This window comes from Elaeis guineensis, chromosome 6, assembly GCF_000442705.2.
Source record: "Elaeis guineensis isolate ETL-2024a chromosome 6, EG11, whole genome shotgun sequence".
Classification (NCBI taxonomy): Eukaryota; Viridiplantae; Streptophyta; class Magnoliopsida; order Arecales; family Arecaceae; genus Elaeis; species Elaeis guineensis.
This window is the reverse complement of record NC_025998.2, coordinates 1,185,893-1,256,641: the sequence shown is the minus strand read 5'-3', so window position 1 is coordinate 1,256,641 and position 70,749 is coordinate 1,185,893. Positions and strand designations below refer to the sequence as shown.

The following is a 70,749-nucleotide window of genomic DNA, read 5'->3' as shown; positions in this document are numbered from 1 at the left end:
ATCAATGTTCTAAAAATCTTAATGCTCAAAAAAAGGTATTATCAGCATTGATCTTTTTGCAAATATAACTAGCATCATTAATTACAAGAAAGAGTTGATGAGTGATACTTTTGAAGGTGACTGTGATTGATATTGCTTCACAGAAAAGGATTTATGAACCATGAAAATTTATTGGTGATACCAAAATGTAGGAATTGTTGGTAGTTATTGCAAGCCACACTTATTATGGTCATTAATAAAGGAATCTAAGCTCAACCAAGATAATGATATTGCTAGCCATACTGGACAAAGTGGAAAAGCTTCTTGACCAAACATTGTTTTGACAAAATTCAGTTCTGAAGGAGATGCATGTATTCTGTTATCCCTATGACCTGATGTGCAAGTGATCCTATTGTTTATAATGTTTCTTACGAGTCGATTTCAAATCGCATATGCTTGATTCACATATATTCCAAATTATCAATTCCAATTTATATATAAAGCTCAATTCAAAGAATGACATCATACATCATAAGACTTCATTTTAGCCAACCTGAACTGCTGAAGATTAATTTAGCTCGGTGGAAATGAGACTTTATTTGGAACTTTAGGTTCAAATCATATTGTCAGAATTAACAGCCTTGAGAAACTGTGCACATACTTTTTCTGGTGCAGTTCCTTTCCATAGACATATATTATGCTACAGCATTTTTACATCAAGTAAATGATGGAGTGGAGGAAGTACATACCAATGCAGACTTGTCAGATAAAACAGAATCAGCAACATCTTTTGCTGTCCATGTATTCTTGTTGTTTGAAGTTAAAAAGCGCGAATTGGGAGGACCAATCTGCACCAAACACATAAAGGTGTAAAGCTCAAACTGGAAAAAGTTGAATAGGCATTTGAATTCATTCAAGAGAGATCCTCCATTTATTATGGTCATTTGAACTTGGTGGACTATGACCAAATCAGCTTAGTCACACAACACAAGAAGATCTATCATTGCTAAAATATCTTGGAAAAAGCAAATAATAATAATAACTGGGTTTAGTTGTTGGCACCCTTTCAGGTGCTTGTATTCCTGTCGGTGCAACAGGACCAAACCAGTATTGTAGGATCCCAATCCATAAAAACTGAATTTCTCAATTTTTGCCTAGTGCCCCTGTAGTTATTTTAAAATTACCGAGACTGAGATGACAAGGTTATTGATCATGTCAACGCGCTCAGACACAATGCGTTGTCGTGCATCAGCTGTATAAAATGCAGCCATTTAATCAGTGACTGCTTCATTTTGTGCTTTAAATCATTGAAGAACTAGAGAAGCAAATAGTAAAAACCCATACAGTAATTGCTTCAAAATTTCTAAAATTGCACATAAGATGCTTTCATAACTCTTCTAAAATCAATATAAGTTACTTACGTGACAGTGGTGCGGCAGATGAGTATCTTTCCGGCTTTCTGGATTCCACCCTTTGGACAGATGAAGGAAGTCAGATTTCACAAAGTTCAAACAGGAAATTTTCCAAATTTTTTTACTTTAAAATACATTTCTGGGAATGGAAATCTTGCAAACTTTATGAGGTTTGGTTTAATGGTATGGAAAAACATAACTGCAAAATATTATTGGAAAAGATAAAAGAAGAATATTAAAATAACAGGAAGGCAGCATATCCTCAAGTAGGTGTGCCCAAATCATATGAATAACATTTCATTTGCTCAAAAGAATCTAAAGATGTCTATTAACAAATAACCTAATGTTAATTAAAATGGCATTAGAGCAAAAGGATAAAATTAATGGCAACCAAAATATCACCAGAAGGAAAGGATACAAAAAGCTAACATCACTCGTAGGATAACACTTGCTAACTATGGTTATAAGTAAGAATAAATTACAAAATTTTAGAAGAAAAGAGAAAGAGTAGTCAAGGAAGAATAATGTGCCAAGAACAAAGTTAGACAGGTGCTGACAAAGAGAGCATCCCGGTCCCTCTCTCCAGGAAACACCAAGGTGGAACGGCAGAGAAAAATAAATTATTTAAAAGCTAAAACAATAAAAAACAAAGAAAATCCATGGAACGAGGAATAGTTTATGGTGAGATAAAGGAAAGAAAGAATATGAGGAGACCAGTCATCTGTTCTATTTAAGATTACAAATACTTTAAACAGATTAACAAACTCTCATAATGCATACATCAAATGCAGCATGCTTAGTCGCAGACAAATCGCAGAATTTTGTTTGAATGCAAAAAACAAAAAGTGATGTGAATGAGATGTGAATTATTTGAAGTATCTTCTGTTTCCAGAAAACTTCAAAGCATTCAATAGATGTCTCGAAAAGGATATAAGAGGAAGAACAAAGTACAACTAAAGCACTCTAATATCACTATTTTCATGACAATTTTGATGCTCAAAAGACCCAAAGGGCATTTGAACCAATAAGGGCAACAATTCAAATTTTTAAATTGGAGCACCCAAAAGTTGAACAGATTAATCTAATAGCTACATGGGATACAGGCCACGAGTTTATCTCACAAACAGCAAAATAAGTAAAGCCTGAGCCACTTTATAACAGTCAGAAAATGGGGTGATGCCGCAGAATAAAGGTAAGAGAAGAAATTAGGAAGAGCAATTAGAGAAGATAGGCAGAAAATTATGTAAATTATTTCAATTCTCAATCAATCAAACGTGCCAATGATGTCTTACAAGCTTGTATTTATAGACTTACGACCCCACAGTTGGAAAGTAATAAAATTAAGCAACACATCTTAACAAAATAAAGAAATATCCAAAATAAATATAGAATCCTATAAATAAGGAAAACCAAATCAAATCAAATCAACAAATTAAAAAAATCCAAATCAAATCGGATTTCAATCAAATCAGCAATTTAAGAAAATCTTAATCAAATATGGATTTGCGCTCGCGCCTAGTGTAAATGCATAAGGACGGCTTAGCATTTCCATCATGGGGGTGTGAGTTGATGGAGATGAAAACATCTTAGTGGGTTCATGAGTTTTTTTTTTTTTTTGGGTACACACAAGAGGCAAGCAAATAGAACAGAAAGCATCGCGTGAAAGCAACCTAATTTGGAAACATGCATAAGCCGCAAAACGTAAGAAACACAAAGGTATTTACACTCAACTTTTAGTATTCAGATGAAAGAGTATTATGGCTAGTATTTGGTATAAATCCTAAGTCAGAATAGATGAAGTTGGATGGAGATGAATTATTGGATGATTAGGAAATAAGATCGATGGATTTGACCTGTGGTGATAGAAAAAGAAGACATAGAGGTTGATTTGGCACAAAAACAAAAGGACCAAAGGTCAAAAATTTACGAGATGCAACAATTTGAGGATTCTTCTCTTTCATGAACCTGCTAGTTTTGTGAATTGAACTTTTCATGAATGCAATTGAAAACATGGATCCATTTGTTGCTAATATTTGACATAGAGTTATTCTAAACACCTTAGACATTGCATTCTTGAGATAATTATTGAGTGTAGTATGGAAATATAACATTTTGCAAACTACTACAGAAACACCAGATTCATTGCAAGATTTACCATTTAAAAGCAAACTTCTTGGCAGGCAATTCCACCGGGTACTGAAAAGAGTATGCATTTATGTCATCAACTAGTAAAGCCATCTTTGCATCTTCACCCAACTCAACCACAGCTTGCAAATCTACAAAAATATAAAAGATACAATAAACAATAAACAACTTCATGTCACACAAGTGAAACAAAGTTAAAACTTATAAAAAACACGTGAAAGAATTTGTAGAGTATGCATTTCCTTCTTAACAGATGAACCACTCATTAGTTTACTAATAACCATGAATTGCAGCCCTTGTTAATATGCACTTGGAGACCAGATGTCTACTTCAAACTGTAATTTGGGTTCAGGTTCTGCAGAAGCTAGTTCACACTAACTAAAATCATCTTACAAAGACCAATCATAACTTGAGACATTTCCATAAAAAGATAAAGTCCTATCAAAGGGCAAAAACATCCAACACAATGTCTACAAGAGAAATTACAATGACAAACATGTTCTTGATCTAATAGCCATAATATCTTAAAGTGACTGTGATTTCTATTTCTTTTTTATGTAAAATTTTGTAGGTTCATTACATTAGGAAATTATTAGTCTTTTATGTCAGAGTAGGTTCAAAACATGCCTTAAGCCAACAGTATCCTGACTTTGCCTTCTTATATTTTGGAAAATGATAGTACCAATAGAATCCCCTATCCCAACTTTTGGTTTCCTTTGATAATTTTCCAACATAACAAGTTAGCTAAAGCTCCAATGCACGAAAGTAACTGTCGAAGGCATGCCAGATACCCATTGTTTATCCTCAAAGATCTTAATTTCACGTGTTAATTGAGCTCACATAATATTAAAATCATTGCTGAATTTCTTTCAAAAACCTTGCAGCCTATGATCCAATTCTAAATAAAACCTAACTCAAAGACCTCACAAAAAGAAACAGATTTAAATTTTCAAGAAAATCTCAAATCTGGGATACAGCAATCCTAGATCCAAGAACAAATTTTTCATATTTTTGAACCATCATATACATGTCTTACATTCAACAAACGAAGAAGACCAATATCCCCTTCATTACATAAAGAATTCATAATAGATGAAACATATATAAATATAGAAAAAGGCAAGAAACAGGGAAAAAAAAAAAATCTAAGAGTGGTGTAAGCTCAGTATTACCAGAAGTTGGAAGAATAAGAGCCAACGAAGTTGAGAGGCCATACAGCACCAAATCCCTTCTCTGAAAGCTTTTTCTTGGAATAGGTAGCAAAGAAGCGGAAACAACTAGACGTGTTCTCCTCAAAGATCCACGTGTTCTCCTGTTCAAAGAACTCTGGATACAACCCCTGCCGATATAAAGATCAAGAAACTTGGAACAAGTGAGATCGGGGGAGGCAGGGAATGGGGGGGGGGGGGGGGTGGGGGGGGAGGGGGGAGAGAGAGAGAGAGAGAGAGAGAGAGAGAGAGTTAGTTTTCTGGAGAAACTTACCTGTTGGTAGGGGTATTGGAGGGGAGAGGAGATAAGGAACGGAAGAGGGAGGGAGGGGGGGAGAGACGTGCCACTGCCATTCCCCTTTCTCCGTCTTTCTCGGGGCTGTGGCCTTTTGGGAGCTCTTTTGGGATTGCGATATCCACTGGACTTCCGGGACATGACCGTTGGAGTAGACCCGATCAGTCGATCACCGTATACGGGATAGGTTACCGTGTGAGTCTAATACATGATAAAGCATTGTACTTTCCATCTCTGAGTAATTCCACAAGTGGACGGCGGATCTGACGGTCCGCATATAATTGTGTGATAGAGGCGTTTGTATATCAAATTCATTGAAAACTTATTTTTAATCCCCGTGAGCGCAGCAGCATAAACCGCGACCAATCCGCGCCGGGTCAATCGGGTCGGATCGCTTGCACCCGAAAAAAAAAAAAAACGGGTCGGATCGCGATGAGAAATTCTGCTTTTTTTTCAAATGAACACCCATGTAGTTAAAAGAGGATGAAGCTAGTTGGCAATACGGAAAAGAGGGGGTATCTCTATCAGAAAATTAACGGCTATTATGTCGGTAATTCCGGGCGGTTGATGCGTTTAATAGGTCACAAGAATGGCAGATTTGTAGCCGTATAAAAATTTCTATGCGCGCGCTTACCGTCCGTCGAGTCGCGTACCGGAGGGAGTGGGCTATCGATTGGTTTAAATCAACCTCTTCTTCCTTTCTTCGCTCCAAAACCTTCGTTTTTCTTGTCCGTCCAAGCCCGGAGAATTTACAAATTATGGTTTGATCATAAGAAAAATTTCTAAAGGGATTCATTTTTAAAAAATTATTTTTAGAGTTTGACGAGTAATTTTTATTAGAAAGATCGTAACTTTAGGTGTATATAGAATTTTTACGATTTGAGGTTTCGGTCCTATCGAATTTTCTTTTTGTTGATACCTTTGTTTTCTTTTGGTGAAAATTGAGGAGTCTTCGGCGAAGCGGTGAGGATTGATTCCGTGGATTGGTTTGCTTCTTCTTTGAATTTTTCCACGAAGCTCGACAGCAGGCAATGAGATTGGATATCTTCCGACATTGACCGATTTATTTTGGAAGAAGTGGAGCTCATAGGAGAGAACCGAGAGTGATTACGGTTAGGGTTAGGATTTGGTTCAATTTTTCTCTCTGTGGGGTTTGTTTGAGGTTTGGGGATCGGGATGGGAGTGGATTACTACAACATCTTGAAGGTGAACCGGCACGCGACCGATGAGGATATCAAGAAAGCGTACCGGAAATTGGCGATGACGTGGCACCCCGACAAGAATCCGACCAACAAGAAGGAAGCTGAGGCCAAATTTAAACAGATTTCCGAAGCCTATGAGGCAAGTCATTTGATTCTTTCCTCCCCCCTTTTCAGTCTCAGTCTTTTTTCGTTTTCTCCATTTCTTAGCTTTTTTTAATCTGATTGTTTTTTGAGCAATACAAACTGGAATGTGTCATTTCTAATTGTGGTTCTTTATCCAAGTTCTCATTTTAATATCTCTTCTCTGATGTGTCTTCAAAGAATTTGCTATTTCTTCCAGAGATTGATGAGATATTCTGAGAAAAAAGGGGGAGATGGATGGATGAATCAACAATCTGAGATGTTTTAGTGGGTTTTTTCCTCCATTTATTTTCTCTTTGTTGGAACCCTGAAATTCATAAAAACAAAATGAGTTTTGATGTTTCCAAAGCATTTGTTTTTGGCTCCAAAAGCTTCTGGTTTGAATCTTGGTAGCATTGGGTTAGCAAATTTTTCCTAGAAATAATTCTCAGTTTGTTTATGAGAATATTTAAGATTGATTTTGGAAACTTTGGTTATTCGAGTAAAAAAGAAACTGAGAATTGAATCACCTTTCTCCTTGGAAGAAATTAAGTGTTTGTACTAATTCGGACGAGAAATTCCAGATGGTATTTTGGATGATCATGCGTTGTTCAACTCTTCATTGTTTTGGTTCAGGTCTTAAGTGATTCTGAGAAAAGGGCAATCTATGATCAGTATGGAGAAGAGGGCCTGAAGGGCATGCCCCCTCCTGGTTCTGCAGGTGGAGGCGCTAATGGTCCCGGTGATTTCCAGTTCAATCCTCGGAATGCAGAAGATATATTTGCTGAATTCTTTGGGAGTAGCCCATTCAGTTTTGCATCCATGGGGCATGCAAAGTCCATGAGGTTTCAGTCAGAAGGCCCTGGCCTCTTTGGAGGTTTCGGCGGGCCAGAGAGTGTCTTCCGGTCATACTCTGAGGGTGTCGGAGTTGGCGGGGGCGTTCAGGCTAGGAAAGCACCAGCTGTGGAGAGCAAGTTGACGTGCAGTCTTGAAGAGCTCTACAGTGGGTCGACAAGGAAGATGAAGATATCACGGAATGTTATTGATGTGAATGGGTAAAAATTCTTTCCTGTCCATCAACATCCATTTATCTCCTTATAATCTCATCATTCTTATCTGTTCAGTGTGTTTTGTGTAAATGCTTGCATTTTGCCTTGTATGTGCAATTTGACTGGCTGAATATATAAGGTGTCTAACAGGGTTTGATTGAATTATTCGTTCTGCACTTTCATTTCACACTCTGTTTTCAATTACATTTGTGTCTTCTATCAGACATGGGATTCTCACTCTGTCTGACTCTTTGCTGCACCTTACTTAGTACATGGTTAGTACATGCTAACATGAAACATGCACATTAAATTGCAAACTTACCACATGGAAGACTGGAGTTTGATTTTTTATTTTTCTTTCTATTTGCTGGCAACTCATAGAAGTGCCAGCCATGAATCAGTATTCTGAGACTCTTGCCTTTTTAAACTAATTTGACTGCTTATTTAATATAAAATTTTGTAGCTTGAAATTTCTATGCCATTATTATTTCTAAGCTTGAAAGTAGATAAAAACCTGCAATTTGTAAGATAGTCAGAAACTTGTTTCCCATTTCAAATAGCCTGGGGGGTTCCTCTTTGCTAAGGGTACCTGCATTAGGGCTGCCAGTCTCATGCAGCCAGGTGATTTGAATATGTGATAAATACTTTTATTAGTGTGGAAAAGGCAATATTTTTTAGTTAGAGTTCTTTGTGGTTGTTCTTATGGTTATGCAGGCTAACAAAAGCTACCTTCTTCATTTGTATCACTCGATCCCTTTGTTGAAAACTGAAAAGGTGCCTTATGAAATTTTCTGAGAATTTTGGAAAGTGGTGGCTTTGCTTCAGTACGATCATCAGTTATCGATATACATTTGTTGTGAACTTGCAATCATAATTTGCATGTTCTGTGACTTTGACTGCTCATTAGTGGAACAGAGTGGTAGTGTTTTATCATATTTTGTCATATCGGTGGAATTACTTTACAATCATGTTTTTATTTCATTGGAATGTGCTAGTGAGTTTGCTTATAGCATTTTAATCTACAATATTATCAAGCTCGCCTGTAAAATTAAAATTCTTTTAGATTGAGATTTTTCTTTCAGCATGTATTTTATAATTGTAGAGCATATGCAGAGCGATTGGTTAGGTGTAATTTGCAATTACCAATGGTTGATCATGTGCTGTAAATGCATCAGGCTTGGACCTTTATCTAGTGAATTACTTCCAGATGTTGTTGAAAAATTAACAAAGGTTGTCAATTTGGGTCTATTCAATCACTAACTCTTAAGCTTATTGGATTAATACAGCATCCTTCTGAAAGGATTTTAGTTTGTCTTGAAAAACTTGCAGGCGAATGGTGCCCGAATCGGAGATATTATCCATTGATGTGAAGCCTGGGTGGAAGAAGGGGACCAAGATCACATTTCCTGGAAAGGGGAATCAACAGTTCAACCAACTTCCTGCAGATCTTGTCTTTGTCATCGATGAGAAGCCCCATGAGATGTACAAGAGGGATGGCAATGACCTAGTGATTAACCAGAAGATTTCATTGTCAGAGGCACTTGCAGGAACCACCATAAACCTCACCACACTAGATGGTCGTGACCTGTCAATCCCGGTGACTGATGTGGTGAGCCCAGGCTATGAGGTTGTAATAGCAAAAGAGGGGATGCCGATTGCCAAGGAGCGAGGAAGGAAGGGGAACTTAAAAATCAAGTTTGATGTGAAGTTCCCATCAAGGCTGACAGCTGAGCAACGAGCAAGCATCCAACGCATTTTGGGAGATTAACCTGACAGCAGTTGGAAATAGATGTTTGTATCTCATCCCATCTATGACAATTTTTTCTGAATATTTTTGATGTTATTTTTTTTTTTTTATCCCCTTTTCAGTTCGATATGATCATTCATCTGTATTCTTTCCAATTGTAAAGTGATGGTGATTAACCATCTAATCTATTTACTGAAAAAATTGGTATTCTGTATGCTAATTTGCTGAATGAAGATAACTCTATGGTGAAATATTCTATACTTATACATGATATCCATGAGTATAATCCTGCCTCAAGTGGAGGATTGACTTGGATTGTAAAGCAGATGGTGCAAGCAACTTAACATTTTTGGCATCTCTTGTGTAGTTCATATAAAAAGACATCACAGAAAGTTATTGTTTTCACTTTCTAGGTCAAGACTCCAATCCAACCCATCCACTATCAAGTCCTAGATTTGGAGAACTTTTTTGAGTGAAATCTCACATCCAATCAAGAGAATAATTTTTGCAACAATTTTACTTTGGTTCAATTGTAGTTAGGATCTTATGTTTTTAACCAACTCGATCCATGATTCTAAGGTGAGGTTGAACCTAAATGATCCAGGTTAAACCTAACTGAGTCCGTGGGTTATGATCCAATCTCACATCCAACAAAAGTTGTATCTGGATTCTGTCCAGATTCTTGAAAGAGAAGTCTCAAACTAGATGACCCAGGAATAGCAAATTAGCTCACAATTGCACAAATCCTTGACCGGTCCTTCCTTTCCCTTTGCCTTGGTCTAACCTTCTTTCCCGCCTTTTCCTCAGCCCCACCCGAGCAAGTCGGTGACATTTTCGCGCACACAACAGAGTAGTTGTGACCAAGGGACCTGCACGGTTAACCTAAAGACATACAAATAATTTCTTCTCAAAGTAATTCTATGGTAATCTTTGGTTGCTAGTTTTTTGGTCAAGTGAAAACTGATATTTGATCAAATAAGTGATCAAATAAATTTTATTTTGGTTGCTAGTTAAGTGGTCGTTACTGAATGGTTATCCGCTTAAGTCCACGGAGGTTAACTTTAGGCAATATACACCAAATAGGTGCTTAGCGTTGCTCAACTTATTCCATCCCGCAGGTGAAATAAGTTCAACCCACATAATTCTCTCCTCTTTTTTTACTTTTTTACCTCTTTCCATAACTTATTCCACTAACTGTCAAACGTTAACCAAACATGGAGTGTTGCTAATTCAAGGATAAGTGATCAAGGAATGGTTATTTGAGGTTAAAATTTCCTACCACCTAATCAGGTATCCGGCATTCCAAATGCTACCTATACCATCTGCTACTTCGTATAATTCTTTTAATTTAAGGATGTTTAAGTAATTTAATGTTCGACTAAGGAGCTTCCAATTATTTTTCCTTCAATTATTTTATATGAATGAAGTCGGCAAAAATAGTGAATCATATGAGGCTTGTAGCCTGCGGACCTACATGTGTTTCGCTTTCTGCGGACGTCTTTCATAAATCCCACGCGAAATGAAGCCTGTAATGGGCGATATTCATGCAAATTTTTTCATTTAAAGTAGTCAAAGCATGCCAGCCATAACTGATATTGGATTCAAGGACTTGCGAGTAATTTAATATCCAATCGAGGAATTTTATATTAATTTTTCTGTGGACAATCTATTAAAATACTTCCTGAACATGTAAGTTAGGAACTTAAGAATAATTTAATGTTGATACGAGGACTGCAATATAGTTTTTCTCCACAACATACAATCTGAAGGTAGTATGATTTGCCAATGTTTATTAGCCCAATCGGCGATTTCAGATAATCTTCAATGGCATATTTACACTATTAGATTTGTAAGTTAGGGACTTCACATGATCCTCTAGTGACGAGTTTCCTTCTCGAATCTCTTCGAATCTGTTGGGGTAAGTCAATCGACTTCCGACTCAGTTCAACCGACTACCGACTCTGACTCAACAACAGTTGATCGATCAGACATACAACTCCGACTCTACACGGAAGAAAAAACGACCGCGAACACCCTCCGTGTCTCCTTCAAACTCGTCAGGTGGTTTTACCTTCGGAGTTTTCCAATGACGATTTGATGATTATGAACGTAAATTTCAGGAGATCAATCACCAACTTGCTCAGCTTCAAGTGGAAGGTTGGAAGTCCTCCAACGACTACAACTTCCACACCGTCCAGCTGCTTTTTCGGCACATCTTGGACCAACCAATTTTATCTCGATTCAAGATGCCTCAGGTGAAGCCATACGACGAATCCATCGATCCGATCAACCACCTTGAGAGCTACAAGGCTCTCATGACGATTCAGAGGACGATCGACGTCCTCTTATGCATCGACTTTCCGACAACTCTTTAGAAAGCTACTCGAGCCTGATACTTCGGATTTCAGTCAGGAAGCATATATTCTTTCGGACAGCTAGAATATTCTTTCGTGGCTCACTTCAACACCAGTCAAAGGCCGTCATGAACTTCTGATAGTCTCTTCTCGATCAAGCAAGGAGAGACTGAATCACTTCGAGATTTTGTAGCTCGTTTTAATGCGGCCACGCTTGAGGTCAAAGACCTCAATGAAAACATGGCTATCTAGATCATGAAAAGAGATCTTAGGGGATCTCGATTCACATATTCTTTGGATAAAACTCTCCCTCAAACTTATGTCGAACTTCTAAAGTGTGCATACAAATATATACGCGCAGATGAAGGAGCTTCTGACAGGCGCCAGACAGAAGGCAAAAGTCAAAAGAAGGAAGGAGCTCCGGTCGAATCAAGTCGGCCACCATCCAATAAGCGAGCTTCGCTCCGACGACGGAGTCCAAAGCTGAGTTACGGAAGGTATGACTCCTATACTCCTCTTTCCGCTCCTCATATATAGATCCTTATGGAGATCGAAGGAGCAGAATATCTATGACACCCCCCATCGATGAAGGCGTTGCTGAGGAATCGTGATCGAAATAAGTATTATCGGTTTCATCGTGATCACGGTCATAATATCGAACAATGCATTCAACTCAAGAATAAGATAGAAGCCCTGATTCGATGAGGCTACATCGAGAAATACCAGAGAGATCCACCGACTCAACCTCCTACTAATCGACGACCTCAATTGCAAACTAAAAAACTGTAAATAATCAACTGACTGCAGGGGTGATCAATATGATCTCCAAATGATTGGACAAGAGAGCAACTTTCGAAGATGAGTCGACAAAGCAATGATGATTCGATAATAATAACTTTTTTGGAAGAAAATGTTCGGAGAATTCAGACTCCCCATGATGATGTTGTTGTTGTTTTGACAACAATAGCAAACTATGATGTAAAAAAAATCCTTGTAGATAATGAAAGTTCAACCGATGTTTTGTTTTATTCGATTTTCTCCCAAATGCAACTGTCGATTGACCGACTCAGAAGAGTCTTGATGCCACTGGTCGGTTTCATAGGAGATGCTGTCATGGTGGAGGAAGAAATTTTTCTCCCCCTAACCAACTGGGATCGAACCACAACAGAGCACTATTTTCATAATATTCACGGTGGTTCGAGTATCTTCGGCTTATAATGCCATACTCGGATGATCTGAGCTTAACACTCTGAGAGCAGTGGTTTCGACATACTATTTGTTAGTTCGATTTTCGACAAGACATGGAGTCGGAGAGATGCGTGGAGATCAACAACTCGCCCGACGTTGCTTCCTTGTCTCCACCTAAAATAATAAACCTGATGACTCTTTGCCTGTTGACAAATTGGATCAAAGAGAAAGTCAAGAGAGGGGTGAACCGATTGAAGAACTGATTTTCACCCTGTTAAAAGAAGAAGATCCCAAGAAAATGATCCGAATTGAATCACAATTATCCGACTCAAAGCGGCAACAACTAATAAAATTGCTCAGAGCCAACACCAATATTTTTGCTTGATCGGCTACTGACATGCCCGGGTTTCTTCAGAAATAATAACTCACCGACTTAACATCAACCCAAATGCTAAGCCGGTGAGACAGAAGAAGCGACCTTTTACTCCTGAAAGACAGAAAGTCATTGATGAAAAAGTTGACAAACTCTTCGCAGCAGGCTTCATTAGAGAAGCTACGTATCCCGACTGGCTTGTCAATGTGGTAATGGTAAGAAAAGCAAATGAAAAGTAGAGAATCTGTATCGACTATACTGATCTGAATGTAGCTTGTCCGAAGGACAGCTTTTCATTATCAAAGATTGACCAATTGGTTAATGCGACTTCTAGCCACCAACTTCTGAGTTTCATGGATGTCTTCGCTGGATATAATCAAATCCGCATGGCACCAGAAGATGAAGAGCATACGATTTTTGTCACCGACAAATGCATATACTGTTACAAAATAATGCATTTCGGTCTGAAAAATACCGACGCTATCTATCAACGACTTGTCAACAAGATATTCAAGACACAGATCAGACGGAACATAAAAGTATATATGGACGACATGCTGGTGAAGAGCTCTCAAACTTCAAGTCATATTCAAGACCTGAAGGAAGCTTTCGACACACTCCGACGGTATCAGATGAAATTAAATCCGACTAAGTGTGCATTTGGGGTAACCTTCGAAAAAAATTTTAGATTTTTTATTTCACAACGAGAAATCGAGGCTAATCTCGAAAAAATCAAAGTCATTATCAATATGAAGCACCCGAGTTCAAAGAAAGAGATACAGCAACTCAACGGAAGGATTATCGTACTCAATCGATTTATTTCTAGGTCAGTCGAGAGATGCTTGTCATTCTTTAAAACTTTACAGCAGACGAAAGATTTCTCATGGTTGGATGAATGCCGACAATCTTTCGAAGACTTGAAACAATACTTGGCTTCTCCACCTTTGCTCATAAAATCAAGGGTCGGAGAAATATTGTATCTCTGCTTGGCAACTTCAGTAGAAGCAATTAGTTCAGTGCTCATCCAGGAGGATGAAAATCAAATCCATCGATCAATTTACTACACCAATAAAGTACTTCATAATGCCGAAGTCCGATACTCAAGGGCGGAGAAAATGATCTACACCCTAATTATATAGGCACAACGACTTCGTCCATACTTCCAAGCCCATCCGATTGTAGTTCTGACAGATCAGCCGCTGAAGATAATCTTACATCGATCTGACACTTCAAGTCGGATGACAAAGTGGACAGTGAAGCTTGACGAGTTCGACATTCAATATCACCTACGACCGTCCATGAAGGTACAAATCCTAGCTGATTTTATCGTCGAATGTACTATATTCGATAATAAACCAGAAGATACAGATGACAACATGATAAAAGAGGCTACCACTCCCAAACCTGACTTAAAGTCGATCTGGGTGCTGCACATTGATGGAGCATCTAATGCACAAGGTAGCGAAGCTGGCCTTATACTCATGAATTCCGAAGGAGTAGTCACCAAGTACATCCTTTGGTTCAACTTTAAAACCTCAAATAATCAAGCTGAATATAAAGCACTTTTGGCCACCTTGAAGATAGCCAAGGAGCTTGAGATTTACAGTTTGAAGGTCTTCACCGACTTACAACTGATCGCTGGACAGATCAAAGGTAAATTTGAAGCCCGCGACCCCATTATGATGAAGTACCTTCAGAAGGTGAAAGATTTTACTGTAAGCTTGAAATATTTTGAGATCTTTCACATTTTCAGAATCAAAAATGCTCGAATCGATGTACTTTCATGACTGGCTACTACCTCTTTCAACTCATTGGATCGGATATTTATTGAATGCCTCGAACAGTCGAGTATTGATAAAGTCGAGGAGGTATTACAGCTCACCATTGAACCAAACTGGATGGATCCGATCGTTCAATACCTGACCATTGGGACCCTTCCTACGGACTCCACAGAGGCTAAACAACTCCGATAGACGGCCTCTCAATATGTAATAATGAATGGTCATCTCTACAAAAGGTCTTTCTCTCTCCCCTTACTGAAGTGTTTAGGACCTACGGATGCCGACTATGCACCTAGAGAAGTGCGCGAAGGGATATGCGGAAACCACTTGGGGGGCAAGTTTCTAGCTTATAAAGTTCTGCGACAAGGATATTACTGGCCCATCATGAAAAAAGACGCAGCTGAACTCGTCCGAAGGTGTGAATCATGTCAAAAGTATGTAAATATACAACATCAACCAGCTAGTCAACTGACATCGATTGTAGCACCATTGCCCTTCGTACAATGGGAGATTGACATACTTGGCCCTTTTCCTTCGACATCTGGACAGAAAAAATTCATAGTGATTGCCATCGACTACTTTACCAAATTGGTAGAAGTCGAACCTCTGGCGCAAATCATTAAAAGCAAGATAGAAGACTTCATTCAAAAATTCATCATTTACAAATTCGGTTTGTCACACACCATCATCACCGACAATGATCGATAATTTGATAATCAAAATTTCAGAAAATTTTGTGCGAAGTTTCATATTACATACAAACTCACATCGATCGACCATCCACAGTCAAATAGCGAGGTGAAAGTAACCAACCGAACAATCCTCATGGGCTAAAAATCTGACTGAATGAAGTCAAAGGGCTCTGGATAAAAGAATTATATCCGATCTTATGAGGTATCGAACGACTCTCCGCATACCAACTGAGGAATCCCATTTCAACTTAACTTATGGGACAGAAGCAATGATATCGCTTGAGATCGGATTGCTGTCAGTAAGAGTGAAGCAATATAGTGAGCTGAGTAACTCTGAATATTGGAGAGCCGACTTAGATCTTCTTCTAGAACTTCGACAACAAGCTCAAGTTCGGATGGCTGCATATCGACAAAGGATAGCCCAGTATTACAATGCAAGAGTCAAGCCGAAGGTCTTTCGACGAGGAGATTTGGTCTTAAGAAAAGCAGAAGTTTCAAAACTTCTGAATCAAAAAAAATTATCTCCAAACTGGGAAGGATCTTACAAAATATCGAAAACTCTTAGACCAGACGTATATCGACTAAAAACTCTTAAAGGATCGACGATTCTCTGAACATGGAATGCCGACAATTGAAAGATGTATTATCAATAAAGATGTCGATATGTACATTATTTAAAATACAATTAAAATTTTAGAATCACAAGCCTTTGATAAGTTTTATAAACTACCAGCTGTATATCGACTTCTATTGCCAAAGCCGAGCTGTCTATTATACTTTGACATGAAGTTTATCTCAGCCTCCACTATAAAAATTGAAGAATCAACTGCTTTGATGACGACTGCATTTTGGTTCTCATACAAAAATTGACATACTGACTGCAATGTCAACTGACATCTGACATCGACTACGTAGGCTTTCACTGCAAAAGTCGTAGTGCTGATTATATCTCAATTTTCAATATCGACTTTTCACTATAAAAGCTGACCACAGTCGAAAGACTAATATTCCAACTAAGTCCTAACTAAGCGAAATGAAATGCCAAAATGATCAAAGTCGGATTGAAATTATACTGACTAGGCTACGGCCAGTCGAGAGATATTCGACTTACCACTGATTATCAGATAATTCAACGTACAAATCTGACTAAATATCGGGCACGGGATATTCGACTTACAATCGTTATCCTAATTTCTATCAAGTATGTCAAAATGACTACGCGACTAATGAATATTCTACAAGTCCTACCGAATGATCGGATCACCGATTAATGTTCAATGACTACTTTACATTGCAGACAATATTCCAGACGAACAAAGTTCGAACTTAGAAGAAAAATGCTTTCATTCATTGCCAAAATAAGAAGTTACAAAATTAGACCGAAGTCCGATTACAGATATCTGATTACAAAAAAGAAAGCAAAATACACCGACTAAGCTTCGTCATCGTTCTTTTGCTCGGGTGTAGCATGCTCAACTTGAACAATTTCGGGCTCAGTTGGTGCTTCTTCTTGAGTTAGAGCGGCTTCTTCTTTAGCAACTTCGTCTTCCGATCTTGGAGGGACAATGCTGCCCAAGTCGAGATTCGGATATAATTTTTCAACCGCATCTCGATCGTCTTCATACCCGACACAATACGAAGCGAAGTCATTTTCGATGATCTCTTTCCTATATTCTTCCAAACCTCAAAAATCTTCAACTGCCCGATCTAGTGCTTCTCTTGCCAACTCTGCTTCCGCCTTGGCTAAATCAGCATCGGCTCGAGCAGAGGATAATTCTTCTTCAGCCAGTGCCAATCTTTTCAAGCTGGCCCAATGACATCCATGTTCGGCTTTGAGCTCTTCGATGCATCCATCTCGCTCTCGTCGAAGCCGGTGGGTAGAATACTTCTTGCTCTTGACTTATGATTCAAGAGCCAAAATAGCCCCGTGAGCCGACGCAAGTTCGGCCCCCGAGGATGCCAAGTTGTCGGTGAGTCAGAAAACTTCCTCCTGAAGTTTGGCTTCCCGCTCCGCTGTCAACTTGAGTTGTTCAAGTGTAGCTGCTTTCTTAGCATCGACGGCTGCCACCTTATTCTTCCACGTGCTATGGATATCGGCGAACTTCGTATAGCCGACCTCCAAGTCAGACATGTCGTGGATCAACTGCAGACAGAGGATAGGTCGGGTTATAAAAAAAAAGAAAGAAAGTTTATCAAAGAGACTTATCCCGATGATGGTCGGGTAAAAGGATGAAAATATTTCAACCACTGACCATTTCCTCCGACTCTTTCGATCGGCCGAAAGGAGAGTCGCCTAGCACAGTCACTTGGCCAGTACAGAATTAGCCAGGACCAATTCATTGACAAGCACTTGGAGGTCGAAGTGCATCGTATGGCCATCCGATACTGCATCATCCACCGACGCCATCGAAGCTTTTCCCCTATCTGTTGTCGGCGGCCCCACGTTTGAAAGCGAGGGGAAGCTTGAGCTTGACTGTGCCATAATTGAAGGAGCAACTGACGCAGCCATAGATTGTTTGGGCTCTCTTGTCTCAGCTCAAACCTCAGGTGGCGGAACTATTGATGTTGTTGCGATAGTTTCCCTCACCGTCCTTTCCTCAAACGATGCAGCAGGGAGCACTGTTGGAGCTGACAGTGCCAAGACTGGTTTTGGAACCGATGCCGATGGGGCATCGGGTTCCACGGCCGACGTCGAATCACCGATTGGAGCCGATGCTTGATGCCTCTTCGGTGGTCGCGAAGGCCCAACCTCAGATACTATCCTCTTCTTGGTAGCGTGCAGATGAATGTCGGCATTCGACACACGCACCCTCTGCTGCATAGCTGCAATTACAACGGAGGTCAGTATAATTCAACAAGTAAAAAAAAATCAAAAATAACTGACTAACTATACTATACCTAGACGAAGAACCGAACTAAAGCCGGTGTCATAAACGGCCTGTTCGGTGACGCCGGCCTTAGTTCGATTGCAAGCTCTTTCTACTTCGGCACCAACATGTCCTTCAGCCAATGAAAATCCTCCTGGTCGTTGACCTCTATCCGGCTGTTATCATTGGGACCGGTTCGAAGATCGCCCCCAACGAGAAAGAAAACTCCAAGGAAGGAAAGAAGAAGCAAAGAAAAACTGATTCTTCCATCCATGAATGGACGATGGAAGACCGGTGATAAAGAAAAGACCTTTTTGGGGGTTGAAGAACCATCACTCTCGGACCTTCGAATAAGGTCGGAGGATGAAAAAAGTCCAAAAAAGAGAAGGGTGGGACATAGTCGGCAACATCCGACACAACAAAGTAAACTAATTATCAGTCGGACCGAGTTTAGTGCCAGCTAAGTCGGGCAAAATCCGTAATAATTCAAAATATTTTGGACCAACTCCGAAATTGAAAATCGAAGTTCCGTCTGAAGATCTTCGATGTAGAAGGCCATTTGGCCCGAAGGTGGGTTATTCATCCGACCATCGGCCCCAGGGGCGAAAAGTTGAAACTGCTCCAAGATACAAAACTGCTCCCGAAGCCGTTCAATATTCGGTCCCGAAAGTGAAGAGAACTCCACATCCGGATTCAACTAGAATTCATCAGTCAATTCTCTGACCGATTTTTTCGAGAAGGAGAGGTCCTAGCCATAAGAACAACTCTGAAGAAAATAAAGACTTTAGAAGAAAGAGGAAATGACTCGAAAGAAAGACGAAGTTAACCTAAAAGTTGGGAGCGATAACCTTAGACGTTAGGGCAACAATCCGATAGAGTCTCAGCAGCAAAAGCAGTAAAAAATAAAAATTTAGCTGAGAGTGACCTTATATATAAGATTCCTCAACGATCGAGATGAAGGCAGTCAAATCAAAAATCTATCAGATGATGACACGTGGCAATATCTGGGCCGATCATTGATCGGACGGTTCGACGCACCTCCTCCAAATTGAGCCACGTCATCTCTATCTGCATGAATAATTCTGATCCAATAACATTCGGATATATGGAACCAATCTACTTGTCAGAATCATATCGTCAGACACTGAATCAACTTTCCGAAATGATGTCTGATACTGACAACTAATACCGAATTGTCCAGTCAGTGTGACAGATGACTGTATCTACCAACATGACAAAATAGCCAATTACCCATATCTCGAAGAAAATGACATCAAAATCGAGATTCAATGTGATAAAAAAAAATAACTCCCTTCGTCCAATGTGACAAACTACGTGGTAATATACACGTCGACTCACTTTGGACTTGAGAATGGGGAACAACTGTTGGGATAAGTGATTGACCCCCGACTCAGTTCAACCGACTACCGACTCTGACTCAACAACAGTCAATCGATCGGATATACAACTCCGACTCTACATCGGCTGAATATGCGGTTCCGATTCTTCATCGACCAATTGAGCGAACCGCACCAACTTATTGCCGATTGACCGACTAATGATTCGACTTTTACCGATCGATAGCAGACGACTTAGACCATCGGCATAACAGAATTACTAGTCGACAGTCGCTCATGGATTCTACCGACCTATGGTTGGTTCTACCAACATATGATCGGCCAATCTGCTCAGCATACCATGACCGTCATGAATGGTTACCGACCGCATATCACGGCGCAATCAGTGAGAATTAACAATCCATTACGTGATTATGGTTCGATGATTTAGCACCATAAAATACGAGATCACGTCCGACGGTTACGAAAACTCATCTATAAAAAAGAGGCAAGAAAAACATGACTAGTAAACTTATGCTAGGCCAAAACTCTGCTACTGTTTATTTTCGACTCATGTTCATCAATTTTCTCTCTGACTTAAGTATTGGAGGATCTCCGTCGGATACAAATTCGGTCTGCGTGGATGCTATTTTGTAAATGTTCATTTCCGATGACAGACGATAAAAAATTGACCACAACAGAGTCTAAATCAGGTTGTCAGATACAGATCCAGAGCTTTAAAAGATCCGATCCAACGGTGTTCCACACGTTGCGGCCTCCGTGCTGCTGTCAAGACTTTATAAACTGGTTTACCGTGAAAAGTTTCAGAAACTAGTAAAGTGTTTCTCAACCACATTTTCTCCGGAGCATGACAATTAGTTTGGTTAGAGTGTTTTGAGTTCGGACTTAAAATTTTGAACAAGATTGGAGTTTTTGCAACCAAACTGTTGACCTTAAAGATTTCATAAATCATCTTTGTGATTTCAAATCAAATAGGCTATCTAGGTAGAGTCCTTAAAATGAATAAAGCAACAAGGAGCGATGGCATCATCCCTAGTACATGGAAAGCCGTCCCGACATAGAAATTAATCCATTCACCACGGTTAAGCTCCGGGAAGACTTGGGACAAATCAATTGAAACGTAATGCCAGCCAGATCCGTCCGTCTTGACCTAGAGCTTACCCACCAGTGTAATTGTATCCATGACAAGCCAAGACATCAATTTCGTAAATCCAGTGTCTTGGTTTTTTCTGATCAGTCTTGCCAGAAAGCTATTGCTACTGGGACAAGGCACCGACATCGGGAACAAGTTCGAAAATAATTAAATTTTACACCACAAAAGGCATAAGTCTGCTCAGAGTCAAATCGGCTTAGAACTCTTCTAATTTCAAGAAAATGCAATAAAAATTATTTCCTGCGCCAGATCAATATTTTTTAATAATACAAAAACTTCCAAATCCCAGCAGATTCATTGTTCATGCATGGGCGTTGATAAGTAAGATACAAAAATGATGGCAAGAGAGCAGCATCCAGAATTTTGCAATCACAACATCTGCTTGCACGTACATGCATGGTGTTAGCCATTTTTAAATTTGTTGTCTTAACTGATATCAGAGCTCCAAAAAAAAGGAAAAAAAAAAAAGAAATGTCGTTTAATAACAAGTCTTCTCCTGCTACCGTATCCATAATAAATTTCATATTCTTTAATGATGAAAGGCTAGCAAAGTGGCCAACCAAACTATGAGAAAGCTACAAGCCCATATCGTATGCCATCCAAAAAATCATTTGAACTCATGCAACAGCAAAGCAGAAAGAACATCAATGCAATATTGATATCTTACAAGAGATTTGACCTATAGCTCAGTGCTCAAGAGACCTTTTGTCGCCCAAGGTCAAAATTGAGCAACAACCCATCTGAATCCTGGACAACACTTCAAGGTGATTTATACACAGGTCATAAGGTGAGGAGAAAACTAGAATAACGGAGTGTTACGTTATTAAATGAAAACGGAAAAGTAGTAGGTCAATGGAGTCCCGCTTGAGCTACGAGTTCGGCATATTCCTCGGAGACAAATGACTTCACCTTGAGTGCTGGATTACTGGGAGACGCATACTTCACCCCAATGACCGTTGCCAAGCCTGCAACACAACAAAAGTTTAAATCTATAAATATTCTTCCCTATTAATCTGCAACATACTCAAAAGAATCAGTACTATTTGTGGAGGTTCATTAGAAATTAATTTTTCCCAAAAATGACTAAGGCTGTAAAAGACCGATATGCCTGTCCAATTAACAAGGCTGGGATCATAAAACAATAGAAGCATGTAGTACAAATAATATCACAATAACTCCAGCATATTCTAATCATATATAAAAGCATCTTTGTGATATGTTGGGAATAGATAATATTTATAAACTCATGGAAAGCATTCAGTGAGAATTCTAAAAAATACAAAAGCTACAATAAACACAAGATAACATTCATAAGAGAAAGAAAGACATCAGAAATAACAACATAGATGAACAAGATCTAATTAAAATTCACACTATTCTTATAAAGAAAATAAAACCATATATTTATCATTTTTGGATATTTAATAGAGATAAAACATGCATTTGAAAGACCACATATTGTAATACTCACTATCATGTATGCGCCCATATAAAAATCTTTCCCCACGCCAATACTGCAGAGGCCTTGACCTAATTCTGGTGCTACGCCTTACCCCAAATTTCCATGCCATCCCAGCATCTAACAACGCAGAAAAATCATATTGATTAAGTAATAGCTACAAAGATCCCATAAACAAAGTCACAGAAATAAACCATTATAATTTGAACTTCAATCGCATGATCCTTAACAATACCTGCAAGGCTTTGTCTTCTCGAAGTCAAATTTTTCTTGTTTTGTTTGTGTCTTGGTTCTTTTTGTTTATTTCCTTTGTTCTGAGGTGCTCCAGAGGCTTCCTGAAGACCCTGTCTCAGCAAGTCCAAAAAAATTTGGCACAATAATCAGGATGGCAAACATACTATCCACTTGATCCTTGCTTTAACTTTATATAGCAGAATGGAATTGTGAATTCATGTTCAAGGAAAGATCACAAAGAGGCAGGTCCCCAATATTTTTGGCTTCATAGGAGTTAAAATTTGCAAATACACATGCATGCACAATAAATATTCATCACAAAGACCGTATTATAGTATAGTAGAAATTCCCATTAAAGCATGCAGAAGCAAAATATAAACCAAGTAACCATTTGCAAGCAATCTGATCAACAAAACTACACCCATCTAGGTATTGAATTTCAGTTTTCAGAGTGCAACATACAATATAAGCAAATGACATGATGCTACAGGTGAATGCCTTTGCTATAGTATACAACTGGCTGGATAGAACAACATGAAAAAACATTTGTTTATATAAAATTTAGGGAAAATTACAGTTGCACCCCCTCAAGTTTGGGTGATTCTCATATAAACCCCTTATCTTTAAAATTTTCAAATGCATCATTCGAGTTTCCAAAGTGACCCAAAATGGATGGCCAATCCTCTTTGTTAACAAAGTGGTGGCACATGACCATCAATGATAGCATAAAGTTGTTGTAAGACAAAAATACTTCTGGTATCGGTTGTCACTACCAATATCGAAGTTGATGATGTGGATGCAATTGGTGCTAGTGACGCTTTCGAGAAGGATCAGCCGATGGAGATAGAGTAGTGGTGGTGGTGGTTATTGGCAGCAATGGCAGAAGGAGAGAGGGTATGGCAAGGTTTCGTGGGATCGAGGGAGAGGAATGTAGTTCATCACACGGGAGAAATACATGAAGGAGGCTATCCCGACCTTGAGAAATGAAAGATTCAGTATCAAGAAGCAAACCAAGATGAACACATAAGTTGAACATAACTGCCCACCTCGCACAAAATCCAAAACATGATGAGGTGCTTATCAGGATCGTACTCAAGAAGTTTGCTTTTGTAGATGGTTCAAACTAGAAACTAGTGCTTGATAGTCAAGATGAGCGGCGACCGTTAGGACACTATGCCTATGAGGGTCTCCATCATCTGGATGACCTTAGCAACAGTGGGGATGGTAGAGTAGCATCAGGTGATGCAGACGCATCTTACTGGGACTTGATGAGGCGGGTGGTGTAGTCAATTCGGACAATGAGGTTTCTAGTGATCTTGGAATCGATGGTGCAATTGTGGCTAGTCTTCTAGCACAGATGATGTACTTGATCCAAACAACAACCTCATAGGAGGGATTGGAGGGCTTGTTAAAGATGAGGATGTCATAGTGAAGGTATTCAACAAGGGGACGCTTAAGGAGAGGTTGGCTGATGGGAGCAAGGTGTATTGGTCAATGCAGTCGTTGAGCCCATCATAGTTCTTAAGGTGGATGGGCCACTTGGAGGTGTTGATGGAAGGGATGAAGGACTAGGGCTTGATGAGGTAGTCCTTCTAGAAGGGTCGGAGGCGGTAGTGATAAAGGAGGAGTGGGTTTCTTCTCCTCTTTTTTCTTCTTGTCAAAGGTTTTTCTTTGGGGGGGGGCGCATGGCAATGTCAAGATGGTGATTAGCATTCGAAGTGGAGAAGAGAGAAGTCAGAATGAATGATGCAAGAAGGGTTATCAAAGGGATTTTGGATGTGCAATGTCGAACACATGCAGTTAAATGAGACAAGCATGCATCAAATGTCAAAATAACAGTCATGATATGTAGTGCATGATGTGAAGCATTTTAATGCCATACTATTCTAGTCCTTGGTCTATATTTTGTTACATTGTAACTCCATTCCTCGGTATGCCCTCTTTAAGGTAAGGGGCCATAGGGCTCCAATCGGTGGAGGAGCTTTGGAGGGAGGCTGTTGGTGCGGAGGAGGTCTTGAATGGAGACTCAGGAGGCCATGGGAAAAAGGATGGGAAGAAAGCCTAGGAAGATATGGGCTTAGGATAGGACATTTTTGTTGAGGGAGAGGATATTTTTATCTTTTATGATGGCATGCTAATGGTGTTGGATGGTTCACGGTCTACAGTATCACATTAGGTTACTTCGATAACTTAGAGGACCTATTTGAAAAATTTTTAAGAGGGTGTGTGTGTGCGAATCACCCAAACTTGAAGGGTGAAACTGTAATTTTCTCTAAAATTAAACCATATGTCAGCTAAATATTATAAATGGTGGACAATGATGCATTGAGCAAGATTTAGTGAATTGTCTGCCCGTGCTACTTGGAGGAATCATAGTTTGGCCACTTCTTCCACATATAAGAGGCCATATTTGGAAAATCTATTGCCGGAATTAACCACCTAAAGGAAGTTGTTTGAACAAGGAGTTAGTCTTGGTGCGAAGTACTGACAACTCCAATCCAAGAATAATTATTGCTGGAAGTAACTTCATCTTTCAAAATAGAATTAGAAAGAAAACACCATTTGGGGGTGTCCTAACCTCAACAACAACTATAACGGTCTAAGCACCTATTTCTACACCGAACAGGATCTCTTAGACTTTTGTCCTAGGTTTAGGCTTTTCCTCTAAAGCAAAGGTCCAATATGCTTTAGATGCATATCTTGATTTTTCATCAATAACATGTATTAGATATATCTAGGGATATCTGATTTCAGACTGAAAGAGGTTGATTTGTCTCCTTTCTTTTAATCTTGTTTGTCTTTGGTGCTTCTTTTATTTTATTTTCATTCTAAAACTCAGCAAATAAAATTTTTGTATCAAAGCCAAAATAAAGAGCCCATCTCTCTCATCAACATCTCCATCAACCAAGTCAACCAATAAAATGGTCAAGCAATATTCTTTTTCCAATTATTACTTTACATATAGGTAAAGCTGCAACCAAGATTCAAAAACAAAGATGGTTCCCAAATAATCACATGCACAAACTTCATTGGAAAACATGAATACCACAATGTCACTGGAATGCTTGGGTGAACAGATAATAGAGCAAGAATAGGATTAGACCTCTAGCACAAAATAAAGTAAAACATAAGCAAAGAAAGAATGGCCAACCTCATTGTTTTCTTCTGGTAAGCCATGTGCGCTTTCTGATTGCACATCCATTGGAAGGACTGTTGTTGGAAGACTTGAGTTGTCTGTCCATAAAGGGTATAAATAGATTATACTTTCAACAAGGATCAGGAATTTCATCATCATTGACTATGCACTGGAGTGGGTGCAGGGAGTGGTCTTTGAGTTAGAAAAATTAAATAACTGGTGCATATTCTTGGCAATAATGACATATGGAAAATAACACCAACTTTGACAAGGAGACGGGTCTTATATGCTTTCTTCTATATCAACTCTACAAGCTAAATTAGGTTTGCTCCTCCACCCTAACTTGCTATTCACAAAACATTAAAATAATTTGTGATTCAACAGCAACTGGATGCATTAAGGTGCAGAGATAGGTCATGCCTCCTGCAGCCAGTAGAAAATTGATTTACCATAAGACCTAATAGATGTTAGGAAACTAGAGGATATCACACATTTTGTTTGAAAATTCAATATTCAAAACCATGCAAGTCTAAGAAGCTACAAGCAGGATGGATTAGATGTGATCTTTTAGGACAGTGCAATAAATGTGAGGAGAGAATCTCAGTCAAGTTCACAGCATCAAAAATCACACCTTTAGAAGCCTCTGCACCTACTATGACATCTCCCTGTGCTGGAACTGCTGCCTGCTAGTTATATCCAATATTTAATATTGAGCAATTTGTTAACAAACTTTGCAGATGAGCATATCAAAAAGACACTTGCCTCATCTTGCAAATTGACATCAGGACCATGAAAGTTAGCATCAACATCAGGACGACCATGATTTTGAGGCATGTCGCTACCATGTAGGCTAGTCAAGCCTTCTCTTTCGGTCGGATCCATACAACCAGAAGTCAGATCTTCAACCTCAGTACCTGGCTTATCAGATACTAAAGCATCCAGCTGCATAGAATTCTCCTGAAACATACAAATAACATCAAAACCATAAGTACCCATATCCATAACATTCAACTCAGAATCAGAAGTACTTACCTCCTCTTCCATATGGCCACAAATTCCAGCAGACACATCTTTGCCATTATCAAGTTTACCATGGCTTTGCTCTGTAGCATTTTCAAGCAAGGATGAGGAATATTCTGTTAGCTCTTCTTCTACTGTGATCTTACTGTCAACAGTTCTATCTGCTTCAGAAACTGTTATGTGCAATTTATCCATCAAAAGTATTTTGTCATTTATCATCGCTGGTGCAGAAGCATCACCAACAATTGAACCATTCCTATCATCATGGCTGATATGAGGAGCAGGTGAAAGAGAGGATTCATCTTGACCTTTATTTCGAGAAGAATCTCTGGAAGCTGGTGCATCATCAATAGGAAGCACTGAGAATGGATCTTCCTGTGGATCTTTCAGCAAAATGCGCCTCTTCAATGTTGAAATTGCATCAAGTCGGCTTCTTGATAGAGTTGGTGAATTTTGTGAAAGTTGGCAGCCCTCTAATTCCTTTCTCATCTCTCTACCATCAAGTGCGTTAATATCATTCTTCTGAACACTATGCAACTCAGGAAGGTGCACTTTGCCTACATCAATTGACTTAATTTGCAAGCTCTCTCGCAACAGAGTTGCCCCTTCATCTTCATCCAAATCTTTAAATGAAGACAATAATTTATCTAAAAGATCATTGACCTTTTTCTCCTTATCAGTTACGGATCCTGGTAAAAGAAATAACCATTCACTTGCGAAAACCAGCCCTGGCAGAAACCAATCAATAGTAGCAATATATCTAACATACCTTGTCTTTCTGTAACATCAAGGAGTTGACTATTTGTTTGCCTGAATTGTGAAGTGTCAGGTTGGTCAACTGTTCTGGGATACAAAATGTCACTCGAATCCACAACAGTCGGAGCATTGAATGGGCTATAAGTTCTTTTGTCAGAATTTTCTTCTTGTGATCCCATGAAGACCACGGCAGTATCAACTTTAGCAGGAAAATGATGTCTATAGCTTGCTGTCTTCCTGATACAAAAACAAAAGTCACAAGTTGAATTAAAAATCTCATTTGAAAGAACACTGCAGCTTAACAAAATTGTATCTGTGACAAGCACAGCAGATTTAGTCCTCACTGGACAAGTTTCATGACATTAAAACCACCTGCTGTTGTTAAAGAAGTAAAAGTTTAAAATGAACTGCTGTTATACGTCATACCATATTGCACAATATATGTCCAGTATGGGACTTAATCCACATGATATAGATCCCCACCCAACATAAATCTGCTAAGAATGGCCAATCAACCCTGCATATTAGCATCCCAACTGGTGTGCAACTGGGTAAAATAATACATTCACAACAATTTATACTTAATCCAACTTCAATATGCAATTTCCTAGGTAGAATGAATTTTGATGTTACGTGACAATTTGAAGTTGTTAATAGAGTGCGTTGTGCTTTAGATAGGTCAATGAGGATCACCATGTATGGGGATGTTTAATTATTTTGACCATATTGGTCTCTATCGAGCATACATCAGTTACTCAAAAACGTAACTAAAAAATAAAGGGAAGTAAAAAAGATGAGGAGTTACATTAAGATTATATCAGTTACCTTTATATCTCACTGTTGGTATTGTAATTCTAAGCTAACAACCAGCATCCTACCATATGATATGCTAGATTGCAAGTGGACCAACACAAGCACAATTCTTAATGCTTTGAACTTTGCTCCCAACTTCCAAACTCAATTTCAGAGGAAAACTCATTTCTTCCTCCTTATTACTAAGAATGAAAGGTGAGGAGAGTGTGGAGGAGGATATGCTCATCCTCCTTTATCAAGGTGGCATGGCTTCATGCAAGTAGAGGAGAAATAAAGTACTGAAAACAACTTTATTCCAATGATAGTGACAGCGTGAATGATGGAAATTCATGCATAACCAAACCAGTAACCAGGCAATATGAAACATACCCTAAAATTCCAGGACGGCGTTTACGAGCTGTGGCCGACTGGTGATGCTGCAGTAGATCAGTAGAAACCTCTCCCCTTAGTTTCTTCAACTCTTTATCAGCATCTACACTCCAAACATAAAAGAGGACGATAAAATTTTCAATGTTACTGCAATCCACACTGCAATTATCAAAAATACAAGAAGTGCAACTTCCAGAGTGGCAAAGGATTACTTTCAAGCTGCTCAAAGGCAAAGAAATACTCCTCTGGGTCTTCGATGTGATCTATGCCAGAATCAAAGTCTACATTTGGCACAGAATGACTGACAACAGAAAGAATTGCAGAGATCTGTGAGTAATTATTATGGAGTAAATAAATAATCAATCAGGTGCATACAGAATAGTGATACTGTGACAATCAATACAGACAAAAGGTATGCTGATCTTGACATCACATTCCTGCCATGAGACAGGTGGATGTCCGGTTCCTATTTCAAGTAAGAATATCAGTCGGATTGGACAACCCATTCAGCACCATGGTGCCAATACCAGACGTCTTCCAAGGGCCCAGCATCTAAAATGAGCAATCCCATAACATGCAGATCCTCAGCGGAAAGGATATCATATACATGGAATCTGGGCCAACTTAAAAAAGCAGTGTCTAATATGATAAATTGCTAAAATCTGCTTTACCTTGTGTTGGGCTTTAAGGAAAACTGAGCCCGTTTGCGACCCAATGCTGGTCTGCGTCCTTGGGGACGGTCCTTGCCATTTGCAGCAATGGCTTTGTCTCCATCCTCAAAATGTGGAACTGGAAAGTTTGAACAGCTCTTCATGATCTGTTGTGCCTGTTCCAGAAACTCCTTTGAGCCCTTTACTGCCTGGTCTCATAGGAAAGATGATTTTTGTTTCATTAGTTCCTTCAATAAAACAAAAAGAATCATATATAATTGTTCCAAAAGATTTTTCTTTTAAAAAAAAGGTGCCCTGGTAGATGCAACTTCTTTGTTAATTTTAGATCATTAGCCGCAGGTCATGAAATCCTGATACCAGCTGCACCTCAGAGCCCGCAGGTCCCGGCTTTGAGCTATTGGAATCCGACAGCATGACAAACCAGCCTCGACTGATCTAATTATCTACTTCAAAATTCAACAAAGCCGAACTGCATCACCCCATGATGCAACTGATCTAAAGAAATCCCTATTTCTATCGATTTCTATCCAACTAGAGAACGCTCTAGCCGAGAAAGAATGCAGTTCCAACCCATACAAATATAACCGGGAGAAAGAGAATCTGATCGAACCCTGGACCTTATCTCTAGTCCAAGGTTTTTAGCATTGTAAAACAGAAAGTAAAACCCTAATATCTCAATCCAGAAACCATATAGTTTGTGAATCAGATCAAAGATCCCATTCACCCAAAGTATAGATTCCAGCGCAAACGCAGTCTGTGAGATTTGAATTTAGAGTAAGAGATGGTTACCATGGATTTGAAGACATCTCGGATCGCCTCCTCTTCCTGCGCCACCGACAGAGCGGGGGCGACATGGAGATGGGCTCCGAGGGTTCGAGGGAGGAGAGAGAGAGCGGAGAAGTCCGCGAAGGGATCTTCCAGGTTGGGGTGCTCCAGCTCAGTGGACATTCGTGGCGATTTCGGACACCAGAAACCCTAGACCGGCAAGGGGATAGGGAATGCGCCCTTCTTTCAAAATGAGGAGCGGGAGCATAGTTCTTTTGAAAAATAAAAAATAAAAAATAAAAATAAAAATCTCTTTTGGTACGTGCGAGCCGTGTGCGGCGGAGTGAAGTGGAACTGCACCTGAGCGCGCTCGTCGGACGCCCCTTTTTTTATTATATTTTATTATTATGCGTGGAAACTCAAATTAAACCTTCGTGGGCTGGCCTGCTAGATTTGGGAAGAACTTATTTCGTACACTGGACTAGATGCTGTGCACACAGCACACCACCTGTTGCGGGATGGGCATCGAGGGTATTGAGTCCAAAAATTTTATATCGAATACAATCAAGGGACTCTACTGCTTAAGTACTACCAGCCTCCCTCTCCCACGTGAGGCGCCTTTTGCGGGGCAAAACCGTGCGGGGCGGGGTGCTGATCGGATCAAAGGCCCGGGCCCCGTTCCAGAGCGGACAATACCTCACGCTGGATGGAGGTGATGAATTGGTACGACTGGACAGTAGACCTCAACAATTGACGCCGTCTGTGAAAACTCGTCCCCTACCTGTGCAGTAGTACTTTCTTGCTGGAGGGCTCTGTTGCGGGATGGGCATCGGAGGCATTGAGCCCGAAAATCTCATACCGGATACAATCAAGGGACTCGACTGCTTAAGTACTACCAGTCTCCCTCTCTCACGTGAGACGCTTTTTGCGGGACAAAACCGTGCGGGGTGGAGTGCTGACCGGGTCAAAGGTCCGGCCCCGTTCCAGAGCGAACAATACCTCACACTGGGTGGAGGTGATGGATTGGTATGATTGGGCAGTAGACCTCAACACTACCTATCACAGCTGCTCATTTCTATAGTAGTACATCGAGATGAATGCTTAATGTTCGCATAAATGACTGATTTTGATTAATTGCATGTACGGATGTTGTGATGCACATAGCATGGGAAATAATATTTCAGATCTGTTTCTAGCCTCATAAAAGATATTAATGCAGGGGAGAAGTTTATTTTAAGCTGGATCATTTTTTTGTTTGTTGTGCGTTGAACTTGGAATTCTTTGCACGAGCAACTCAAGCTTCCCTACAAAAATCTCTGCTTTATTGCATGAGACACCTAACTAATTTGGTCATTTGTTGGATGAGGAATCCACCGAGGGCATTGCATTAATTAGAGTATAATCGTATTTTGATGCTGCTACGTAGTTGAAGGATAGCCATAAGAACCAAAAGATCGTTGTCCTTTTGGACAAATCAATAGAGGACAAGACATTAATTCTACCATGTTGTGCATGTGTTTTGCTGGCTACATGTTTTGCACAAAATAGCCATTATATCAAAATTATTATCTTTTTTGTAAATTTATTTATAATTTTTTTTTGAACACATTGTTTCTAGCTTGATATCATTTAATGCGCAAATTCAAATAGACTTGCGTACATATTGTACAATGCATATATTTAGATTACCAACCTACACATTTGGATTATAGACGTATTTAATAAGTTAGTTTATCTAGAATGAATATTTTTGTATGTTTCAAAATTTAGATGTCTATTATTTGCAAATGATCCATGGTGCATTGACAAATCGATGCATTATAAGTAGAATGTGAATATATTTTCTAAGAAAAGTATGATATACATATTAAGACCAACCTCTGCATTCATTAGTAAATAATGCAACCAATATATGCACCATGAGTATGCCAAGGTTTTATCTTGCTAGATACATTTTTTTTACTCGGTAACTTTATAGTTTTTTGATAAATTAGAGAAATTAAACCAAACAAGTATAAGTCCATGGAAATTAACAAGCAAAATATCTAACAATAAAATAGAAAGATGTATCTTAAAATCCCATAATAGATATTTGGTATAGGATGATCATTCTAAAATCAAGAATATTATGGATAGAAGTAATGAGATCATCATGTTTGATTACACCATGATGATCTTATATTGCACTGATCTAAAACCATTGAAAACTCATTTAGTTTGTAGGAAGAACTTTTCTTCCCATAAAGAAGTTTCTTTCTCAGAATATATTTTGGCATATTTAGTTGACTATGAAAAAATGATTGACTATAGTGATTTATATTTGATTGAGCATCTATTTTTTTAAAAAAATTATATAAAATATCTATTATATTCTTAATAGATATAAGACGATACATTTTTACTTCTAAACTTTATATAACTAATAATATTATATTTATATTAATATTAATATATTATAGTATAATATTAGATCATAATAATTTATTATATTAATACAATATTAGTATATATGTATTAATATTACATTAATATTATATTAATATTTTAATATAATAAATTTATTAATATAGATATAAATATAATATTAAATATAATACTATATTAATATATTAATATAAATAGTATATTAGTATTAATAAAATATTAAAATAAAATTAATATATTATAATATTTATATTAATATAAATATTAAAATTTTATTTATGGATATTAAAAGATTATTTTTAAAAAAAATAACCATCATTTTTTATTCTGTAAGAAGTTCCAAAATCTACTTTTTCGATGAATTTCTATTTTTCATGAAATGTAGAAAGTATCTTCCATGAAAAAAGCTGTTTAATTTCGTCTTCTCTTAAAATTCCAACCAAATAAGATAATGTCTCTCTATATTCATAGAATTGCTTTTTTTCCTCAACTTCCAATGAACTAAATGATGAGGTCTCGCACTTCTTAAATCACCGCTCAACCTAATCAACAGATACCCATCCTTAAGATTTAGAATCTAAATATAAGAATACCATATACTATTGATATACTACATTAATATTATATTATATTATATTATTATACTATATATTATTTATGATATACATTATATTATATATTATTCATCATATTATTGTCATGTTATTATTCAATGATAATTAATAAAAATATTTAATATATTATTTTTATTTGCCTTATTCCCCTAATCAAAATAGATATTAGTATCAACGAATAATATATTATAAGTATGTATAAATATTAATTTTATAATAATCATTAGTATATCTTTAAGCATTAATAATTTATAAGACTAATAAATATATTTTATAAATTATATTAATAATTGATATATTATTAAATATATTAAAAAATTATTATATTATATTTTATATGACTAATATATATTTTTATGGAATATATCAAAAGTAGTATTGGTATTATATGGCCAATGATATTAGATTTTTATAGAATACCAAATAAATTACTCGTAAATATGTAGAAATCTTTGATTACTAAAATATAGCATACCAGATATGACGATCTTAGATCTTATTTGGATCATCAAATGCAACCATAATGTCAATCATGTGTGATTGGCTATACAAGATGCAATCCAACTAGTAGGAGAAGAGAATGTAATGTGATATTAGCTGATCGTGGGTCAGATAGCCAAGCAATTAAAAAAATTATCTTCAATTTTTAAATATCATATTTTATATGTTTCTCTCAATCAAAAGCCGTAATGGAAGAGAAGAGCCTATCTCCATAAAAGTTTCTTTTGATTTATAATCGATGTAGGACTAAAGGTTCCTCACCTCCCATAATATTAACCAAGCGAGTATTTTTCAAAAAAAATCTTGTGAAATTGACCGGCCTAACATAATGGTCGACTACGGAAAACTATATAAAAAAAGGATAAATTACATAAACACCCTCTTAAGTTTAGGTCAATTGCACTTGCACCCTCTATACTTTAAAAAGTGTCAAATCGATCCTTCTAATTATCGATATATTCCAATATGATCCAATTATTCCCTTATCAATAAATGGTATTATCTTTTTCTCTCAAAAGACAGAAATACCCCTCACTCATGGGTGGGCTTAGAGGAGTAAAAAGAAGATGAAGAGGAGGGAGCCGCCATTGAGAGGGATAACTTATGAGCACCTTGGAGGAGGAGGAAGGGATGAGGTGATCAATTGGAGAGGAAGAAAGGGAGAAGGAAGGAGGAGGGAGAAGAGGAGCACCGGCAATGGAGGAGGAGATCAATCGAAGATGAGGGAGGAGGAGGACTTGTGTTGGAGGAGGAAGAAGGAGGCAGATCGGGCGTTGGCATTGCTAAAGTGGATGAAGAGGAGCGACAAGGGGAAGAAGGATCCGAGGTGCTGCTCTTGCTGCGATGTCACCTTGGAGAATGAGTTTTGCTCGTTGTATTTGCTCCTAAAGTCTTCTTTGTGGATGGTTTTGGATTATACTCAGAAAGAAAATTTGGAGGAGACAGCTAAAGATCGCAAAAGAACCGATAAAGATGCTATCTTTGATCAAAAAAGAGATAAAGTTACTTTCTTTGATCAAGAAAGTATGGAAGGGATGAAGATGGCAATATGGGATGGTGGTTATACAACTGATGAGAGAGAGAAAAAGGAAGATGATATGGGTGCTCTCATTTCAGAGCTAGAGATAGAGCAAGAACAAGAAGGTGAGGTTTTAATTTGGTTCTCCAAGATATGCTTTTTGTCTGAAGATGCTTCTTTGGAGGTCCTAGCTCATCGCATGGCGAATGTAACCGATGAGGAGAGGCTAGTTCCATTATAATTGATCGAATCTATTACTATGATAAAGAGCTCTATGTTGTATAAGATTGATGGAGAAGATGACAGCAAGTTTGAAAATGATCCAGTAGAGGAAGATGCCAAGATTCTTGAAAGTAGAAGCATTGCAGAGGAAAACTTGGCATTGGCTTTGACTATGGAAAAGGCTGATATCATTGAGATATTTTCTTTATCTCCTGCTGGGGAGATCGGAGGGTATTTTTTATTGGATCATCAACAGTGTTTTGTTCCTCAAGAAAGTACAACATCAGTGAGTCCGCAAGATAATATTGATGCTGAAATGGAGGCATTGATAACTCTCGAAGATTTTGCTAGACCATAGGGTAAATTGTTCGTTCTTAGTATAGGAATTTAATTTTGTCCTCCTGAGCTGATATAATTGATCTTTTTAATTTGGCTTTCATGCTCTTCTAATATTTATTTGATTTACAAATATAGCTTCTGAAAAGGATACTAAGCTGATCGATATGGAGGCTAATTGCGAGATATCGGCAAGAAGTGAGATATGTGACCCGGAGCATATTGATCAAGTCCAGTTTCATGAACTAATACCACTGGCTGTGGGCATATAAGATCAATGCTACAATGAAGCTACTGATAAATACCAAGGTAGCTGAAAGCTTCAATTCATCTTTCTAACATCATCTACCACATCTTTATAAATTGTTCGATGCTAAGCATATTTTCTTGTTTGAAACCATAGTGATTGAAACTGAATTAGTGGTTACCATTGCGCAAAGTGAAGATCGCTTGTATATATCTGCAGAGCTTAATGAGGTTGGAGAGGAGAGAGCACTGGAGACACTAACGTATATTGATGGTAATAGGTTTATGTTTGAAAGGAGATAATTTGGGATCAAGTCTATGGATGGAAGTGTTGCCAGTGAGATCGAAGGAAGCGAACCATTCACTATAGATCACCTTAAATCTGCTCTGAAAGTAGAACGCAAGGCCAAGAGTGCATTATATGCTGAATTAGAGGAAGAGATGAATGCTTCTGCCATAGCTGCAAACCAAACTATGGCAATGATAACTAGGCTTCAAGGAGAGAAAGCTGCAATGCAGATAGAAGCATTGTAGTACCAACAGATGATGGAAGAACAACCAAAGTGTGATCAGGAAGCTTTGCAACTTTTGAATGAAATGATAATGAAGAGGGAGAAAGAGAAACAAGATTTAGAAAAGGAACCAAGGTTTGTCGAAAGAAGGTTATTCTTTATGAAGCCAAGGATAGAAAAGTCTTGCAAGGAATATTAAAACCACTGATGCTGTTTTTAGTTCTGGGACAGATCATGACATTGGAAGATAAAAAATAGATAAAGAGGGAAGGGAGAAGGAAGAAGAAGGGAGAAGAGGAATGCCGGCAATGGAGAAGAAGGAGAAGATCAATCGGAGAGGAGGGAGAAAGAAGAGAAAGGAGAGATGGTGGAGGAATGGGCAGAGGTTAAAGAAGCCACCATGAAGAAGGAGAAATAGATGAAGAGAAAGGAGAAAAGGAATGAGGAGGAAAGATGAGGGAGAAAGAGGATCGTCAGTGGAGGAGGAGGAGGAGATCAATTGGAGAGAAAAGAGAGAGGAGGAAGGAGGTAGAGATAAAGATATTTTTATCATTTTATAAAATAATAATATTATGTGATGATCATGTGACATGATTTCATTAATGGAGATAGATGACATGACTATATTGGAACGTTTCGATAATTTTAGGGATAAATTTGATATTTTTTAAAAGTACATGGGGGTGCAAATGTAACTGATCTAAATTTGAAAGGATATTTGTATAATTTATTTTAAAAAAATTAATAAAAAAAATAATAATGCGGCCGAATCATTTACCAACCGAAGAGCCTATCACAGTGAGCAACACCGCAATCAAAATGCGCAAACAGGATCATCACCATCAGCGTGCCCAGAGAGACCGTTCCTGGACTGTCCAACTCCATAAGGCGTTCTATAACGGACTAGCTCCAACACTTGTCGGACCATTCGGTCGTCCAACGCATCGATGGTGGCGTACGGCGTGCTGATGCGCGTGAGGCATACGCGACGAGCGATCTCGCTTGTGGAGCATTGATTTGAGGGTGATTTACGGTCGATGCTGCGTCGGACAATCAAACAGTCCGAGAGGTGTCGGACCGAGCCTGCCCGGTCTCTAGAGCCGCACCGTTTTAAAGTGAACCGGAGCGGGGGCGCAAAACGGGAGTCGACCGGAAGCTCTCTTTTCGTCGTCGGGCACCTTGGGTCGAAAATAGGGTTGCAGCCAGCCCATAACATTGCTTGCCCCTCGCTTGCTGAGTCGCTGTTCTCCAAAAGCTGAGTCGTTCTCCGGACTCCTATCGTCTTCTACCCCTCGCTGCATCCTCCTCTCTCTCTCTCTCCCCGCTAGGGTTTTCTGCCACGCTTCCGCCAGAGATGGGGTCTTCTCTCCCCCAGAAGGAGGCGAATCTATTCAAAGTCATCGTCGTAAGCTCCAAGGATTCCTCTTTCCTCTCTTTCCCTCACTTCCTTCCTCGATTATTTCTAGTTCGATTCAATCCGCATCGGTTCTTTCTCGTCGCAGTTCTAAGCCTAATCTGTTTACAGTTAGTTGCTTCAAGCCAATGTTTCTGACGGCTGCTTTCTTTGATGGAAAATCGGTTTTTTTGAAGCTTTCCCGATTCTTGATCGTCACGAATGTGAAGAGAATGAGTTCTTTTTTTAGTTTGAACTCGATTTTTGCGATGGTGTGATGCATTTCACAAAGTTGGTTTTTTTTTTTTGTTGTTGATTCTTGGCATGCTTGAGCTATAGGTAGAATCTTCTGCTGCATTTGGCTCCTGATATATCTCTCGATTTTTTATATTCCCGTCATGGCTCCGTTTTGATTTCTTCTGTTTGATTGGGGTATGTCTTGAGCCGAGGACCAAGATAAGTAGCTATCGTACCGAGGTTCTCGATGCAAGAATCTTGTTTGAACGTGTTTGATTCTGAATCGAATTGGTCTTTCTCATGGGATATAAAAATACACCGGCAGGGCTTGCTTTTAAAGTTGTTTGCAGTCAATTTGCTGAAAGTAATGACAGAATGCCTACCACTTGGCTGGTGGTTTGCGTTTCCATTATGCCTTTGCATCCTTGAATAGTCTTAGTTTCTATTGCATGCCCATCTTTTGTCTGAGGTATTCTGAGATATAAAATACGAAGAAGTGTTTTTTGCTGATTGTTAACACATGGAAGTTTTACTTCAGAATGCTCCTTTGCATGCAAGATTCGATCTTCAAAGAGAGAATTTAGTTAATATTCTTTGTATGCATTGCTATTGTCAAAGACATGGATATGCTACAAGGAATTTCTTGTAGTGGGCCTTTTGCAGCCTTTGATTCCAATCAGCAATCAAAATCCCTAACTGAAAAAAGTTTATGTTAGAATGTTGGGTGGATGTCTGGCCAGGACACCACCTTCCAAGACCTTTTCAGTACCATACGATGCAGCAGGAAGAAAGAAAGAACAAAACAAAACAATCAAAATACGTGGATCAGCCATAAAAGGACTCGTCTCCACGGAGCATGCAAACTTCACTATGAAAAAGAAAATTTTACAAGAGGAGATCTCACCCTCAACCCTTGTACACCCAATTTTCTCTCTTTAGAAGTTTCCCTCTCAAAAGCTCTCTTTCTTGGAAGACCCCCTGAACCCCTGAAGTGCCTGGCGTCCGCTGTTCAGGAGTCTCCTGTACCTTCTCTCTCAGCAATGCGCGCTTCTTCCTTGGTTCCGTACGGCGTCCACAGTGCAAAACCAAACCACACCTTCTCTGTTGCCTCACAGGCCTTTTAAAGGGCTTAAACAGGGTTTAGATTAGGTTTAGGAGTCTTTAATCAACCCAAATCACGTCCCAAACCGTCGGATCAAGATCGGGATGTCCCTGGATCCTCTGATCGCGCTTCGATTCACGGAATAGTGCCGTGGACCGCGAGAAACGCGTGGAAAACGCCCACGCGGTCCACAGGCCCACCCGTGGACCGCCCGATCCACGGTGGATCGGAGTACAGGGCCCAGGCAGGGCGCCTGGGCCTGGGCCGGCCCGCGCGCCCGGCGGGCCGCACGCCTGGGTCGCGCGTTGGCCCCGCCTGGGCCGCGCGCCGCCATCGCTCCGCCGGTTGCCGGTGGTCCTCCGCCACCTCGGATTTCGTGCCGACTTCAAAAGCTCGTATCTTTTCCGTCCGAGCTCCGTTTTGGGTGATCTTGATCTCATTGGACTCCGTTTTTCGCCGTAAACCTCGCTGTGGGCTGAATCTCGAGGCGTCAAATCCTAACAATAAATGACTATGAATTTCAGACAGAATCCATACCCATAGGTAGCTTAATGTTCCTTATGTTCATCCATGTCATTATATTTTCCTCCCTTCTAAATAGATCAAAGTTCCTAATCTACCCAGTTGGAAGGGGATAAACACAGCAAACAACCTCCAAAAAGTAACAAAATACTGAAAATACATACAGAGATGCATAAGCCTTTATTAAGAAAATGTTCAGTAAAAAGCCATTCAACAATAATTGACGCTACAAGCTTGTCTGAAGAAGTCCTTTCTACAATATCGGTTCTGGTATCTGTTGGAAATTCTATGGTGAAATTGGGGGTTTATTTGCAGACCACAAGCTATAATGGTATGCCATGAATTTTTGGATTGGAAAAGTTGGTGCGGTGACTTGTGACAGGGCATTAAAATAATGTCTTATTTGGTTCATGATGGCTTTTATGTAACTTCATCAAATTTTTGGGTGCTACTTTCATCTTGCGCACATATACATATTTAACAGTGAAATGCACAAATTTGATTGTGCAATTTCCCTTCTCTGTCTATATAAACAACTATAATGTGTAATCCGTTATAAACCAGATTTCAGAAGATCAATAAATTTTAGTTCAAATGGTAATTATTTAGCAGTTTATGTATACATGCATATACATATGTGATTTTTTTTTTTTTTTTTTTTTTTTTATTTTTTATGCAGAAATCATATGAAACCAAACAATACAAGAAGGGGCTGAAGGCTGCAGATGCCATATTGAGAAAGTTTCCTGAACATGGAGGTATGCTTATAATTTGCATACAAGAAAATTTTATTTCTGCCACTTCTAGTTTCTGAGAGGTATATTGAGTGCATATCTTTTTGTTTTCCTTTTTATTCAGTACATTGAGTGTTGTTCTTGATACATCAAAATCTTGCAGTATGTTTTAGTTTATTTGATTCAGAAAGTTCTGTTAAAATTCTTGGAACTTGTATGAGTTATTTTTTGGCAGAATTTTATTCTAATGTCATGAAAAAGAAAAAGAACGTTCTGTTCAATGTATTGGAAATCCCTGTTGTTTTTTGTAATCGAAGTTAACTTGTTAATTTCTATAATTAAATAGCTAAGTACATCAGTATATCATACAACCACCTATGTTCTCCCTCCGTCAATGTTCTCTTTTGGTACTTATGTGTGGTTCGATATCTCTTACAGATCAAAGATCATGGATGCATTAGACTTGAAATTCTTTGTTCTAAATATTGTTTCTTTAGTTTCTATTATTCGGTGGTCAAATTCTTTTATATGTGTTTAACAAATGATTGCTAATAAACAGTTGGCTTTTTATAGAAGATTTCATCACCTCAAAGATGACTTTGATGCTTTGCAAACATGTAAATGCGATATATAAACATACAAGTTTGAGTCCTGTCTGAAATTGAAGGGGAGTCTCCTTAATAAATAGGGTAGCGAAATGGAAAATGTGCAGCTGGTTCATCCCCAAATAGAAAGCAGATATTATTGTTCGTAGGGGTGGAAATATTTGATGCCATCTAGGGGAAGGCTTCCTAGTGGTTGCGAAAGTAGGAATGAATGTATGTGATTTAAAGGGTTAAGGTGTTTTGTTGTAGTTCAAGTGTTAGAGGGTTTTAGAATTGATTTGTTCTTGCTTTAGGAGGTTAAATGCAGATTTAGGTTTCATTTAAATGGACTATGGAGATTAACTATGGCTATACTCGGCTTTAAAGGTGGTGGCCTAGGAGTGCCTGGCTGCTTAGTTCGGTGGTCACTTAAAATCATAAAAAAGAGATGTATGGGCTGGCCAAACATGTGAGGGAAAGAGGAAAAAGGAAAGTTGGTTCTACTTGGAAGGGAAAATGGGGAGGCATCCAAAAGCAATCGAACTAAGTGGATCCCACATCTGGTGTCTGAATTACCTACGGTACCTTTCCGCTTTCAAACTCTGAGATTCAGATGTTAAAAGTCATTCTTTGTTTCTTCTCACTAGGAGGTTGAGTAAAATGCCATCCAACTCCTAGTCTCTGGTTATGAAACAAGAAGTCAAATTTCGTAGTATCAATTGGATGTGGGTTGTTTGATTTCTAAGTTACAGACGCTTGAGTGGTCCAGACAAATTCTGAAACTGGTTTCTGTAGATGGTTTGGTTAACTCTTCAGCTGTGAATGGTTTGCATAAGCTGGGATTTCCTTAAATGGCTGCTGGCTCTTTTATTCTTTGGAACTACTATGTGATGCCCATGTGAACTGAAATATCATGATATATTTGAGTTAAGTTCTGTATTTGCTTATTGTTTAGGGGGGTTATTGGAGTAGTTGGGCCACACAGATAGCATGGTATTTGTGTACCATTTCTGTGCTGCAACTTAGTTACTGCTAAAGGCATCTGAAAGTTGCATGCAAATCTTTGATGGACGGTTTCAATCAATCTTTCAAGACTTGAAACTAAGTTGTCTTGTGTTTGGATATCATGTGATATTCTTGATGTATTCCAAGTGCTGAAAGTTTCTGCCTTTACACTCTTTGCTCATCCTTTAATGCATTAAACAAAATCATATATTATGAATCTGAGACTTCATATTATAAGCAGTTTTAACCATTTATACTGACATCTAATCGCAAGCTTCTCAGTGCAATTTCCATCTAAAATGTTTGCATGATTAATGCAACTTCATTGATGCATTCTTTTCTCTACTACCAGAAACCTTGTCGATGAAGGGATTGACATTGAACTGCATGGATCGAAAATCTGAAGCATATGAACTTGTTCGGCGTGGCCTCAAGGTTCATTTCTTGTTTGGTTGACTCAGTAAAGGAGTTCCTTTTTTGATGTATTCTGTTTTCAATGAAATGTTTCTTTCACCTATTTGCAGAATGATCTTAAAAGTCATGTATGTTGGCATGTTTATGGTCTGCTGTATCGATCGGACAGAGAATACAGAGAAGCAATAAAATGCTATAGAAATGCTTTGAAGATTGATCCTGACAATATTGAAATTCTGCGGGACTTATCACTCTTACAGGTGGATATGGGATGGCTTTGCTATTGTTTCCTTGTATGAAATTTTTGTTTAGTAATATGAATTTTCATTTAATCAAATGAATCTATGTTGCTTTTCTGCATTGCATCTTCATTGTGATTGTCCATATCGTAATATGGAACTTTACCGAAACTCATAGCATTTCATGCCAACATCCACTAATGTCCATCAGGTCAATACATAACAGCAATGTTCTAACTTGTCCTTTATTTACAACTAATACCGTATTCATTTCCTCCATAACTTATTATATATTGTCTTGGCATAGCAGAATCGTAATGTTTCAGATATATTTGTTCAAATACCTTTTGCATTGACACTTCTGTTAAATCCATCTTTTTCATTTATGCAGGCTCAAATGCGGGATCTTACAGGGTTTATTGAAACCAGACAACAACTTTTGACATTGAAGCCAAATCATCGAATGAACTGGATTGGTTTCGCTGTTTCTCATCATTTGAGTTCCAAGTAAGTCTTGTTTCTTGTATCATCTTTCTGATTATTGAGCAAAATGATCGGTTCAAATTACATTATCACTTGGTCGCTTCTTCTTTATAGTTTGAGTGAAACATTGATATTTTGTTTCCATTATGAATTGAATCACCAAGTATACTTTTTTCTTTAAAAAAAAAAAGTTCTGCTAGCAATTTAGTATCATGCGCAAGTCATTTTCTTGTTCTTTAGGATGATGTAAAATGATTACAGATGGTAGATTTGGGTGAGAAGGGCACATAAACAATACATCTCATTGATCTTCTATTTGGATAATTTCAGAGTCTCGCTGTAACTTGTTAAGCTTATGTTTGCAAGCAGCATAATCAAAAGAAATGGGGATCAACAGCAGATTGCTCAAAGACAAGAAATCTGACCATCCAAACATTAGCTCACACCTTCTTAGAAATGTGTACTGTATTCCCATTTTTACAGTTTTAACTTATTTCAGGTTTTAGTGCATCTGCGCTGAATCAGAATTTTAATTTTCAAATGTTTCTTTTATCCTTCCAGATTGTCCATGGAACTGCATGTGGGATCAGTTCTGGTTCTTTATCTTTCTTTTTTGGTATGACATATGCATAGTTGTGTTCATACTTTTGTTACTCCATGATGGATCCGTGGTTATGATTTTGATTTTCTGCTTGGTCACAACCTAGCTCCATAGAGTACAGAGCAAATGATAATTGCAAATAGCAAAAGAAACACTATATAAATAACTATCTAAACACCATACAAATAGTTATGTATGATTTAGTTTCAGGTGAATATTTATTGCCCTTGGCAGTAGCTCCAGCGCTCTTTTAGAAATTTTCACATTGTTCTTTCAAGTATGGTAGGATTGATGGCAGATTTCATTTTTTTTTTCATGGTTTTTTACCAGCACCATTGACATTCTGGGATGTGAAATTGCCCGCTGAACTGTCCTTTTAAATTAGAATATTGCATCTGTTATCCTAGAACAACTGGTTAATATTGTTCCACTTATTTAAGTTGAGTTAAAAGAATGCATGCAAAACTAAAGTTTTACAAATGTGAAGTTGCTTCTGTCTCTATCATTGAAATTCTCTTCAAGGCAGCTGATGAGATGTTTTGGACTCTATCCTTTCATAAATGAGCTGGTTGCTTTCTGGAACCATAGTTCAATGTAATTAGCAGAAATAAGTACCACAGATCATCTAGATTTCAATCTTGTTTGCCCAGTCCTATACTTAGTTTTTGGTGTAATTTGTGGAATTTTTTGTAGAGTCAGCAGTGTCCATAAATTCCTTTTCTCACCATGAATGAAATCACCATTTTTGTGGATTCTGTAAGACCTGAAGTCAATTCATTGGTGATTCCTTGTATCTTTCCCTTTCAATCTTCCTCCATTATTGCCCTTTACAATCGAAAGCTTGCCTGAATCTTGCATGGCCATTGCTTAACGCTGCGTAAAAGTAAACAATGCATATATGACAAGCAGATTAGATCAAATTATTTTTGATTTGTTTGAAATTGTTAGTAGAGGGTGGGCCTTGGCACAATCATTTGGTTGCTCTATGGTAATCTTGGTGTCATGGATTTAAAATACAGAAATAGACTCTCCGCACATGGATGTAAGGCTGCCTACATCTGACCCTCCCCAGAACCCATAGTGATGGAAGTATCGTACGTTGGGATGTCTTTTTTTCCCCTTAAAATTGTACATTGTTTAAATATCATTTTCATAAGGTCATGAATGCCTTTTCTTGCACTTTCATTAATAACTAGTTTATAACCCCATGTCATGCACAGGATGCTATTTTTTCTTGAAAAATATTTTATTAATTTATTAATATCTATTCTATATAAATTTTAAAATAATTAAAATAAAAAAAAATATATTTTATGCATAGTATGGATTATAAATTATGTTATTTTTTTTCTAAATTTGAAGTTCTTCGTAGGCCTCTTGCAACCTAGCTCTTCCTAAAACCCTCGTCTTCTTTTCGTATTAGCATTCGTTCTTCTCTACTTTGCTCTTCGCCTCTGGAGCTCGTTTCCTACTCTCCCTTTCCGCTGTCATGGCGAAGCTTAAGAGGCTCTCGGAGAGCCGAAATCTCATCCAGATCAAGCGTATCGGCCTCCTCTCGCTCTAGAGACCCACATTGTCTCTAAGGATATAGTCAGATAACAGTCCGCCCACAAGACTGTTGGTTTCATCCTCTAGCTCATCCACGAGGGCAAGCAAGATACACGTGCCAAATGGAGGCTTTGCTAATGCAAAAGTCTCGTTTTCTTGCCTCTATCATGCCTCCACTGAAAATGCCACCCGTCGGCGATCCTTGTCAGGTAGCCCCCATGTCATTATCATAAGAACAGAGCCCCATAAATTGAAAATTTTGTAACCAAAGAAGAATCCTTTTGATCAAAAATTTCCAACCCTACAAAATATCATGCTTCTACCAAGATTAAGCTCTCAAAATCTCGAGGAACCAACTTTCACTTCCACAACTTGCACAGAATCCCATATGCTTGAGAAAAACCCCAATCAAGACCAAAAAAATCCCTCTAATATCTCTCAAGTACTCTTTTTTCCCACAGATCTCTGAAAAGGATAATGAAATGAAAACCCATATACTTGAGAAAAAAATCTAATCAGAACCCACGAAACCCCTCTAATCTCTCTCAAGTGCTCTCCTTTCCCACGGCTATCTGAAAAAGATAATGAAATGAAAGGAAAAAGAAGTACACCTTATACTTTTTGACCAAACCACCGATGACACTTTACCCATGCAAGACAGACGCTTCTATCCATTGCAACACCAGACATTGCCCTCCACTCAAACCCCATTTCTACCTCCTTGTACATACGGATGGAGAAGAACTGCATGGCTAAAATCATGAAAATTTATGGCTTCCTTATGGTCCTCTGTATCCAAAGAAAGTAAAGGAAACACATTATCCTACAAAATATCATGCTTCTACCAAGATTAAGCTCTCAAAGCTTTTTTTTTTTTTAAATGATAGGGACTAACATGCCAAAAAATGGCTTCTATTAGAGGTTTTTAAGACTCGCTGGATGAAAGTTCTGCGAGGTTCGTTGTGTCTCTTCAAGGGGGAAATAGATAGAAGGCCGAGGGGGAGAGGAGGAGAATCGCAGGAGAGGGAGATAGATATTGAGAGAGAGAGTGGTGGAAAGACGTCGGTGATGAGGGATGGGTATGGCGGCAGCACCCATGACATGAAGGCGAGGATCCGATGGCAGCAAGAGGTAGAGAGGCATAACATCCACGAGTTCAACAACATGTCCACCTATGTGTGCCCCTCCAAGGTAATGATTCACCGGAGCCGTGAGCTTTGATTTTTTCTTCGTCTTTGTAAAATTCTCATATTTGTATTGAGAGATTTCCTTCCCCTTTCGTGAAACCCATGGAGTGCTGGATGGAGACGGATCGGCCATCGGCAAATAGAGGGCGGGTTCTGCCGCCGCCCGCGGCTCAGCCACTGTGGGGTCGATTCTTGCTGGACTTTAGCTTGCCGCCGCCCAAGGCATGTTTGGTCTTCCACGGAAGACGGTATATGGAGACGGGATGGAAATGTGGTTCGGGGCCAACGGAGGTGGTGTACGGGTTGCACTCGTGGCAAATAGAGGGTTGTACATATGGCGGACGAAGGCACTGCAATGCAGGTGCCTCTATTTTAATATATATATATATATATATATATATATATATATATATATTCTAAATATGAAAATACCTTGCAGTGCTGGTGGTGATCAGATTCATTAAAAAGTGTTTATTATTATTTAGAAACACTTCTTAACCCCTTTTACTTTCTTGTTTTAATCATTGTAAGCATGAAAACCATGGAGGGTTTATTTATTGCGTCTTCTTGTTGGGATGATACATTGGGTCAATTTTATAGGAGTTCTTATTAAAATGTCTCAAATAATCTTAAAAAGCAATACTAATACATGCAGTAATATGTATCTTGGCTTCCATATTTGTTGCATCGATAACTTGCTGGGCACATCTTGTTTACCTAGCATAATCTACTTGGAGAATTTTTGTTTCCTATTATTTTTCATTCTTCATTTATCCCATATATGTGCTAGTCTAACACCCATTTATGAAGCTTATATGAACTTACTTTGATGTTGTTCTTTATCATCCCCTCTCATGTTTGGTTTTTCTACATCACTTATAGCCAACGAGCTTTCCCTACCTACTTAAGGAGAATAAACTTGGTGCCTAGCATTCCTCCTATTCATACTACTCCTATGCCGTTGGTATTCATACTGCTAACGGTAATAGCTTACTTGCAGTCCTGATACTAAGGTCGTAATGATAAGGATGGTAGAATATCTTCTACGTGCAATAAACTTCCTATTTTATAATCTATGTCACACGTAGAAGTCACCTTAGAAGAAGATTTTGACCATTAATGATTGTTGACATTTTCTTTGTTTGTTGTACAATATGTTATTGTAGTTGATTTTTTATTCTTATTATGCATGTGTGTTAGTGTTTCAAAGGCGATAGAAATCTTAGAGGCTTATGAAGGGACACTAGAAGATGATTATCCTCCAGACAACGAGCGCTATGAACATGGAGAAATGCTTTTGTATAAGGTAATTTATATGTTGTTATTAACTGTTGTGTTTTCAGTATGTAACTTCAAGACCTCCATATACTTTGCTATCGCTTGTTGTTTTCTTCTCTTTTACGAAAGAAATTCATGGTACAAATAATAATTCCCACTTTATTATAAGCACTCTAGCAATTTGTTACGAGCAAGATTTGAGCTATTAACATAAATGTGATGTCATGAAAATGGGGGTACATCATCATTGTTCTAGTTCTTGGAAAGAACTTGAAATGCTTTTGTTTATTGCACATTGAAATAAGTTTGTTGTCGTTTGAGTTGATTAGTTGATTATTGAGGGGGACTTGGCCATGGTGGTTGGGTGGATCCAGGGCCAAGCGGGAATGACTCTTAACCACCCCCTGCTATGCAATATCCGGAGGACTTTATTGGGCTGCGCCTTCTTGGTAGTCAGACATGTCTTTTGTAAGACCAACAGTGCAGTTGATTGGGTTGCCTCCTTTGTGGCCTAGCATTTGTTGAACGTGCTTTAGACCAATGATTCGGCTACTGTGAGAGGGTTAGGGATGTTTTGTTTTCTAATTTTGTTGGATGTACTTATATTAGACTTGTATGAACTATCTGTTTTTATCCAAAAAAAATTGCTGCTTATTGCATATGGAAAAGTTGATCAGCAAATAGATATAGTAGTTAAACCATATATCAAACCAAATATATCTTTCTCATGATCAACTAGCTTGAACCATGGTATCTTATAGGAAAAAATGGTGAATGCTAAAGTTTGAAATGCTACTAGTGTAAGATTCATTTGGGAAAACGAAAAAGTAGATGTATTTATGTGGCTTATGGTTGTTCAAAGTGGGCTAGGCTTGTGGGAATCTGTGATGGATTCAAAGAGAACTTTAAATGTTGGAAGGAGAGCCACATGCTACATGAGCAGGTCATTTTTGACGCAATTAGAATCAAATAACATTGGTGATTATGGTGAAATTCATGAAAAATGAAGAGGATTTGAGAGTTAGTTAATGAGGGTCACCTTGAGGGGCTAATTCAATACAAACTCCAAGCTTTGGTTAGGGGAGCTAGATATTGTTCAGTTTGTTAGAGTAGGGATTTTTAAGAAGACGTAGAATGGCAAGATATGGGGGCTTGGCAAAATTGTCATACTATAATTAAAAATTATGAGAACTTTAGTCGTTAACATACATGGTTTAGACCAAGGTCTGTCGATTTGTATCGGGGCTTGTGCTAACTAGCAACTGGTTTAGTATGGTACAGGTCCTACTATATCATGCCGGAAAATATTGAAACAAGTAGAGGGAGGGGAGAGGGAGAAGGAGATCGAGGAGGGGGAGAGGGAGAGGTGGGGGAGAGAGGCTAAGGAGCTTCGAGCCATTGATAGGGATCTTTGGATCTAGTGATAGGGTTTCGAGCGTGTGAGAGAGTGAGGGGAAGAAGAGGGGAGGGGGGGAGAGATCGAGCGATTGAGGCTTCAAATAGAGGATTAGGGCATTCACATAACTCACGATAGGCATCGAAAGGAATTGGGTGCTTCTATTGTCATCATCCTGGTCACCATAGACTCATCGGGGTCAGATCTTTGAATAGAACTGAGCAACCAAGGCTTCAAATAGGGGATTAAGACCGGCCTTTTATAACCCGTTTCAACTATGATGGTAACTAACTGGTCTAGTTTCGTACACTCAAAACTGGCCAATTTAGCACGGCTTGGCTTACCCTGATTTCGACCATATGTTCATATTAATTTAGAAGAATTAAAGTTAACATGTGATGACTAACAAACTAAATTATGAAGCTAAAATTTTAGGATGGTGCAGACATACTTTCTTGACAAGTGTCTCTGATCTTAAATAGCCAGAGACTTATTGTAAAATGGAATTAACTCTCGATAGGAAAGATTTGCAAAGATGGATTTGTGAAGCTGGTTCTCAGCAATGGAATGTGGTTCTCCTTTTGGTTTGGTGCTTGACTAGGTAGTCGATTTGTGTGACCATCCTTTTATGACTCTCTAATAACTCAGGAAACTGATTTTACTTCAGGCTGATATAAGGAACAAGAAATCTGTATATTTAGTTGGTTTATGAATCTTTTGCTTACATAAATTTGTAGGTCTTTTGCTGAAAGTTACAGTCAAGGAGCACCTTGATTTTTACACCTTTGGATATCTACATATTGCATGACAATCTTTCATTCTGAGAAGTTTTTCACCTTTTAAGTTGATAATTGCATCCTTTTTTTCATGCTTAAGTCGCAGTTTTCGAAGAATTTTTTGGTATCTATTAGTAGATTGTCTCATGCATGTTCAATGCTATCTGTACCTGGGCTCTGTTTTTTTGTTTTTGTTTTTGTTTTTGTTTTTTATATTGATATGGAGATTTCCTATGTCTCATCTTGTGGATTTTCTGCTTGTACTTAAAAGTAATTTAATGCAGATATCTTTGTTAGAGGAATGTGGATTGCTCGAAAAAGCACTTGAGGAAATGCAAAAGAAAGAGGCTAAAATTGTAAGTGCATTCATTATGCAGTTAAGTTATTGAATATCTATTGCTGTGGACCAAACATGTTTAACAGAAAAGACAACATTATGTAGATAGATGCCATATTAGTCATTTCAGCTGTAGCAAAAAGCAGTTGCTTCTGCAATTCTCGTTATCTGCTTCCTTGTTAAAACTATGTTCTTGCTATGTCTCATCAGGTGGACAAATTAGCGTACAAGGAACAAATGGCGTCTATACTAGTGAAACTTGGTTTCCTAGAGGAAGGAGAGAAAGTATATAGGTCCCTGCTCTTTATGAATTCTGACAATTATAGGTAAGCTGTTTGGTTATTTCTCACTTCAGGTTGATATGTGCTTTTAATTATTGATTCAGCTGATTACAATTAATTAAATAATCTGAATGGGGGAATTTCTTTTGATTTTGTTTTCACAAAATTGTTGATGTTATAAAAATATTTTTATTTGTACTCATTACACAGTATTTTTTTTTAAAATTTTATAAAACTAGAGGAATTTTGAAATGCCTACTAATTGCGAAAGCTATCATGTCACTGACAGATCCTGCTGTGGGTTTTCTTAAATTCTTTTCTTATTGTGGCTAATCTTCACATAAAAGTAGGTTAAACCCTTAAGTTTCTCTGCACGATTTTTCACCATCTCTTGTAGTTTCTTTTCCTATTAGAAACAAAATTGTCAATAATACTTCCAAATTTTCTTTCTTATGCCTTTTAATGATTTTAGTTGGGGTATCATGCATTGCCTTACTATTAATTGGATCAACCATAAGTCTGGAATGTTGTATTTCCTTTTTTTTCCTTTTGCCCTGCCATGCCCTTCAAATATTTACCTTAAATCATCATCATGGTGGGAGGATTGACCGAAGCAAATCATTTGACTAATTGTGTGAACATAAATCATATATGTCTGATCTGTTTTTCCATCACGCCAATTGGATATGTGGATTCTATTTGGTCAGTACTTGTACAGGTTTTTTCTTCTTTATTGGTTCAACTTGTTAAAGAATACAAATAGCTGGTAATTGAGAAATAAATTGGGCATATTAGATTTTCTTAAAGAAATAGATGGATAACACTCCTAGTATATTGGTTCCAATAAGACAGTATTGCTCTGGTGAAAGTATTTTGTTTAAAGGCTAGCAGCCAACTGAGTATAACGAGTATTACATTGTGTGAAAAATTTGTGAAGTAGTGCAATCACCTCAAAGGTACTTTATAACTGGGTGGATAAATGTGCTGTATAAGAAACATTTTTGTGTGGGTCAGTCCAGTCAGTAAGCTGCAGTTAGTGGTTGGCTTTCTGTGACATGACATATGTCTATATGGAGAGTCAGCTCATTCCGTGGCTGGTTTTGGTCATATTTTCACCTGTAGGGAGAAGGGAAACCTGTGCAGTGGTCTTGCAGTGCTCTTTTTAGCATCTGGTGCTCCAGCTTGAAAAGTTTTATCAATTGTTGCAGTTTCAGTAGTTCTAGTTTAGTTGTTATATAGATGTGCTCGATATTGTCACATGAAGTGGAACTGCAGAAGGACTAAAGTTGCTGCCTTTAAAAACTACAAAAATAATCAAGCAGGATCTTGAGAAGCACTGATATAAAAGTCATAACTTTACTGATTGTTGTTACATATTTTATTCAGGTACTTTATAGGCCTGCAAAAATGCCTTGGTTTATATTCTGAAAATGGTCAATATACATCTGATGAAATTGAAAGATTAGATGCATTGTATAAATCACTTAAGGAGCAATACAGTTGGTCATCTGCTGTTAAGGTAAACTGGTTCCTCTTTATCATCTTCAGCCCAGGATCCTGGTCTTATTTTATGTACTGTTTATTCTGTGTTAAGTCATACTTGCATTAACTTTAAAAGACCATTTTTGGTACATAGTGGAGAATTCTGCCCAATCTATTTACTGTGATTGCCTATTTTGGTTGCTGATCGTAATTTCATGATTTGAGATCAAAATTTTTGGTTAGTTTTTTTTTGGATTAAATATTCAGTCAAAGCAACAACCTATTTACATTCTTTAATTATCAACATGTTTTGTTTGAAGCGAGTGAGAATCATATAAGGTATTCTTATCAGAAGGAAAAGCTCAAATTATTCCTTGTTTGAGTATGTAATAGTATACTAGCGGATTGAGACTCTTGATCCAAAGAAGCTACCTCTAACCTTGATCTGGCGCTATGTTTAGGTAATAGCTTCAAATTTACTAATAGTATAGAAAAAATGAATAACTGTACAAAGAAAATATGAACTAAATTTGACACTTTGTTTTCTCCCTGTCATTTGAATGCGTTACAACCATGCAGGAAGACATGCATAACATTACTTAATGGAAATACTTTGTGGCTGCGTAAATTAATACTTCGTGCTTGTTACTGTTATTAGTGATGTTCTAGAACTTGAGTTATAGGCCTTCAATTGTGAGCTGTGTGAGGGCGATGTATGCATGACCATTTCAAGCAAAGTAGTGAATGCATAAGGATAAGGGGCTCTGGTTTTTATATTCTGTCATTTTTGCATTTTCTCAAGCCAGTTAGGTGAGCCTCTCATTTTGAGCAACACTTGTTTTTTCCCCTTTAATCTATACTGCTGTTTTCCAAATCATGCCTGTTTTCAAATCTGGGCAGTATTCTACTTTAATTGCCACAATGTTTACCATCTTTTTTTGCTTTTTGCTCAGCGAATACCACTTGATTATTTAGAAGGTGACAAATTTTGGGAGGCAGCAGACTGCTATGTTAGGCCTCTATTAACTAAGGTGATTGGGATTTTTTTGCTCCCATAAACTTATTGTGGTTGTGTGCACTGTTTTGTGCTGGATTATGCTTCTTTATGAGCCGTGTTTCTCATCAGTTCACCATCTTTCTATTAAACATATGATAAACAGTTATAACTGACACAGTTCTTTTTTCTATGTTCATTCAGGGGGTTCCTTCATTGTTCTCTGATCTTAGCCCCTTGTATGACCACTCTGGCAAGGTTTGCTGATTTGTTTGTCATGCAGCATAAAGTATTAAACTCATTTCCTTTTCAAGAATTATAGATTGTTCAAAGGAAACTTAATGTGCCATGAAGTTCTGAACCCTCTTGGCAGGCAAGCATTCTTGAAGAGTTATTACTTCAGCTGGAAGATTCAATTAGAATGACTGGATCCTTTCCTGGAAGGTAATCCTGGGACTGCTGTTATGCCATGTTGTTTTTGGAATAATTGTGAACTTACATTTTAGACTAACTTCTAAAGTTTGAATTGGATGGTGGAACCATATCATGTTGAGTTGTTTTAGTTGGGCCCCTGGTAGGTATCATCTTGTTCAATTAAAATAGTAACAAATGTCTTGATTGATTGAACTGCAAACTATTTAATAATTGTTTAGTCATGCGTGGTTAATTATAATGTTGTATGATATGTCCAAACCATCTGTCTTTCTAACATGCCAAGGGAGTTAGTATGAGTTTGTCGCATGTATTTGAACGCCCTCTTCTCAAACGAAAATACAGGCCCTAAAATTTGAGAGGAAGCAACTATAAAATTTGGTTGAATTTTGTAATTGATGGAGCATTTAATGCAATCAGATGCATTGGAGTGCAGCTCGTATTTAGTTCAACATCCTTTCAGATCCTATCATTTATATAAGATAAATTTGCAACCTAGGTTTTCTTGCTTCAAAAGGAATGACTACAAACTATAGATGTTTTTAGATCATTTGGTTGGGGCAAAGTTTTTGGTTACATGCAACAAGGTAGAGCTGACCAATTTAATTTACAAATGGTAACTCATAAAGGGAAGGCTTTGGAAAAAGAGAGGATGGGGACCATGATACTTATTGAAGTGGTGAGAGAAAAGTTAGGAAGGTTCCTATGATGGATCACCTGTTCTGAAGCATGCACAATGCTGAGGTGTGGTTGATGAGGTTCATTTAAATGGTTCTGATTGTTATGACATTTATAACAGCCAGTAATATGAATACTTTTTCTGTATTATTTATCCTCTTCTTAAAATGGATCCTGATGGATTGTCAAGCCTAAGATGTTGCTTGATTAACTATGGCCCATTTACTATCTTGTTGAAAATTACTGCTTAATCACTGCAAATTCTGTAATATTCCTTTCAGGTATACATATGTTTAATCTGCACGGTACTTAAAAGTTTAAATTGGCAAGAATGATCTAATTTTTATTCTAATCTTAGGACACAAAAGGAGCCTCCTTCAACTCTTATGTGGACTCTGCTTTTGGTTTCCCAGGTTTGGCTTTTGTGACTTTGTGGCTTTTAACTATATTTTTAGTACAAATTATGCAGTGCATATTCTTCAGCTGTCATCTATGCCATTTTATTTGGTGCAGCATTATGACAGGCGGGGTCAACATGATATTGCACTAGCTAAACTTGATGAGGCTATAGAACACACTCCAACCGCTATTGATTTGTACTCTGTCAAGGTCTGTTCCCTCTATCTTTGAATTATTGATCTTTCTCAAAATTACTGACCATTCTTAACCATTCTAATGGTTCGCCGTATCCGCTGAATGAGTAGTGTCTTTATTACTGCATGCAAGTATCTTTGTTCAGTTAAATCTGCTCCAGTCATATAGTGTTATATTTCTGTTATAAATCCTGCATAGTGCATACATTGTAATAAAACATTGACTCCTGCATCGCATTTATGAGAAAATTCAAATGTTCTTAAACTTATCATGCTTGTACTGTCATACTTAAATGTGCTGATTTTACAATTTTTATGCCACTTCTTTGCTTTTTACCTTCTTCCTTGTCCCAATTCCAAATATGCAATCCCTCAAATTTTTTTCCATCTCACTACACCAGTCTCCTAAGTCACTAAGCTACTTTTTTTTTTCCTCGTCATCTTCTTCGTCTTCAGATTTCTTCTGTGCCTTATATGTTATCTCATAAAAACGGGGACTCTTCATCCCAGAACTAATCCTTAAGTTCTAATTTCATCTGTTTTCTTTGAAAGAAATAAAAATCAGTTGGCATCAGACATATGTTCTGCAAGGTATTTAAACGGAACTGATTAAGAACCATCAACAAATGCGGTTGGACCATTACATCTTATATCTCCTTTGATCATCATGGGTCAGTTTATGTGAATTCATCTGAGCTACTATTTAAGTGTTTCTATGTTTGATTTTGTTATTGATCATGAATCATTTAATTTCAACAAACTTGAGAAGTAAGGATCATGGATTGGAAGTTTGGCAATTGTACCATACTACTAAATGGTAAAGTCCTTTGTCATGTGCTTGTGTAACAAGTATAATGATTGTAAGCTCCTTAAATTGAAAAAATAAATCAATCATCTTCTATATTAACATACTGTCCTTCTGATCACAGGGAAGAATATTAAAACATGCAGGTGATTTAGCTGCTGCTGCTTCTTTGGCAGATGAAGCGAGGTCTATGGATCTCGCTGACCGTTACTTAAACAGTGAATGTGTCATGCGTATGCTTCAAGCTGATCAGGTAAATTAAAAGATCCAAAAACTGGACTTCTCCTGCATTCAACAATACTTTGTTGTACAGTCTGTACTTTTTTTTTCTTATTCGAAACTAAGTTATCTTGAAGTCTTTGTTTGGTGAAGGTTGGGTTAGCTGAGAGGACAGCTGTGTTATTTACCAAGGATGGAGATCAGCACAATAACCTGCATGACATGCAGTGCATGTGGTGTGTTTTTGTTACCTTTTGTCTTTAGGTGTTAAGCATTTTCATTTATGTTATTTTTATATGATTCATGTATTGTGGGAAGGTATGAACTTGCTTCTGGCGAGAGTTACTTTCGCCAAGGTGATCTTGGGCGAGCTCTGAAAAAGTTCTTGGCTGTTGAGAAGCATTATGCAGACATGACTGAGGATCAATTTGACTTCCATTCTTATTGTCTGCGTAAAATGACTCTGCGTGCTTATGTGTCAATGCTAAAGTTTCAAGATAAGTTGCATTCACATGAGTACTTTCATAGAGCTGCAGCAGGAGCTATCAGGTGAAGCTGCCATTAGTATTTTTTTGATTTTTGTTTAACTGAGTTATTGAATTTATCCTGTGAAGATGCACTTGCTAATGCCTCAATTTTCCTGTTCAATGTAATCTTGAGTATTAGAATCAAATTTTTGCTAATCTTTGTATTGATGTTGTCTTATTTATCTACAAGTGTAATCTGATTTGATTTAGTTATACTATATGCTTGTTTCTTAATCAGTTCTTGTTCTTGTTCTTTTTTTTTTTTTTTTTTTGAGAATACTATGGTTATTTACCACTACTCAGGTTTGAACCTGAGACCTTGCACTTGGAAAGGATGGCACCATCCAGCTGAGACAACAGTTGTTCGTAACCAGTTCTGCATGCTTGAAAATAATTCTTTCCCCCGATGTTGGCTGCCCTGTTTTCATGCATGCCCTTTATATTTAGCTGCATGTTGTCTTGCTATGAGTAATGTCTCCAATGAAGTATTGGTCTTGCTTCACATTCTTATTTTCTTTCTAAGCATCTAGTCTCGTTGCTCGAATTTTTCTTCTACAGGGTGTTTTGCTTCTTGATGTATCTTTTAGAATGTATGATGTCATGAAATTTGATTATACAAACAACAGGGAGCATGATTGTCCTGTTCAAGATCTTTAGGAAGTTTCTTGAAATATTCTACAGTTTGTTCTCTAAGAATTTAAATGTTGAATGTAAAAGAAGTGCTGAAACTCATTGGAGTCATTTAATATGCTATATGATACTGGAAGTCGAATAACGGATAAATTCCTACTTTGCTTTGAAGAAGCAACTTCCGTTAGCTTGTGCTGTACTGTTTTGTGTTTTTTTGTATAGATCTGTCTTTTCATTCAACTTTTAGAAAAAGTGATTATGTATTGGTTGCGTAAGTGTAGATGCTATATGAAGTTGCATGATTCTCCAATCAAAGCAACAACAGAAGAGGGTGATGAAATGTCAAAGTTGCCTCCTTCACAAAGGAAGAAACTGAGACAAAAACAGAAAAAAGCTGAAGCCCGTGCAAAAAAAGTACTCTCACTATCTTTTTTCCATCTTAGAAATTTGTAGATGTTTTCCATGATAACATCTTTGATATCTTTCAGGAGGCTGAAGAAAAAACTGAGGAGGAAGCTTTTTCTGGCACATCAAAACCTGGCAAGAGACAACATACCAGACCAGTTGATTTAGATCCTCATGGGGAAAAGTTATTGCAGGTAATTGTTTAATTTGGATTTTGTGTTAATCCGAGTCCTGTGTTTTTTTTCATTTAATTGTTTTGCGTGCATTTGAGTATATAAACTCTCTCTGCAGTCTGAAATGTCCCATATCTCTGGACAAATAGAAAATTTGACTTGGTTGGCATTGCACAGTTATCATCTGAATAAGTGTATTAATATGTTGCTTTGTAAGGCAGGTTGAGGATCCATTATTGGAAGCTACAAAATATTTGAAGTTGCTCCAAAATAACTCAGCAAGCTCATTGGCAACACATATACTTTCTTTTGAGCTAAACATGAGAAAACAAAAGATTTTACTTGCTTTTCAGGTAATTCCATATTCAACAGCAAATACTGTATTTCATATCCGCCACCCAGTTAAGCTAGAATATTAAGTTGGGTTTTATGTTCCCTGATGCTTGACACCTGTTCAAGATCCATGTGATGTGTGTATGCAGTCAATTGGTAAATCATCAAATTCTCTTTAGATCTTGATGTTTATGCATCTTTGCAATGCTTGGAAATATGTTTAGTTGTATTTAGATAGTTTCAGATATTTTCTTTGTTACCTGTTGAAATGAACTAAGAAAAGAAGTGTTCCACATCTGTTATTGTACAATTGATTAATGTATCCCGAGTCATGTGTCTCCATGACTCAGTCAATGTGATGGAAAAAGCAAAATTCATGTCTCAGAAAAGCTGAAATAGCTAGGCTCAGCTGTAATCTTTGATCTTTGCAAGTACCGACCAAACTCAAATTTATGGTCATGAGTAAAAGAGAATCCCTGAATCAGGTTGATTTGTTTAACATGCATGAGTTCAATGAGGCTTGTCTCCTGTTGTATCTAACATGCAAAGTCATAGGTGCACTTTTTCATATCTTCAATTACATTAACTGAGGCCTTACTTTATGTGAATATATAACTACTTATCTTTCTCTCTTTTATCTTAATGTTTTTATATTTTCAGGCTGTCAAGCAGCTACTTAAGTTGGATGAGAATAATCCTGATTGCCACAGGTGCTTGGTATGTCACCTTAATGGTTATACCATATGTTTCATCATGCCTAAGGCTTTTAAAGTTCTCTGATTATTTCCATGACCTATTTGGACTGCTTTTTCTCAGATAAGATTCTTTGATAAGGTTAGCAGCTTTCCTGCCCCAGTGACAGACTCAGAGATACTGATTCGGAATGTCTTAGAAGCAGAACTACCAAAAATAAGGTTATCACTGCATGCCCCTGCCTTTTTTTTTTTCCACAAATTTATATGGTTGTTGGTGTTCTAGTTAAGTGTTCTAGTTGTTTTCTTTTGTAGTCAGTTGCATGGGAGGTCACTTGTTGAAGTTAACCAATCTTTCCTTGAGAAGCACAAAGGTTTTGTTCTTGCTCTCTTTGTGTTTTCTTAAATCAAAGTCCATAGTGGTGTTGATTTAGTTTGTTTGGACAAACAGATTCTTTGATGCATAGAGCTGCAGCTGCAGAAATGCTACTTGTTCTGGAGCCAGAAAAGAAGCTTGAGGCAATTAAGCTAATTGAAGATTCAACAAATAAACTGGCACCAGTGTATAGTTCTGATTTGTGAATGATCATATTATTCAACATGCATTCTGCAAATTTTGAAGCAAAAATGAAATGGTCCTTGAATTTGTATTAGCAGGAATGGGGCGCTTGGTCCAGTCAGGGAATGGAAACTTGAAGACTGTATTGCAGTCCACAAATTGCTCGAAACAGTCTTTATCGATGAAGATGCTGCTTCCAGTAAGTTCCTTACCACATCATATTTACATTAAGCCTTTCATATTTGTGCTGCAGCATTTTTAATATCATAGGAGTTCGATTTACAAGGTACAGAATAGCTTTCTACCTCTTGCTTTATTATATTTGCCTCTGTAGGATGGAAAGCACGATGTGTAGAATATTTTCCATACTCGACATATTTTGGAGGCTGCAGGAGCTCAGCTGTTGCTTTTTCTGTAAATCATAACATACAGAACGCACCAGAAAATGGAGTTCTGGCCTATCAAGAAGCTAAAAGTGAAGAGTCCCATTCGTTGAATGGAAAATTGCATGCCTTTAAGGACCTTACCATTTAACAGTGTAGCCTGTTGTTTTTGGCTAACACCTGCACAGAGTTTAGAGGAGCTTGCTTGATACCCACAGCAAGAGTTGCACATGTAGAATCCTGCTGCGCACAGGGAAGAAATGGAAGAATGCTCACCAGAGCACTGCTCTGGGACTTATTGTCGGCATATTGCAGTAAGGGATGTGGTTGACTTGAGACCTACATCTCGAGTGGCTCTTTGTATCACTGATTAGTCTGTTAATTGTATTAATAGTTCTCATCATGCAAATGGTGGAAGGGGATCTATACCTTTTCATCATTCAATCAGCTATCTGGTGATGGTGAGTTGAAGTAGCTTGGAGCTTTTTATGCCTGCAGAGGATTAGCGGTCAGCCAGCTCTAAGCATAATATTCTTTAAGCAGCGGGTTGATGATGATTGCCTGGTTGTATTCAGCTCTTCATGTGGACCACTCTATGTGCGTAACCTGTGTTGCCATTCATTTAAAATTTTGGCATGAACATGCTGTATTATTATTTGGTCTTCAAAGATGAAAAATGTCAAATCTGAGCTTCAAATGCATAGTCCTTCATTCATCATTCCTCCAGACCATTTTATTATTACATGGGGGTGGCAATGCCTGAATTGAATTTATGATTGGTTGGATGTACGGCACGGAAGATGCTCTATTTCATGTGTGATGTCTTTTTCAACATCAGGTGCATGAACAAGGACTACGAGGGTGCTTGCAGCAAATAATTCCAACTCAATGAAATTGATATAGTTTTGTTGCATTAATCTTGCGACTTTTGCCTGCATTCTCTTTCAAAGAGCATGCATTTTAAACACTCTGTTAACGGTAACAGAAGGAATTCCCTTGCCATGGTTTCCTGTGTATGGGAATTTTGTCCTCGTGTAAATACGTATTGGCCCGTGGGACATCTAATATGATGCCTGTGGTTGAAACATGACGTGAGTCAGACAGTTGTGGACAGATGTGGGCTACCATTAATCGAGCAATTTTTTTGGAATGCGGAGTCCGTAAAATTTTTTGAGATATTGTTTTGGGCTTTTCAAATGTTGATATCGACGGCCTAGATTAGAGACTTAATGTTTCATCATTATTATTTGAGTATGGGAGGTAGATGCCTCGGAATTTTATTTTGAGAAATAGGAGGCCAGTGGGGTTAACCGAAATTAGTCACCAAAATTTACCCATAAAAAATGGCGAAGTTACAACATGATGGAGAGAATATTCAGGATTTTTAAAAGAGTTACAATTGTGTTGTTCCAGCGCACAAGAAGCAGGCCTTGGCAGTGGTATCAAACTGGACCCGTTTGTTGGTCCTCGAAGCCGAGTTCAATTCTGTGAAGCTGTATAAGTGGACCGCCGGGTAGGTTTGGGCCGCGGTTTCTGGATTTGTGCATGATCCACATGCTTGTTCCATACCGGCTATGGACGGGATCCAGTTAAGCCTAATTCACGTCGAAGAAACTTTGTGTTGGCTAAATTTAGGTACTGTGATGTTGTGATCTTCCATCCGACATTAGGACCTGGACTAATTCTACTGTTCTTGCTTTCTAATCTTGGTCGATCCAAGCTTGAATAAGACCTCAGGGTGCAAATGGTTCGAGTGGATACATTTCTGAATATGCACATGGCTTGACTTGATCCTTATACAGTTCCATCAGAGACTTGGACATCAAAACTAGGACAGAGATATCGATCACAAAAGAATGGGGCCTGTTCAAATCTATAAAAATTAGCTTACAAACAAAGAGTCCAAGACTCTTAAGCTGAAGAGAAACGAGCTGATCTGACCACCAACCAGCTGCATTATGGGGGGTCTTAATTTCAGACCCGAGGTCAAGCTGGGCTAGAAATGGGTCAAGTTAGACCTGGACGCAAACTCACCCACCCAAGTTGGATCAAGGGGGACGCAATACCCTATCTAGTACCTACCAACCATGCGATCAATGGGCTCCGGAGCTGTGAATATCGCCGTTGGATATTTCCACCCCCTTCCACGTCTCTCCTTCCTTACCCACTCGTAGCCCGAGTTTCACGCACCAAGAACCCCCGCTGGGTCAAAGATACATGTTATCCTATTTCTTCCATCCAGGAACGAAAAGTTCAGCTGCGAGCCAACCACCGAAAACCGCCAGCAGGCGACGCACAAACATTCTAGCACGGTGAACCCTCAAAAGCCCTTTTGTGTTGTGGCAAAGGCAGACGCAAGCTTCTGGAATTCTCTTTTAAGTAACATAACCTTCGCCCCGTCGTCTGGAAACTAATTCCATATACCCTATCGTTCCATGACATAAGCCATCCATAGAAAAATACTTTGTGCCACGTTCCACCACGCTGTGCGCGAGCTGCTGGAAATCTAATCCCTTTTTTCCTTTGATCCAAAAGACCAACTGATTCAATACAAGTAACACGATCGCATATCACCAAGATCCATTAATTTCCAGTCACACTTCTCCTACACAATGCATTGGCAATATCCTGCTATCTTGCAAGCGAAAGGGCCTAAAGAAAGTTGTACTGACCTTCCATTCAATCGCAGTCCACCGTTTATGACCACATAATATCAATGGACAACATATGTTGTCAAGCCTTCAACCGTCACGTAATCAACCCACGCCATCCACAATAATTTCTTAACCGCAAATAAACACCAGCATACCCGACACGGGAACAGGAACCCTAAAGCATATCCATTATAAGAATATCTTAAAAGTATAAGCCCCCCGCCCCCAACAAAAAAAAAAAAAAAAGCCCCATCAGGGGGTGAAAAAAGACCCAAGCACACGCACCAAAAGAAAGAGGGCGGCCGGTCATAAAAATGTCACCTGGTGTTTGTACATTGCAGAAAGAACCGAAACACACGATAAGACCAATGTGGCATCAGGATCCATGCTCAACTACCACCATACGTTGTGTGTATACAAATATATAAATTTATAAACATAAGGCCAGCAAGTCACTCCCGATCTACCAATCAAAAGTTGGCGATCTCTCAATAAAATTTACCAGTCTATAGTCTATATTGCAGATCTCGTGGCATCTGCACCACTCCCAAACCTCCTGTCGCTGTGGCGCCTGCCAAAGTGTGTGCTGAAGATTGAACCCGCGGTATCCCCTACCTCAGACTTGCAAAGGGGGCATAGGGCATTGATTTTGAGCCATTTATCCACACACACCATGTGGAAGAAGTGAGAGCAAGGAAGCTCACGGAGCTCGTCATTGTCTGCATATTTTGCAAGGCAGATGCAGCAAACCTGCAGCAACACACACCAAACGATTTATGATTTAACAATAACCTGCAATATCACGTCTCCACGAGAAACCAGAAGTAGACATATTACGAGTCACTGTACCCTAAATGAAACCAATACTTCTACCAACACTCATAATTTTTAGTTCTTCATTGATTATATTTACCTTAAATTATCACCTAGAACAATATATTGAAGACAGAACGGTAAGGTGTATGACTCCTTACAGTTGATAATACCATCAACAAGCTTCAATTTTATTCAAGAAAATATTTTGTTACAGTTGAAGGGAATGAAGACGAAACGTATCACAGCCACCTAAGAAAGGAAGGGGGGGAACATGAGAAGACAGGAGAATGAGGGCCGATGCTTGCCCATTCCATGAACTTAAAAAGATGAGAACGAACCCAAAATGAAATAAGAAAATGTTAAAGGCAATCGTCCATCTTCCCAGAACTCACATATTTCCTAGGCCGAAACCTGGGTGGTTGCCAGAGTCATATCAGAGATACCTCCTTAAAACGCCAGTCCAATTTGACACATAATGTTAAATTTTCATCTAGTGATACCAGAATAGCTACTAAACAAGCATCATCTATAACAAATATTCCAGCATTCCCTTCATCTAGATGATCCAGAAAAGGAGGAAACATACAAATTTCCTATGAGACACTCCAATTTTTGACAAGGGCAAAGAATACCAATCGATGAGAAGGATCTGTCCCTGGAACCATCCATACAACCACAATAAGGTCTTTTTTTTTTTCTGTTGGGTTGGGAGGGGGGATGATAGAATAGATCCAAACACAAGCAACCAGTGCCGATGAAAAAACACGATGTACCATTTTGCAATTTTCCAAAGAAATGAGAATAAGGAGAATTCACAAGTGAAACTGGTAATCAGGTATGACCAATCATTTGTAGGAACCTCTGTCCTCAGATTGAGTACATAAAAGAATTTTTAATTGGTATTTGTGTTGCCCTGGTAAAAGATGTCAACTACAAGAATAGGACATGACTTAGTCAAGAATGCTTCAGCTGAACTTTGAATGCCACCCGCTATTTACTTCACTACAAGAAATAAGAAGCTAACAGAAACACATACATTCCTGCATCCTTAAGCTCCCCCAAGTTCTTACAAAATCCAAGACAGAAAACCATCTTACAATGATTGGAAAACCAGCAGCAAATAATCTACCTTATATGTGCAATTTTTTTATAACATAACATGCGGGAGAATGGCTTAAATATTGCTGAACCACATATTGCTTCCAAATTAAGCATACGCCATTGCACAACAATTATTGACTTCTCTTGGCTTCCTAATCTCTCCAAAGACCAATATTTTTTGAATGCTAAAACTAAGACAAAAAGCTAAGGAAAAAAATTAATGTTCAGCCACCTCCCCACAAATCCATGATCATTTAATAACAATATCATATTGCATAATTTTGATTCCTAGATCAAAATAGTACACCTCGTTATGAAAGCAAGTACTCCAAATTAACTAAAAAGACAACATGTTACATCATTACCATTCTTATTAAAAATATTAACAAAAATTCTCCATGCAAGAACAAAGTTTAGAAACTTGAGCATGGAAGGAAACAAGACACAAGGGTAACTATTACCAAAAGCATTCCACCAACCAATCAAAAAAACTTCTTGCAAGATGCGAACTTAAGGTACACCTTCTCAACAATCAGATGGTACTCATCTTCTCAGTTCCAAAGAAGCAAAGACAGCCAAAATAATTTCCCCTAAATTATGTGCTTAACATCATGCCCACGCAGCAAGGCATTAGACATCCTCTTTTGAATTAGCATAAACATCAACAACAATTTATGCAACTTTACTTTTGGCCATACTATTCAAACTAAAGCAGGGCTTTATAACGTCCTGACAGCCTTAAAAGGAAGTGCTAAGATCATATCATCTAAAAATTGAATTGTATCATCTGGAGTTTCACATGCAATACATGTTAAAACTACAAACCAATTCGACAGCCCAACTTCTGCGTCATTTAGCTTGACATGAAGACCTTTGTACCCAGCATTATGGAAAATAGCGAAAAAGGACCCTCAACCAAATAAGCTTCTATTCTAAAACAACTAAGTGATATCTATGTTTCCTCTTACACCCCAAATAGCAACGGTGCAATCAAGAATCTGTCATCTCATCATTAGGCCCCCTTGCTCCATAAAAAATGATAGCTACTATCAGCCCATAACCTAAGTCAAGATTCATTCGATATCATTGACAAGACTAATTGGGCAAAGATCATCCAACTCTTCCACATTAGGCACCTTAGGAACAAGAACAACAGAAGTGGCATGGCAGTCCCTACTATGTACTCCCCTTATCTCGTATGTCAAAAACCTACATTCAAGAGGTAAAGTAGTTCTGTAAGTGGGCATAGCTAGTTGCTTTCCATTTTCTTGGGAAAATTTAATGCTAAAACAGTCCGAGACAGACATTGAAGGTCAACAACTCCATGTATAACTACAAGTAATTCTGAAATAAACACAAATTGATGATAAAATATAAAAACTCACAGCATCTTCAGCAGAAATAACTCGCTCCTTGTCAGTTCCAGCTGCCACGATCCCACCCTCACCTAGGTTCTCTGAATTAATTTCACTCCCTCTATTTCGGCTTCTCTTTGCCTTAAACTTGTAGGTTGGCAGTGCATTGATCGCCTCATTGGTAGCTCCTCTAGTCTGTCCCAAATCCTCTCTGAAGCCCAAAATAGATATTATGCAAGGCAAACAGCAGCAGATCGTGGCACACAGGATAAATGGCATTGCATACCCAATACAGCTGAATGTGAGAAAAGCTATACATAACCTGGAGTAAGCAAGAAGTAAGTTAGGGTGCACCATGATGTCAATGAAGTGGAAAGAACAAAAGCAATTACGCATGTACCTGTACAAGTTGGGAGCATCAGATGAAGATGAGTGCCCACCAAAGATCCAGACATTGCCAACAACAAACCACACAGCAAAAAAACAGTCCAAAGCCATCTTGTAATGGTCAACCATTGCACTGAGCCTGCTGAGCATGCGATATCTTAAAACAATATATCTACTATAAGTTCCAATATGCTTGAAAATTATCTAGTAACTTCAGATTCAATGTTGTCAAAAATCAAAGAAGGCAACACAAGAATTTCTATTTGAAGATTACTATAAGTTCTTTCTTTCTATCATAATTCGCATACCTTTACAAATCAAAAATTAGAACATGTCAATAAATTACTAGGCCTGCACTGAATTTCTAGGCCATCAGAGAACATTTGTCCTGTCAGACAAGTCCTTCATCTTTTTTACTTCCTTCCCTGATTGTCAGTAATATGTTATTCAGTAAATACTAATAACACTGCAGGACATGCACAAATTTATGGGGTATATTTTCTTTACATATACATTAATGCAAAAAATCATCATATATGATCCAAATTTTCAGAGTTCATCATCATTTTTTGAGCCAAACTTCTTTAAAAATAAAGACAAAAAGAAGGAAAATCAAAAACAAATCTAATGAGGACTTCTTGAAGTGGCCATAAAACTGGGGGAAACTACATGAACTTCGGTCAAAAGATGGCATGTAGTAACCATCGTATTGAAGTAAACAAAATGCATTTTGTTCATCATGTGCTTTAGGATGTGTAGATCATGATAAACAAAAAAAAACATTGAATTGGATGGAAACAGGCATTTCAGCGCATGCACTTGCACATGAACAAGTCAATTGGTGAGTTTCTTGAGTTACCAAATTCTTTAAAAAAGAATAAAATCTAACATCCACATGAGTCCAACCAAAGGCTTTCAAGTATGACACTTAACTCTCCAAATTGCATAAGCCTCAATCCAGCTAGAAAAGACTAATAAGAAGACGACAATGACAAGAAAGAAGCTTCCATAGCCCAAAAAAAGACCTAAACTTTGTAGCATTGGACAGAAAAGGAAAGAAAAACAAAAAATTTAAACCATTTTCAAGATATGGAATTTGCCATATACTCTTAGAGCTAGGCTTGTGAGGTGCATGTGATTAAGTCAAGGGCGAGGAGCACTTGATGGATAGGTGTCATCCCATCAAAAACACTGCCATGGCTGGTATGTGATTAAGTCAAGGGTGAGGTGCATTTGATGGATGGATGCCATCCCACCAAAAACACCGCCATGGCCGGTCCCAAGCCTCGGTAAGAAAGGTGGTGGGTTAAAGTCAAATTTTGAAATGGATCAACACAAATAATTGGGAAAGGCTGGATGTTTATGGTTATGTAAGACTTGTTAAACATATTTATTTAAGTATATACTTCTTTCTCTTTCTCAAACATTTGTTACAAAGTGAAAACGGAGGGATATATTAGCCAAAAGAACTGTTTAATGTAATGAAAGTGAAAAGCACAAACCTCAGGCAAAACCATCGCACCATGCTGAGCATGTGCATCATATATAGCAGATAGAAAACACATTTGCAATAGCATCCACTCAAATCTCGTTGAAAGTAATGTGTACTCAGAAAAAATCAAGTTCTTTGCATGCTCTCTAGGTTCTTGCAAAATGCACCAACCCCTCTTCTCCAGAGAGCCTTAACCACTTAGACAGTGCCGAAACTCCTTAATACACCCAATATTACTATAAATATTGTGCTACTACTGTTTGATGTTCATAAAGACATTTTCCACAAGAATTTCAATAGATCAGATATCTTGATCCAGCAATAAAATTATATTTACCACATGGCAGTAGTGGTATCACATGCATATAACTGAAGTTATAACATGAATAAACATATTAAATAGTGTTAATCCATAAAGCTTCACCTATAAGCATAAGGAGTATCTTGGTGATAATAAAAAGAATATAAAAAACGATACCAGGAATTGGTTTGCTATAATAATTGCAATATAAACGATACCTTGGACTAGAGATTATCAAGTTCTGTCCAAATCGTAAGACTGCCCCAGCACTATGGCGGTTTTCTCCTTCCAAAGCTTGATTAAAAGTAATGGTAGCGTATGAAGTTGACTCAGGAAGGTTGTTTTGGGAAGAACTCTGACGTGAATGCTCCGTTTCTTGCTCAGAGCCTTGACCATTGCGATGAATGTAGCGCCAATAAAGATGAGGTAGAGTAGCAATACATCCTGCAGTATAGCCTATGACCCATGCAAATAATGGAGCTTGCGGATGCTCATGTCTTGACAAGGAAAGAACAATGACAGCTGCTATAATTTGGCTCACATTCACAATAAGCTCAATTGAAATCCACAAACCAGAATTTAAAGGGCTTCTACGCCGGCGACCATGATTATCACCTCTCCTGATGGAAGAAACATTCCTAGAATTGGATGCAGTGGGTGATGATGAAGATGATCTAGAAGTTGGAGCTTGTGCGCTCGTTGAAGGTCCATCTTCATAATGCAATTCATCTGAGTCATTGTGATCACCATCATGAGAGATTGATGTGGAAGCAACATCGCCTCTTGTTATAATAATGACATGTTCGTGTCCACTATCATTGACTGGTCGCTCCATCAGCAGAGGATTTCTATCGGTTTGATCGACTTCACCTTGTGGTTCCAGAAAGGGAACAGCCATAAAACTCCACTAAGGGATTTGAAATAGGAAGTAGCATAGGAAGCTAGCAAGATGCCCACTTTCCAATACTTCACCAATCTTTCTTAGCGACAGCTATGAGATCTTCTTCCTGGTAATGTCTCTTAAACAAGTGAACAAAAGGCCACTTTCATTTCACAGAAAAGTGGAGACAATTTTACAGTAGTAGGCAATAAATCTCAACAAATCACATCTCGTGAACCATGAATTCAAAATTGATATATCATTCTCTTTATCTTCTAAAAATAGAATCATATCAAGAGTTTACCATCCTAAATAATTCATAGACCAAATAAGTTGCTTACCAATGAAGAAATTAAACACATTAAATGGTGTAAATAATTGAAGCTCCAAATGGATTCAACAATTGCATTGCAGACATATGAAAGAAACAAAGTACAAGCAAAGGGCTAGCATCATCGTAAATTATAATGCATTAATGAAGCCAAAAGTATCCAGCAAAGAGAATGCAATTTTGCAGGCCGACCTCCAGAATGCTTTGTAGCCCTAAAAGCATGGTAACAGCAGAATGATGAGTTTCATGAATGCATGCAGCACTTTCTTCAAGTATTACTTTATTGGCAGTTAGGTCTTTCGATTATATACGTATAACAAAATATCCATTGAAATGCCCATAAAATAAAGAAAGGGATCCATGCCCGAGATATATTAAGGCGCTTTCTTGTTATTATAGGAAAAAAAATACAGCATTGTACTCATGCTAGGGAGAATAATATGAGGATTAATCAATTTACAACAGGTAGCACAACCACACTATTCTTCTTTCTGATGCCGCTATAAGATTGAAATAATAACAGCTCAACATGATGTAAATTAGAACCACTGAGCACTGAAACACATACCTAATTTACGTGCTTAAAGCGCGATCCTCTAAATGGGGAGGTATCTTTGCTAATTTCTCATCACCCACTTGTTTAACAATCGTTTTGGTTGCAGAACTAGTATACACAAAACTCATAATCAGGAAATAAGAAATAATCAACAGACACAACAGTAACAGACCTAAACATTAAAAGCAGCAAAATTTCTCTCGAGCTAACAGTAGAAGCATTTGTCCGAATGCTCACAAACTACTAAAATCTAACGATTAAACAAGAAGAACAAAACTACAATACAAGAATAAGTAAAAGACCGTCAATCTCCCACAAAAACCACAATCCAGCCATCAAATCCCCACGGAGATGACATATGAGTCGAAACCCAGGTCTAATTGACCTTTTGATACATGAAAATTAAACCCTAGTCATCAAAACAAGTAAAATCAGCACCAGAAAATTCCTAAAATAACTCGTCAATCCAAAAATAGATGCCCCGACAGAAAACAAATTCCCCACAAGGGTTCATACGAATTAACCAGAATCGATCTGAGACCAAACCCCTAAATTAGAGAAGGTTTCATGAATCTAAACACAAAAAATAGAAAAAACAAGACAAATCGGAGATCGAGCTCACCATGACCTTGGGAACGTCGGCCATTAAACGCGAATTTAAGTGAGGGATCCGATCGATATCCTTCGCTGCTTTCCTTCTTTTTATCTTCGGGGTTTCTTCGTTCGATTTGCGAATATTTCTGGCATCCGCTCTCGATCTCAGATGCCTACTTGTCTTGCGGAGTCGTTCTCGAATATTTATATATTATATACATCTACAATAGCCTGGAGGCGATTAAAGGAATTCGGCTCAGAAAAACAGCTGATATTCTTACCCTCGTATTTCACGGAGTCTGTACTGTTCGTCCCGTGATTGAATCACCTACTGCTGACTGCTGAGACATTTATAGCCTTATGAGGAAACGAAATGAAAATAATATCAACGCTGCGGGGCCTGGGTAGGGCTTTCGATCCCGACCGTCTGATCATGGATCGTATTCCAAAGAAGATAGGGATGGGGAAGGTCATGGTGTCGATCTCGATCAGAGGACCATGAATTTAACGGCAGTGATGCAGTGGGTGGTCATCGACCTCTGCACCGCAGCTTCGGATTTGGACAGCGGAGGGGGGCTCGCACATCTTGAAGGGCATTTTTGTCTTTGTGCCCAAGGACATCGTACGGACTCCAATGGCAGGTATTTCCCACTCCCTTACCCTACGCTTAGAGAGAAACAACTAGTGGAGTGGGGACTGCCGTCACGTGCTTCCATGATGGGGCATTTTGGTCATTTGGTGGATACCCGACATGTTCATCCGAGCGGTCCACTCTTCGGTGTCACGCCACGTTTAAAGATATAGACCGAGATATCAAATCAGAGCCGTCCGTTTCACGTGGGTATCATGATGGAATGTTTTCTTCTGATCGGACGGTTGTCATCGGTTCCCAAGTGGATGGGATGCTTGTGGCAAATGCGGGTGGCGGGAGTCCATCGTGGTGGTGGAGAGGAGAAATCACTAGATGGATGATCGCAGACTCAACCGCTGCAATGCGTTCAACCCATCATACCAATTGGAGTTTTGTCCATCTACCTAACTGTCTAATTAGCAGAATGTATTATGCTTCTTATGTTACTCCTTGCGATTGCTGGAACATCTTCGATAGTGATATCTAATTAAAAGATGGCTGAACAAGGTTGATTGTACAAGTAAATAAAGCAACAATTAATGAAGATAAATTTTAGTTGGACTTTTTGCAAAACCTATCAATCTCTTGGCTGTATGAGCCCTCTCTTGAG

At 38.3% G+C, this 70,749-nt stretch overlaps 5 protein-coding genes and 1 pseudogene across 14 annotated transcripts in view; 3 read left to right on the top strand and 3 right to left on the bottom strand.

The window, feature by feature from the left end:
- LOC105047742 (psbP domain-containing protein 5, chloroplastic) overlaps nt 1-5,191 on the bottom strand; it is a 10,302-nt gene extending 5,111 nt beyond the window's left edge. Inside the window, exons 1-6 of the mRNA XM_073258825.1 lie at nt 5,019-5,191; nt 4,709-4,875; nt 3,547-3,667; nt 1,401-1,450; nt 1,164-1,231; nt 729-827 (exon numbers count right to left, since the gene is read on the bottom strand). Of these exons, the coding sequence (XP_073114926.1) occupies nt 729-827; nt 1,164-1,231; nt 1,401-1,450; nt 3,547-3,667; nt 4,709-4,875; nt 5,019-5,098 (585 nt within the window). The 5' untranslated portion in view covers nt 5,099-5,191. The remainder of the gene's footprint in view (nt 1-728; nt 828-1,163; nt 1,232-1,400; nt 1,451-3,546; nt 3,668-4,708; nt 4,876-5,018) is intronic.
- A 325-nt stretch (nt 5,192-5,516) lies between these two features.
- Nucleotides 5,517-9,428, top strand: LOC105047810 (uncharacterized). Its single transcript, XM_073258824.1, has 3 exons — nt 5,517-6,380; nt 6,998-7,416; nt 8,740-9,428. Exons 1-3 carry the CDS (start codon nt 6,216-6,218, stop codon nt 9,176-9,178), a joined length of 1,023 nt encoding a protein of 340 aa, XP_073114925.1. The 5' UTR covers nt 5,517-6,215; the 3' UTR covers nt 9,179-9,428.
- Nucleotides 9,429-21,521: 12,093 nt separating this feature from the next.
- On the bottom strand, nt 21,522-30,415 carry LOC105047743 (centromere protein C). 2 transcript variants are annotated; one of them, XM_073258822.1, is made up of 13 exons: nt 30,171-30,415; nt 29,382-29,569; nt 28,923-29,011; nt 28,711-28,813; nt 27,542-27,765; nt 27,081-27,461; nt 26,785-26,855; nt 26,511-26,709; nt 26,384-26,431; nt 25,768-25,850; nt 22,618-22,726; nt 22,395-22,502; nt 21,522-21,888 (listed from the first exon to the last, which is right to left on the bottom strand). In XM_073258822.1, exons 1-13 carry the CDS (start codon nt 30,327-30,329, stop codon nt 21,773-21,775), a joined length of 1,878 nt encoding a protein of 625 aa, XP_073114923.1. In that variant the 5' UTR covers nt 30,330-30,415; the 3' UTR covers nt 21,522-21,772. The 2 variants fall into 2 exon arrangements, with proteins under 2 accessions (XP_073114923.1, XP_073114922.1); XM_073258821.1 differs by having other exon boundaries at nt 26,785-27,461.
- Nucleotides 30,416-34,251: 3,836 nt separating this feature from the next.
- On the top strand, nt 34,252-36,277 carry LOC105047811 (uncharacterized; annotated as a pseudogene).
- Nucleotides 36,278-37,146: 869 nt separating this feature from the next.
- Nucleotides 37,147-59,759, top strand: LOC105047744 (N-terminal acetyltransferase A complex auxiliary subunit NAA15). Of its 3 annotated transcripts, none has more exons than XM_010926802.3 (26): nt 37,147-37,424; nt 39,953-40,031; nt 41,949-42,031; nt 42,121-42,270; nt 42,641-42,756; nt 47,269-47,374; nt 49,803-49,874; nt 50,066-50,181; nt 51,523-51,655; nt 52,572-52,649; nt 52,817-52,870; nt 52,986-53,056; nt 54,081-54,135; nt 54,236-54,331; nt 55,245-55,373; nt 55,493-55,575; nt 55,658-55,888; nt 56,778-56,910; nt 56,985-57,095; nt 57,296-57,427; nt 58,068-58,124; nt 58,224-58,321; nt 58,415-58,473; nt 58,551-58,662; nt 58,754-58,857; nt 58,993-59,759. In XM_010926802.3, the coding sequence occupies exons 1-26, from the start codon at nt 37,374-37,376 to the stop codon at nt 59,190-59,192; spliced, it is 2,709 nt and encodes a 902-aa protein (XP_010925104.1). In that variant the 5' UTR covers nt 37,147-37,373; the 3' UTR covers nt 59,193-59,759. The 3 variants fall into 3 exon arrangements, with proteins under 3 accessions (XP_010925104.1, XP_010925105.1, XP_073114921.1); XM_010926803.3 differs by having other exon boundaries at nt 37,148-37,424; nt 58,757-58,857; XM_073258820.1 differs by lacking the exons at nt 37,147-37,424; nt 39,953-40,031; nt 41,949-42,031; nt 42,121-42,270; nt 42,641-42,756 and adding exons at nt 45,895-46,072; nt 46,177-46,429.
- A 2,242-nt stretch (nt 59,760-62,001) lies between these two features.
- On the bottom strand, nt 62,002-69,778 carry LOC105047745 (E3 ubiquitin-protein ligase At1g63170). Of its 7 annotated transcripts, none has more exons than XM_010926804.4 (6): nt 69,537-69,777; nt 68,927-69,022; nt 67,366-68,166; nt 65,368-65,511; nt 64,998-65,289; nt 62,002-62,445 (listed from the first exon to the last, which is right to left on the bottom strand). In XM_010926804.4, the coding sequence occupies exons 3-6, from the start codon at nt 68,043-68,045 to the stop codon at nt 62,209-62,211; spliced, it is 1,353 nt and encodes a 450-aa protein (XP_010925106.1). In that variant the 5' UTR covers nt 68,046-68,166; nt 68,927-69,022; nt 69,537-69,777; the 3' UTR covers nt 62,002-62,208. The 7 variants fall into 7 exon arrangements, with proteins under 7 accessions (XP_010925106.1, XP_010925107.1, XP_029121167.1 ...); XM_010926805.4 differs by having other exon boundaries at nt 67,366-68,154; XM_029265334.2 differs by having other exon boundaries at nt 69,543-69,777.
- Nucleotides 69,779-70,749: the final 971 nt, after the last annotated feature.

Excerpts from the sequence above, each read along its gene's own strand:
- LOC105047810 (XM_073258824.1), top strand. The coding sequence starts at position 6,216 with ATGGGAGTGGATTACTACAACATCTTGAAGGTGAACCGGCACGCGACC. Across the intron at positions 6,381-6,997 it reads AGATTTCCGAAGCCTATGAG|GTCTTAAGTGATTCTGAGAA; the intron begins GCAAGTCATTTG and ends GTTTTGGTTCAG. Across the intron at positions 7,417-8,739 it reads AATGTTATTGATGTGAATGG|GCGAATGGTGCCCGAATCGG; the intron begins GTAAAAATTCTT and ends AAAAACTTGCAG.
- LOC105047743 (XM_073258821.1), bottom strand. The coding sequence starts at position 30,329 with ATGTCCACTGAGCTGGAGCACCCCAACCTGGAAGATCCCTTCGCGGAC. Across the intron at positions 29,570-30,170 it reads GAGATGTCTTCAAATCCATG|GCAGTAAAGGGCTCAAAGGA; the intron begins GTAACCATCTCT and ends CTATGAGACCAG. Across the intron at positions 25,851-26,383 it reads AGGTGCAGAGGCTTCTAAAG|ACAACTCAAGTCTTCCAACA; the intron begins GTGTGATTTTTG and ends CTTTATGGACAG.
- LOC105047744 (XM_010926802.3), top strand. The coding sequence starts at position 37,374 with ATGGGGTCTTCTCTCCCCCAGAAGGAGGCGAATCTATTCAAAGTCATC. Across the intron at positions 42,032-42,120 it reads TTGTTCGGCGTGGCCTCAAG|AATGATCTTAAAAGTCATGT; the intron begins GTTCATTTCTTG and ends ACCTATTTGCAG. Across the intron at positions 51,656-52,571 it reads GTTGGTCATCTGCTGTTAAG|CGAATACCACTTGATTATTT; the intron begins GTAAACTGGTTC and ends CTTTTTGCTCAG.
- LOC105047745 (XM_029265336.2), bottom strand. The coding sequence starts at position 68,045 with ATGGCTGTTCCCTTTCTGGAACCACAAGGTGAAGTCGATCAAACCGAT. Across the intron at positions 65,512-67,365 it reads TTGATAATCTCTAGTCCAAG|ATATCGCATGCTCAGCAGGC; the intron begins GTATCGTTTATA and ends TATTGTTTTAAG. Across the intron at positions 65,290-65,367 it reads GATGCTCCCAACTTGTACAG|GTTATGTATAGCTTTTCTCA; the intron begins GTACATGCGTAA and ends TGCTTACTCCAG.